Consider the following 69,454-nt stretch of genomic DNA (forward strand, 5'->3'; position numbering starts at 1 on the left):
TACTAATACTTTTCAATGGAGACAATGTATTTATAATTAATCTCGAGATTCATCGTGGCCACAGTGACATAGTACAAAGTTGGGCGTTTAAATGACTGGACGCCATACGTACCTACAAGTACCCAAGGCGAGGCCGCACGGCGTACCACTAACAAGCGTTACCGATATCAAATTAGCAGTAACATGGTCACTTTTTCTATTGTCCCATATGTTTGTTTAATTATTTTTATTTTATAAATAAAAATCTTTTTGTTCAGTTACTGCTGTTAAAATGGAACGTTGATTTATTTGAGTGTGGAGTGGATATTTCTTATAAAACAAATGAATAAATAAATAATCAATTCGAGTGAGTTCGTAGCGAGAGCATGCTGAGTGCTCGCGACTAACATATGACTTTAACCGATGTTCGGTGGACCTTCTTTCCTTTGCTGTTGTGTTGTCAGTGTTTTTTGTTTGTTTTTGATTTGTTTTTGTTTTGTTGTGAATGTTGTCCTTTAGAGAGGTTGTCCGGGTGTGTTGTCAGGTGGGCCAAAGCGTCAAACTGGAGTTTCCATCCCTAGTTGCGTTTGCTATGTGGTTATTTTGCGTTTTTAGGTATATTAGGCTTGATGTAGTGTCCATATTATGTAATGTATATAGTGGTTAAATAACATAGAAGACAGCTAAACCGGTGAGTATAGTATGTAGAAACAATAACATTATTATGATAACGAAATTTATATAATTAATATTGTAATCGGTAACTCAAGTGATTCTGTATTGCTTATTAACAGTGAAAATACGATTGTGAAAATATTTCATTTTATTTTTTTAATTCTTATTATTTGGTGACAAGTATAATTTTCATTTTGTTTCGTTTCTTTTTTCAATTATGTATCTATTTTATTATTTATTTGAATCTACATATATTTCAATTAAAGTATTATTATTTTTTACCTTGTCAGGTTGCTATTTATACAGGGTGTAACAAAAGAAAGGAAAACAAAAAAGTCCGAATGTTTATCAGCACGGATCGTACTTATTAGAAAAAAAATTACCATAAAAATAAAATATTTTTTGCTAAAGTATTTTTTGGCACAGGTACGATCACCCGCTGAAATTTTGCGTTACATCCTGTATGACATCCATACATTTACAAAGATATTTACACAATTGTAAAAATCAGAAAAAACTAAATTCTATATTGTTGTACTTCCTTGGCTCCCGTAGTAATAACACATATAACTTGGCATGGTAGATGTTTAGTATAAGTATCCCTTAATGTCACATGTGTATAAATGTACCGCGAGCCACCACCATAGAGGCATATGGAATTTGAACTTTAAAAAACATCGATAAATAATTATAAAAACATCTCGCTCGTATTAAAAAAAACAATCATAAAACTTTGAAAGCCGCATACGAAGCTGTGGCATTTAAACTAGGTTCCGGTGTCGTTAGTTCCCTCGACCTTTCACGCATTGTCTTCCCTTCGTTGTTTAGGTGTAGTGTAGCCAGTCTTCAGGGTAGCGGCCTCGAGTTTCCCCATACCTGTGTCTCCATTTTTTTTAAGTTCGTTTTTTTCAGTTGGCACTTCAAATTCATATTCGTATCACGTGACACTGGCCGTGTGGCCAACATAACACGCATCAAAGTACACGATAAACACAAGAATTCCGTTCCTTTTTTCTTACTTTTTTCTACACAGAGGATCTTTTTCCGTGTTGGCCTGCTTGTTGAGCTCAGTTGAGACAGATATGGGATATGCTTACCGTTTTTATTCGTTTTTTCTTACCTTTTAACGCCATGTCCCATATTGACGTCATCAATTTTGTTGCGAAATTTGAAATTTAAAGTTCTTGTTGTTTATATAATTCCAATGTTGTTTTAAACTAAAAAAAATATAGTTTTCTTTTAAAAAGAAACTGCTTGGTGTGTGTAGAGTGAATTTTACACTATAAAGCCAGAAAGTAGTATTTACAATGTAATTACATTTGAATATTTTTTCAAAAATCAATATTTTCGTAGTTCGTCGAGTATTTAATATTATGTATTTTCAGCTTCGTATCCATTTTGTTTATTATATTCAGGTTCACGCTTTGTATGTTATTGGTGTAGAAACAATATATGCTTCTGACTAGAGTTTTTATTAAACCTGTCCTCTAGTTAATGATGACGTCAATCGATTAAATTACTCGCTGTCCTATAGTTCGAATCCAGGACTGTTTCCTATCAGCTTCTATTTGTTTTTCGATCTCCTAAGAACCCGTAGTCGTCCCCAATCGTCCTAGCGAGTGTATACAGATACGAATCCTTTCACAGTAGCATGGTCCTCAGTATCTTCCTCCTTGACTGACCGATGAACGTAGGAATGCATCTTGAACAGCATACCCTTTGACGATCGGATTTGTAGGCCGTCGTCCTATTCCTTTCCAACCACCTTATCTCTTTCTCTGGTGCATTGTACTAGAAGAATACCTAGATAGAATCAAACTTGCATTTTATTACCTGACTTTTGTATACCCCGAAGACGCCTCATTCGAAACCGAAAATCGCCTTTCTGTCTTCCGAGAACTTCCTCTTCGAGTCCACAGTCGTCCTTTGGAGTCCGACCGCCCTCGTCGAACCCTCCGGTGAGGCCCCTCGTGTCCCATATCTGTCGAGAGTCTAAGCTAGGCGTTAACGTAGGACGGTGTCGAATGGGGCGTGGAGCTGGGCGGCGCAGCTTGCGCGGGCGCGGGCGCCGCGGGCGTAGAGCGGTGTTGTTGGCAGCGGCCCGTGCTGGAGACCGAGGTGTAGTGGCGGCCCAGGCGGCTGGCGGCGCGCTGCCTGCATCGGACGCTCACGGTACACCACACTAGCCACCTAGCCTAGCCTTAGATAGCCGACCTCACTCATCGCTGCCGGCCGGCTCACCGACACTCCGACTCTCGGCTCACGTGTGTGCTGCGAACGCGCCGGAGCCACCATCCTCGTCGCGTCATCATTCGGACGACACGAAGTCAGGAATGACGACGTTACGCAATAGGCGACTAGACGTATCGTAGTTTTCATACATAGCTCGTTGGAGTGAGAGTTGAGTGCGTAGCATCATGATCACTTCTCCTTCCTAGAAAGAGTGTCTGCGAGTTACCGATAGCGCCTGATTAGTTCTGTTCTGTTTTCTGGTCTGTTTGCATCCACGTGTCGGCTGTAGCCCCGCTCTGTCCCTGGCACCGTCTCGACTGTCGCACCCTGTCTCCACTCGTCGACTTCTCCTCGACATTCGATGTTTCGTCACGCTCATCGTCAACCCTACTCTATCATCGTCCCGCTTTGTGATGTCATCTAGAGGACCCCACATCGAGGCCCCGTTTTTTACCGTTTTCGCTGGCACCTTTTTAGATACTTATTTTTGTTATGCCGCGCGAGCATGGCTCCCACCCGCAGCACCGGTCTCTTGGCGGCGTAGCCACCTCGCACGGGTCTCTCGACTAGCTGCATGTTAGACACGCATAGTCCTAAGTCCCACAACGTAGCGAAACTCTGAATACAGCCATAGTCGTGGCGAGCTAACAAGAACATCCACACCACACTCTTTTGTATATCGGTGGCGATAGTGCGTGCGAGTGCGGCCGGCGGGCGCGGGAGGGTCGGGAGGGCGGCGGTGCAGCTTGGTTTGGTTGCAGCTGCGCGTGGTGCGCGCCTTCAAGTCGACGCTGGAGGACCTGGAGGAGCGGCTGTCGGCGCACTCGGCGGCGGGCCTTCGCTCGCGCCTGCGCGCGCCGCCGCCCGACATCGCCTACATTGACGCCGATGACGTGCCCGCCGCGTCGCGCACCGAGACCACCATATTCTGACCCCGCGGCCCGGTCCGGCCGCCCCACGACCGCGCACCCTGACCGCCCGACGCCTTCTCTTTTGTTCAGTTTGTTTCCGCGGACCCGACGAACCGTTCGTACTTAACCGCGTCGCCGCGACGACTCTCGATTTTCCGCTTCGATTCACACTTATGCTTTAACGACGATTTGTCGCGTTTCGAGTCTTAAACTAGTACGTTAAGGTTTTTTATTAATTGTTGAATTTTTAGAACTAGGTAGTCGATAGCAATAAAGCAGTAGAAAGTTAGCGATCCGATAGGCTCTTATACCGAATTGTGCCTGTTACGCGCCTCGGCGCCACTGTACGTTTCGATTTATATTGTACGATAATGTTCAGATAGAGGTGTTTTGAGTATTTAACTAGTTGACGATTGCGCATATCTTAGTGCCGGGACCCCTTTCATACGTAGGTTATATTTATTACGACCGACTTTGTCTGCCAGTCATTAAAAATGAACACTGCTATTTTAGAGACGGTATTTGTACATAAGTTAAATTTCTTTGACGTCTATATGTATATCGGAGCAGTGATATTTTGTATAGCTATTATAATAAAAGAAATATTAAAATTCTCCTTTAAAAATTATAACTTTTTAATCGTTAGACTTAAAGTTTTACTGAAGAGATACTTTTTGAATTTTCATCTCTCACTAGCTTCTATTAGTAGGTAGTTGTTATCGAAATTGGCAACAATTATATTGAGATCTAAGAACTGCGCTCGGCAGCTTGTGTGTTTTGTTTCATAGTAAATTTTGGGACCACTTGTACCCTGATTCTAACTTTGGACTGGGAAGCATTTAGATCTACGCATATATCGAATATTTATAATTTTTCTATTCAGATCTGCCTCTAAGAATCTACATAATATTATAGAAAAATATTATTATTCTAAATACTTATATGATTATTTTAATTAACTTATATGATAATTATAAATGTATACGGCTACCTAAAGTTTAATATGAATGAGACAGCTGACGGCAACAATCGGCAGATGAGAGCTCTAACATATATTGTATATCCTTTAAACTTGGTTTTGCGAATGTTACGAGATCTATTTACAATAAATTTTCAAGCAAATTCCAATAGCATTTTCTTTCGCCACTCGAATAGTTATGGTGGGGGCCGCCCAGTTTTAGAAAAATCGCTCTTTTCAGATGTTGACGGTAAGTGTAGGTCTGACTCGCGTAGGGAGTGTTTGTAATGTAAGTATAAGGTCGTCGAGCTCACGTCAATGTAGGTACACAAACGAGTAAATACAGTGTTATTATTAGAGCATGGGTTACGTGTACTGCACGTTGGCTGCCCGTCGTCGTCACGCCACTTGACTTATTGAACCTACGAATTATTCCATCTTACAAATATATTTTAACATCAAAAATTATTTACTTATCTGGTTCAATAAGTCAACGTAGATTTCACGACCACCTAGTAAGGTGAGAACATTGGCGGCCATTTTGTGAAGCAACGCGTTACAAAATGACGGCTTCAACGTTTAGATTGTAAGTACTGTGTAGATGAGAGAAAACTGTATATTTTTTGGTACAAATGTTGTCCTTATTTTTGTTTTTTATTTTTTTTGCTTCGCATTTAAGTGTGTGATCATGCTTATGTTACAGTGTATGCATGTATACGATGTCTGTGAGTATGCACAATTTGTATTTTCTTTTTTTTAATAGATGTTTGGTGCAGAGCTTCTGATAATATTTCTTTAATGTAATGACTAAACTTAGTTTTGTCTCGGTATTATCAGATTCTCGTTGAAGGGTTGATTATCCGAATTTTGAAATGTTAATATGTCTAATATGTTATATGCCTTCACTAAAATTATTACTTTATATTACAACTCACCAAACTTCTAATTCAGTAATTTAAGCAGAGATTTTTAAAAATAAATAAAATATATAAACTCCACTATACACCAAAACTAGAAAATTAGGTATCGTTAAATCATCTCAACAAAATAATTAATTAAAACAAAAGGTTCACTTATTTTTTATTACCATCGGTTGTGTATGTACTTATTTTAAGTTGGTTTCGTAAACTTTTAGTTTATTTTGAGTTGTAACGATTACCATTTGTTTATTGTCTAACATACATACTTAACCGGCGTTATTATAAACAACCAGTTTAATATTAAAAACTCATTTTAATAAAAGTATTTATTAGATTTGCGGATATTTTATTTACCCGAAAATAATCTCACAGCAATCTCGAATCACGTTGAAAATTGCAATGTAAAAGCGCATCATCGTCCGCGAAGTAGCTCACATACCGGATTTTTGACATCTTTCTGCGTAGTAGTAGCTTCCGACACGGTAATTGATTCCTATTTTATTTCTTTTCTTTATATATTTAGTACTTGCTATTGGATGCCCTCGATTGCCCCGCCCCAGCTAGTGTGAATGCCCCCTACTCCTAGAAGTTAGGCACAACTGACGGAATCTGCTTACTAACAATTTTAACATTTTCTACTAGCTATTTCTTCACTTCTAGTAGTGGTGTTCTAAATCCAAAAGTTCATTTTTTTTTAATTTATCGAATTAAATTACAAACGTTTTGGTTTTGGAATGCCAACGCCCCTGTCCCACTTTTTTTGATTGGCCGTTGAATCTGGCCAGTGTTAACTGGTCGGTAGTAGCACGTGATCGCGTGACGCAGGTACACAGTTCCCGTGCATTAGTCACTACAGTTGAGACTGATGCGTCACGTCGTGTTGTTTGCAGCAAAAGGCGGACATTTTGGCCGGCCGCAGGATATTTGTCAATAATTATTTGGCGGAGCACCGGAGGATCAGCGTGCAATCCGGCGGCAGCTCCATTCCCGCGCTCAGCCCCGTATCGCATCAAAGCGATGATTAAAATCCCCAACTAACCATTAACAACTACTAATACAATAAAATCATCTACTTTCACTAAAATATTCAAAATTTAACCCTAAAATCGACAACTTATTAGTGACATTTCAAAATTCTAAAAACATAATTTTAAAACTGATGGAAACAAAATACTACTGCCATTTAAAACCATATATTAAGTATAAAAAAAATATATAAAAAATAATATTCGTTAAATATATTCGCCCTGGATTTTTGCTAAAATTTTCAAAATATAATAAATAATAAAACATTTCTAAAAATCTCTTTAAAATGTAAATGCAGTAGATAGTTTAAGATTGATTTAATGTTTACTAAAAGTTCTAGATTAAGAAAAAAGTTTAGTGAACGCGCAAAATATATTTAATAGTTATAACTATGGTGCACCATTATTTAGATTGGATATATAGGTAACTTAAAAAGATCTGTTTATATACCGAATACAAAAAAGTTTTCTGATTTATTTATTTTTTTACCAAAGATATATTTGAAGTTTGATTTTTTTTGTAAATAGGAAATTCATGAATTCATCTTTTTGTAATAAATATACTAATGTTATGTGTTGTATTAAATTTTAAAATTATATAATACGGTAAAATTCATGTGCCATTTTTTATAATAAATAAATAAAAAAAAAACAAATTCACATTGTGCTATTCAAAGTGCTTTTATATAAACGTTTGAAATGGTATGATTATTAAATTTGCTTGTTATTGTTTTTTTTAGGAATGCGTATTAGATGTGTCAACATGGTGACATGAGTTTTTCAATGTTTATTGATTTATATTAACTAGATATTATTTTTAACTCTGAATGTTTAGCTCGTGATGTTACCCCGTAGTTTGTGGAGTTTCCCCTTGAATGTGAACCACAACTACTCACAATTTGATTTTTATTTTGTACCAACTTTACGGACACTTACCATAGATAACATAAACCTAGTTTCTGTAGCATGGGTTGACCGTAACCTCATGGAGAGCTTTAAAGCTTTCTTTTACCGACAACAGAGAGATACTACGCTAGTCAAAACCAAAAACTATTTTTAATTTTATCGACAAATTGGTAATAAAAGGCATGAAGATATTTTGCACATACAAGGTGCTACAATCGGGTCCAATAATAGTTTAGGACATAATAGTGTTTGTAGATGATACTTAACGTCCATAGCCAAACAAAAATATTATTCCAAAATTCGAATTTTCATACTGAATTGAAATATTATTTTTGGGATAAATTGTTAAGTTACATTGACATTTAATATGCCATAGTATTCTTTGACCCTTTTGTATCATCGTAAAGAACTTATTGAATATTCTAGAATTTGATGAGTTGTAACAAATGGTACCCATTCTTAATCATTAGACTAAATTTAGACAATGGAACCCCATTTTGTTTTTAGTAGTATACATAAGCTATTCCATGATATTATGGTTAACCTATATTTCTGAGAACGTTTTTGACAATTCAAAATAGACAAACACTGGATGCATGGATTTAAATAAGGCGACTGAATGAACATATAATTTAGAGTCTATTATTATATACCTACTTAATATCTTTGTCTTACAGAACTTCGGTGATATATAAAGCCTACCAATTCTATGTTTAATTTGGGGGATTTTATATATTGCTACTTGTATACTAATCTTTACACACTTACACACCTATCTTGTACTCTGTCTTCCAATATTTATTTTCTTTATCTCTTTTAGTTCAAAATTTAAAACTTTTAGGTAATTTCAAGCAAATTTAATTATCTTTCAAATATGTTTTATGGAATAGTGATCATATTTCCTTTATAAGTTAAGTAATAGCATCTATTATTGAATATATACTAATAATATGTACTGATTCCTAAATTTCATCGTTAAATGCACTTCGTGTAGTTTTAAAAAGTTGCCTGCTACTTAAATGTTAAGGTTTAGATTAATATACATAAAATATGATTACTAAACACTTTGAAGGTTAAAGTCGTGTCTTGGTGTACACCAAAAAAAATTAGTTATTAATATTAAAAAAAGTAATTTTTTTAAATTACGCTTATAGTGGTTTCGGACACGCCGAATAATAGTGGAACTTAAAAGTAATTAAAACCATAATGAAGCATGATTTTCTTGCTCCGGTCCTAAAATAGTACTCTGTTGGTTACTTGCTTGTCTCTTATTAAAGTTTAGTAATAAAGTATCTACTCCAAAGTAACTTTTATTTCACCTGACTGGCACGGCGCGGAGTCTGGACTTGTTAAGGTAACTCGGCCCTCGTGGGGAGTGTTGTACCCAGGCCATCATTGTCGTTCGTATGTCGTGTCGTGCGGCCCTCGATGTTAGAACGCTTGCTTCGCTCGCCGCCAGCCGCTTAGGTCCATTCTCTACCGAAGCGTAATGGAGATGGGTAATTCTCAGGTTAGTTTCACTCTACGCAATTTCAGTGGCAAATTTTTATTATTTAAGTATTCCAGTATATTATCGAGGTTACTACATTTGGAATATTTAAATTTTAAAATTAATTGCCACCGAAATTAGGTAGAGAAAACTGACGTGAAAATTATACAGATGGGCTGTGTTTCGTCGGCCAATAGTGTTTTGTAGACACCTCTATGCCACATTGTCAAACGAAAAACTATTGGTTGCTGAAACACAGCTGTCGGCTCTGATTGGGTAGATAATAGGCCTTACACTAGCCTTAGCCAGTAGAGACGTACTAGAAATCACAGCATGTATATAATACAACTGCCTCTGCATATATGTATATATACATGTATGCACTGACTTGTAAAATTGTATATAGATGTATAGATTGAATTTGTATAAAGCTTCTAAACCCCCACGCTCTGATAAAAGTGTATATAATAGGTACGGGGTATAAATAAATGACAAATAAAATAAAAAAATAAAATAAATCATATTTATTTGCTCTCACGATGTTTCATAGCGCTTATGTATATAGTTATTAGATGTAGCTTAGATTGAATATAGGAGGTTGACGTTTAGAGTTTATTATCTGGTATGTGAGCGACTCGACGGTATAATAACGTTTTATGTGTGCTTCAATAGATTCGCTCGCATGGAATACACACACGGGGGACACCTCGTAGACACACACACGAACACAGGCACAAAAACAAAATTATAAAAAAAACTATGTCACGTACTTCACTGGATTCTAAATGTTTGATGTCATGTTTTTATTGTGTATTTTAAGTTAAGTTTAGTTGTTTATCATGTACGTTTGATTTGGAAGATTTATTTCCTGAAACGAATGTAACGGAGCCCTGGATGGAAATTTGTAAATGTTTTTTTTTTAATATGAACCTAGAATTAAGTGCACACCCCATGAATGTGCTTCTTAAGGTACTAGGACGAACCCTGCGTTATATATTTTGTTTGGACCTGTATTTATTTGGTATCTTCTTCCTACAATCTGTTCATCGCTTCGCGAGTCACTGCTTCGGACGGTTCCTGATATATTTCTGTACTTTCTGATATACACTCTTGTTTGTGAAAATATTCACTGGCTAATGGTATCGAATGCTATTCTCGTAATAAGACTTCCTTGATTTCGGTGTATAACGCAATTCTATAGAATATGAGTAATAAATTATTCACAGTATAAACACTTTTTGAGTTTGAATGAAATGAATTTGACTTATGTAGAGTAGCATTCGATCCAGAGCACCGCCGTACTATATGTATAGCTCCTGTTTCCGCGGAGCGCGCCCCCGGCGTCGCCCTGCCTCTTCGTGTTGTGACTCTTTACTTCATATCCTCGTTTTTATTTTTTTTTCCATGAATACCCCATTGCACACGGAAGGTCATAGGTGGCGAGTTACAAGAACGCTTGATACCGGTGCCGTACAGCAAGACATCTACCGATCAAGCTGTAAGATAACGAACAAGCCTGTATCATTCCACGTCTTGTTTGTTTAACTAATTTTTTGTTTAATTTGTTTTTATACGTTTCACCAACTGTACTCTATCTATACCTACAACTGTGTATTAACTGTTCCCACTTGCTCTCGTCTTTGTTAACGCTGACCATTTAGTTTCACTACCTCTTATATGTACATGCACTGTGTTGTAAATATTGTAATTGTTTTAGATGTACATATGTATATACCTATGTTTTTAGAAGTAAGATTTGACCCTGTACAGGTGGTGTGGAATTGATGGGTCAGTGTTACCTGCATGCTTATTTGATCATTCGCATGGATCCTGACGCATGCGCTGTTTTCATACATTTCTTTGACGTATTTTTAAATGTACATGGAAGATTGTTGTCCAGTTTTCACTGTTTTGATGGCATAGTTTTCCCTTTTGCTGGCGAAAACTATACATCCGTTTTTGGATGTTCAAAATTCTGCAATAATAGTAGGGAGTATTCATGACGCAAGCTTAGCATGAATATGAAAAAAAAATCCAAAATTTACAGAAAGTTCCAGAATTTTCTGCGGCTTGAGTTGTCATTGACACTTGTGTACCCCAATATTATTGCACAATTTTGTTATTGATTGTAGAATTACTAAATATGGAGTCTTAGGAGAATTATATTGAATATACATATACAAAAATATTAAAGAGTATCCTAAGTTAATATTTTTGTATATATTGTATTTTTTGAAGTATGTTTCAACTCTAAAGTAAAGATAATGTAACAGTGTTCTGAATGCATTGGGGCTAGTTCTGGGGAATGTAGGAATATTGGACAACAAGGAATCTGAAACAAGTGAGATCGCAAGACAGGCAGGAACTGAGTAGTGGTATAGAGCTTTTTAGTTAATGAAAATAGTGACTTGTTTTCAAAGTTATGAAATGTTCTTAGCGGATTTGATAATTGGATCATGGATTCAATGTATTTATTATAAAAGTAACAATACGTGGATGTTTAAAAACGTTTTATTGTTCTACGCTTCTGCTAAACATGGTCCCAAATTATAGACGAATTGACTCTTATCTATTAATGTTCAAAAACGTGCTTGAACCTTAAAAAGTAACTTTGAACATAACCACTAGTTTCGAGCAGACTGCTGCAAACTTAAAGTTAGTCTTGTTTAAACAGTTAATTCGTTCAAGGCAAAGTAGTTATAGTTGATGAGCGCGTAATTTATTAGAGAATACCTCCTTAGAAAGGCTTTAATATTTCCGTTTGCATCATACCATAAGCATTGTAGTACTTATTTGTTGCCACACATATGCACTTTGATTCGTGGGGGTCAAAATACATCAACGCCAGGGATTCGTCATAGCTTTTAAAGAGAATTATCATATTTTCGATAATATATCGTTATCCTTTTGAAATTTGGCTTTTAGACAAATTTTTCTATGAAATTGTATTCGTCGGTTAGCGCTGCAATGTCTAATAGGTTAAAGGAACCAAATCGATTTTAACTTTGGTAGATTCTCAAATTGTTTTAAGCCGGAATTAATTAAGCTTTTCTTATGAAGTACACACATATTATTATTATTTATTAGATTATTTTCATTTAATAGAATTCAAAGTTTTATATAATTTCGGTTTAAAATTTAATATGAAAGGGCAAATGTAACTGAGAGTGGGTAATAGAGCTTTCTGTACTCTGGCTTCAACATCGGGTAGGAAAATCAATGTTGCTTCCCGCATAGACCGTTAGTGTCGTAGGCTTCGCGTAGACAGGGTAAATACAGCCACAGAGATGCATGTTAAACCTAGGTGCGTCACCGCAGGTGGCCCTTGTAAAAAGATGTAAGAGATATTTAGTATACTTTCTGCGAATTTTTTAAAATATACATTATAAATGTGATTTCAATTCAATAAATAGAATAGGTAGATGTAAATTATCTGCCATTTAAAGTGAATAAATTGTGTTGGACCGTTTAAAAATGGTATATTAGTGCAGAATGTATATTTATCTCTGCGTCATTCGATATGCCTGTTGTCGGGGCGCAAAAGGTCCGATTCGTAGCACGACCTAAGTAAGTCACGTTTTCACCTGTCTAGTTCCGTTTTTACCAGAAAACGACTTAACAGTATCAGAAGAACGTACACACAAAGGTCTTTATAAAAAACGTTTTGTTACGGAGATGCATGCTGTTAAAAAGTCGTTTCCTCAAAAAACGTAAGTATGTACAGTCCCGTGACCACCAAGGACCCCACACAAACACGAATTGGCACAAACTCGAACATGTCTGTATTCAGAGAAACAAATTGTGTGATTCCTAACTCGACTATTACACGACTATTCTACATTAGCTTGCCATACACTTCACTTGCATCCAAGAGTGCTAAATGTATGGAGAAACTGGGTGGTGCAGTCGTGCATTAGTGCGTCACCACGGTCAACACTGCATGGCATGCCTCGCGTTTGCGGGCTCACGTCGACCGTCTTCAACAGGAAATAACACGTCAAAGAAATTGCTTTCAAGTACGCCAATCAACTTTGTACACAGTTACGTATGTTGAACTTGAGATGTTAATTCTTATGATTATAGAGGGACAAGTTGGTTTGTGTATTTGGTACTTCTTTGGTTTTCGATGTGGACATGCTAAGTCTGCGTCACAGTACTCGCGTGCTTTTGACGTGCACTCGGCACATGCCGGAGGCTGTATTGTACCCGAGGACCTTCTGTGACTGGAATTTTAAATTTACCTACCGCTTTCTCGCCTCTTTTTTATGGCTCGGTGTGCTTCTATTTATGTTCATACATGTTCAATAATTCAATTCACATCGAAATTCACCATCGATTTCTAGAGTATTTGTGGCGCTCTGACTTCTTTCAAATTAAATGTTTTCTCTGTAGTTCAAAACAAAAAATATTCATTCCAATAATGTCATAATTCTATTCTGAAGTTACGCTAAGCGTAGTTATTTGAACCCCCGACCTTACTGCACCGTAACGTTGCTCTTACCAACTGAGCTACGGGTCGAAATCCTCCTACATCTGGCATATTAATGGCAACAAGTTAACAGTCAGAGTGTCACGAATTCTCCCACGATGACGTGGTGCGTGCGGATGTCTAACGTGTGCGCTGGTGTGTGGCAGATCCGCGTGGTGAACGCGTTCCGGCAGGGCCTGGACTCGCGCGGGTCGCTGGCGGACGCGGCTCTGGCCGAGGCGCTGCGCAAGCAGACGGCGCTGTCGAAGCGGTTCTCGCACTCGTCGAGCATCGACTACGCCGACGCGGGCCGCGACGCGCTGGCGCCGCACGACATCGACGTGGAGCGCCTGTCCAGCCACAGCCACACCGAGACGGCGGTGTAACGGCCGCCGCCGCCCGCGCCGCCGCCGCCCGCTCACAATGCAATAATTTAGCGTAATGTCAGTATTACCTTAGCGGCCGCGCCGCCGCCGCGCCGCGGTCGTACCGCGACCTCGGACGCTCTCCAACCGTTTCGCTGCCATCGCTCTAATTATATTATAATCTAGCTAAAACGATTGTGTATAAAATCATATTTTTAAACGAGTAACGAGGATGATCAAGTTTCGTATTTGATTTCGAGTATGGTCGAGGAGAGACTAACCTGTTGTATAGAGACGCATCGGTGCTAGCGCACTAGTCTACTCACATCCACCAGTGTATTTGAGCATAAGTTATATTGTTAACTAGTGTGTTTAATTATTCGATTGTTTTGAAAATATTTTATTATTATACGCGCGTGCCGTGACGCGCGCGTCTGTTGAACAAATAAAAAAAATATTGTCTAATTATTAATTTTAGATTTAAGCGGAAGGACGAGCGAATGGACGTGTGTTTTTGAAAGTAAAACAAATAAATTTTCGCATACCATCGTGTCATCTCTTACACGGAATGAAATGTTTTATATTGCTTTCGTCAAAGACATGGCTTGGCGTCCGGGCGAGCGCGCGCCGCGCACTCATCCTTTTGTATAAAGTTGTTTCATTTGTAGCGCCCGGCGGCGAGTGGTGACGTCACCACTGCCCCTGCGGCGGTGGTGACGTCACGCCCGCCGCGCCCGACATGACCCGACGCGCGCGCGCCCGCGCCCACTCTACTTGGACTAAATTATTGAACTATTAGTTAAGATGTTTGTTATAAATTTCAATAACTTTTCTTTTTGTTTTTACGACCTCTTTCCCCTAAATCTAAGTATACATTTAAGTCATATCTCGAAGCGTAGACGCATCAACTGAAAAGTTTCTACACAAGAACCGTTTACTGCATTCTTGTGTAAAAACCGACGTAGTCCACTTTAAACATCTTCGAAATGTTTAAAATAGAAAATAAACATTAAAATTGTATAGCTGAAGGTATTTATTTGTAATGCTAGTCTCTTATGAAAACAAATACTAATTATTCAATTATTATAATGTACTTATTGATTATTGATAAATACTTCAAGTTTATTAAACAAAATATAGTCTACGGTGTAACGAATTGATTTTGGAATTTTTTCTCTATGAGCAATAGGCGCGGCGCGCGCGATTCGGGGCCCGTGCTCGGCAGCGTCACTCTTGGCAGTGCACGGCCGCCGCTTTGCGCGCGCCCCACAGACATAGGCGACGTAGGATCGCAGCAGTGGCATTTTCAACTTATAACGTAAGACATGTACTTAATCGAGTTAGTGACGAGTTGTTCATCGCGAGTCGCACTGGAGCGGCCGCCGCTCGCCGCCCACTTGTTTTAGTAATAATAATAAATAAATGAGATCAAAACGACTTAGTGAATCGGCAATGTTCAATTTTGTATAGAACGTTTCATAGTAGCGGTATTTGAGAGTTGTTATTTATTTGTGAGATTCGTTCGTAGCGCGTTCCGTTCCACGCAGAGCCGCCTCCGGCCGACCGCGCGCGACTCACGCCCTCGCCCGTCGCGCGACGGCGGACGGACCGCGCCGTCAACTATTAACTATTAAACAATCTTGTAAGTAATTAAGTATTAGCTTCGAATCAATAAAGCCTTTTTAAAAACTTAGTTAAAAATGAAACTATTGAAACTTCACATGTTTAAATAAAATTAGTTATGATTTCAGTAAATAGAGAGATCATGATATCGTTTTGTGTATTATATTGCTATTTTCGTTGATATTCGTTATACCACGAGTTTCCCAATGAAAGACATAAATTAGGAGTGTTGGTGCGGGCGGGGGCCGCGGGTCGAACGGAGGCCACAAGCCGAAGAGGCCTCGCGGCCTCGCCCCGCCCCGACAACATTGTTTTGACACGACAGTCTGCCACTAACCGTTTTAGGTGATAAGTCCCATTGTTGTATTTTTCGTCTCACAATAAATGAAAATCTATTTTATTGTTTTTAACACTGTAGTTTTATTTACCACACCTTTTTTACAGTGCTTCCCAAAGTTCAAAGCGGAATTTAGTCACGTCATATTTATTACTACTGTGGAGCTTTGGGCAACATTGTCTTGAAACTGAGCAACGGGAAAAATTGAGTAATTATTAAAATATTTTTTTATTAAAATGAAAAAGCGCCTTGCTTCGATCCTTTAATCTGGGCACAAAATAATTGGAAATCCCTAAATTCCCTGCATGAATATTAGAATAAAATTACAAAAATTTCCTATTCTTAAAAGAATCCACAGCACAACCCGGTATGTCCTTATCTAGCGAAATGCTAACTGCTAGGTCAATGAGATCGTCCAGTGAGTTATTAGAATGAGTTAAGCGCCTAAAAAGTGATATTAGCAATTACACGGCGAAGATAAACTGTCTTTTTAGAAGACAACTTTTGCAAAGGGGTTTTATATATTTATTTTTTTAAATAACTTTATAGAAGCTTCCTAAAACAGTGAAAAAAAAGTATATTTAGGTTAGGTTAGGTTTTAAATAGATAACTTTTTTTTATATAAATAAAAAAAGTAAATTTTATACTGCTAGAACCATGAAAAACGTAAAGTGGTCCGCGCCAACCTGACGTCAGAATGGCTGGCCACTTTATTTCTTTAATATTTCCGTTAGCGCTAATGTAGAAAATATGCCAATAAGCAATAAAGGTACCAAATAGTACAAAATAGGTAGTAAATAATGAGCCCGGTTTGATTTGTATATCTCGTTTGATCCAGTCATCCTGCCGGATACGAAAATTCATGTAAGTGAACTAAGGTAGGAAGATACTTTGGACGCCCTAAAAGTTGCCTCTGTACCATCAATGGAAATGTCTGATGGTACTACGGTAAAGAAAGGGTCCTTTCTGCGTCCCTCATCCCAGCGTGGCCGTGGTCGGAATTTTTGAATATTCGACTTAGGCAAAAAGTGATCATTTAACCTAGATATAGTCAGTTCGCCGCTTCAAACGCGTGCCTTATTATTGCGTGACGCTGGCAGTATTTAGAATTAAACTAGCCAGAAATAGTCGCTATTTAGTTGGTTCTAGTCGTAAAAACTACATTTAGTCGGTCCGCCGTTCAATACTGTCCACGCTGGACTAAGCTTATTCCAGCGGCACCATGTCTCAGTTTCGAGAACCACATCACCTAGGTTAGATCTGATTACATTAAAAAGTCGTGATTTAATCGGTTCTAGTTGCGAAATTTTAGAATTAGTCGACCATGGTCACGCTGAAATAAGGCATGCGACGCCACCGTTCGCTCACTGGGCTACAGTGGCTATTAATAATAATAATAACAATCTACTAACATCCATCCTTCTCATGTGACCAGAAAAACAATAAAACACTCAAATTGAAATAATCTAATATTTATTTACAAAGTTTAACATATAAAAATATGTCAAGTCACACTTAACAACATGCGATATCACTTCAAAAACTTTCAATGTCATTTGAATTACATACATTATTAAAATATTCTTATTTATAATAGAATTAAATGTCCATTTCCTGAACGATTTCACTTGAGACTCGATCACAGGTAGGGACCATACATATAATACGTCTCGCATAGTTCTTTGGCCTCCAGTGGTTTCATTTGCAATAATAAATATTGCTTTATTATATAACGTAGTGATGAATGGTGACGATTAGGCCCAGTATAGAGATACACGATTTTTTGCTTTGAATCGTAATGAATTATGTGCCTCTGAATCGATCCACAGATCGGAGCGTATCCTCTTAAATATTTCTCATAAAAATCGTTTCAAAATTCATTTCGATGAAAAAAATATTTTTTACAGCCTTTTTGACTTCAGTCCGTTTTAAAGTGATACTAGCCAGTGAAAAAAGGCTTTCAGATGGCACAGAAGTAGCGAAATTAGCCAAATATTGTATACGTATTGTACTTAGACGTTGCCAAACGGCTTTTCTTGCAGGCTTATATAAAATAGGGGTTCGGAAAGAGACTGTTTTATTTCAATTATGAATACGATCTGCAGGATTTTCCCCTTCATACTGAATCGATTTCTTTACTTTAAATGAATCGGCAAAAAAAATCGCTAGATCGTATACACTTGAATAGATGTTCATAAAAATCTAATCGTAATGTCTCAGGGTGACGGGCGCAGTGGTAGTGCCCCTCAGATCTTTTTAATTTAAGCTCTGAGTGGCACTACAACTGTTATGGTCAGGCGTGTAGCTCACCATCAAGCGCCCGACTTGTTCGTCCCGTCACTTGATAATATAAAGCAATGTGCATCCCTAGCCCGGTATCCACCGAAGCGTAACAAATTCCGTTTGACGTATTTAGTGAATATAACAAAATCATATTAATTATTTAAACACATATCACCACTAACCGTTTTACCGCATTTACACATTGAAAATTCAAAAATATCTTTTAATGTGACAATTTCAAGTTTAAATTGCTTTTCTATGCAATAAAGTTATTTTGATTTACTTTACGAATCAGCTGGACACAGGTCCCCTCACTGGCGAGGGTTTAGGCCATAGACCCTTATTTTATATACAGGTTTCATTATGTTTTCCTTCATCTAAAAGCTCATGATAAATTTCTAATTAAATTTCGTATATAAATTCCAATGAGGAAGTATTGAGAATGATAAACGAGAAAAAAACGATCCCAAAGACTATCGAGAATAGACGCGGGAAAATGATTAGACATTTGATACGACAACTTCTTGAAGACCATTTTAAAGGGAAAAATTGAAGGGAAGAGGGGAAGAGGTCGACCTAGGCGCAGCCACATAGACCAAATAAAGGAAAAGACCGGTGTCGTGTCATTATAAGGAGGTCAAGGAGCTGGCGTATAAGAGAGATGACTGGAAGATCCTCCATCGACAAGAGTATAACTCTTAAGTTTGATGATGATATAAATTCCGAGAAACTCAGAGGTGCGAGGCCGGATTCAAACACATGGCCTCTGCTTGACAGGCGGTAGATCAAACCATTAGGCTACCACGGCTTATAAATAATAATTACATACTTTACGAATACTTACAATTTTTTTTTATAATACCATGTGACGGGTCGAACTAGTCGTGGACCTGGTGCTTACCACCTGTCCATAACAGTTGCAGTGTTACTTAAGAGCTTTTTTTAATTGCAAAGATCTTACGGGCCCTGCCACTGCGCCAGTCGGGTGACTGAGACATGAGTTGGCAAGTTCCATGTGCCTGTAATTTCACTAACCGTAATACTCCAGCAGTGGAAAGGATTGGATCGCTATCTTTTGTTTTGTTCAGAGTACGAGACTAGGTAGTCGCCGTGTAAAATTTGACACAAAAAGCATGCAGTTACTGCATCCGATTCGTATTGTTCCGAATCCGAGACCTACAAATTTAGAAAACTCTGACCCACTTCGGATATCGCTTGTGCACTAAGTCCGAAATGAATATATCGCTTGTACACCTAGAGATAGAATGCTCCCCGTCACATTTCGGACCGTTATTTCTCGGATTCGGAACTGGAGGTGTACTCCTTTTCTCCGTCTGACATCCGTCCGAAACCATTACTGTCAAATAAGTAATCCACAATCAAATGAAAAGAAGTGTGATGCGAATGACGCTTCACACTTGACATTCTGTATTGATTTGGTCGTGTTTAAGACGGAGTACGGGGGTTATTTCTTCTTTACCTTTCTTTATTACCCCTGATACGAAGCCGACGTAATGCGCAAACCGCTCTAATGGTTACGCTATTGGTAATCGAACAAAAACATATCATAATAACTGAATGTATTTTGTGAACAATTTTTTAAATTAATACAATGATCGAACACTCAGAAAAAATCCTTCGATCCGGGCGGAACCGAACCGACGTCTTCTAGCATACCGTGCCAGTAGCTATACCAACTAAGCGTTAGTTATAACATACATATATGTATAATAGGTCAACCGTGACCATGGGACCTGTAAAGGGCCCGAAACGTCGGTTTGTTTGAAAAAACAAATATACGCGATTTAAATCCGGAAAAATAGTTTCATTTCCTATGTGTAACAATCGCAAAAACCTAAGAACTCGATATATAATAGTTACTAATTATATACATGTAATAGTTACTAATTATATACAAATAATAAAATAATAGTTAATAATTATAACAAACTAGTGGAGTAATTTCACATAAAAAGAATTGAATATCAATTCAATAAAAATTTTAATATTAATCGTGCTGAAACTCTTCTTTCTGGTTTCATCAATTAATCCGTGAAAATTCGGTTTACGGCTTAACTTTTATTTATACAACTACCGTTATTCTACCATTGTTAGTGAAACTAAAAATTGAATTGAACGCCATCACACTGTAAAATACTTTACGCATCTCACCCCATCTATTCGACGTAGTATATGAATGGTCCCATATCCTAAGTTTCGCACTAACACTTTTAATTGTCGTCGTCATCTTTCGGTGGCGAAGGCGGAGGCTTGATGGGGGCCTTCTGCTAGGGAAACGTAATGAGACCTGGCGGCGGTTCCGGCGGCATAAATCCCGGCAGTGGCACGTTCGGATCTAGAGACAAGATCATACATTGTAACAACTAGTGGAGTAATTTCACTAAAATAATTAAATATCATATAATAACATTCAATAAAAACTTTTAAAGAACAGAGCATCAGGCTTAGTTTTCTCGACGTAATTTCAGTGACAATTTTTATTATTCAAGTATTCGAGTATACTTCCTGAAATTTCAAATAATATTTCAGAATACTACACTCGAATATTAAGTAATACTTCATGATAATATTCTAGAATATTTAAATGCTTAGAGTTGTCACCGAAATTAGGTAGAGAAAACCGACTTGAAAATTACCCATCAGATACATTTCATTGGAAATCAAACAATTTTTTTTTCTGCTCTAAATCGCGTATATTTATTTTTTTTTATTTTTCAAATAAATCTGTTGATTTATTTCGTTATGTTCTTTGGCAAATTAAAAATATTAACCATTTTCATTAAAATAAGATATACTATAACTGATTGATGACTTTACAATCTCAATCAGCCGTGACTGTGGGATCTGTAAATGCCCCGAACCGTTGGTTTGTTTAAAAAAAAACAAATATACGCTATTTACCCGAAAAATATAGATATACATTACATATTAAGAAATACATGTCCAGCAGTAGATGTACACGAATTCATTTGGTACTTTTAGCATATATTTCACATAATACATAACTTTCCATATGAGCAGCAGCGGACTGTAAAATGATAGTGATAAATGGCTGATAATACATACGTTATTGAGTAAACATTTTTAATTCAAAATAAAAACTAAACCTAAGCGAGAGGTCGTTTTTCTATAGAAATATGTATCACATTTCTCAAGCAATGAACAGAATACTCGTAGCCTTGTGAATTTCACCTGCGAAGGGATTATTATAATGTTATTATTATATATGTTATTGTATCTTTTCCGAAATGCAGTTTTATTATTTAGGACACTACACACTTACAAATTTTTTTAGGATTTCTTCCTAATGAAAAGAAAATAGAAAAAACTCATTTTTTGAGCAAAATGGGACCTAGTGACCTTTTAACATACGACAAGTTAATCTAAGCCATAGGTTGGAGGTAAGTAAAACGCCCTTTCCACTAAAACTTCAACTAAAATTGCAACGCCCAAAACCACAATAATTGAAAAAAAAATGTATTTTTTATATTAACTTAACACAAAAATAATCGCAAGGGAAAAAAAAAATATTTATGTTAGTGTAGTGGTTTTTCAAATGACACCGGCACCCCCTGGACAGCGTCAACACCCTCCAATTGCTTCCGAGGCCCCTACCGCCATAGGATTCTTCAGCGCCCCCTGAGGGAAACTATAGTCTAAACTTACCGAATTTTTGCGGCATATGGTGCGGCGGCGGCAACAATTGCTGCGGCGGGAAGTGGTGCCGCAGCAGGTGCAGCGGCGGCGCAGCGCGGGCCGGGGGCGGCGGGGAGCCGGGCGGGGGCGGGGGCGGGGGCAGCGCGTCCCACAGCGGCACGTGGTCGGGGTGCGACGCGGCGCACGGCCACGCGCAGCCCAGGCGCCGGACCTTCTTGCGCTGCGCAGGCGTCGCGTACGTGTCAATGCCGAGGACGTACACTCGCAGTGTGTATTTCAACTCACAACTTCATTAATAATTAACCAATTCTGATAAACAATTGGACTTCCACTGGGTGTTAACAATTATAGTATACAAACACACCAATCAACAAATCTCAAAATAGGAAATTCCCTATACTATTAGTACCAGAACAACACCAATCACTTTGGGGCATTACCTACAATACCCAGATCAAAACAAAATTAAGAAAAAATACAAAAATTGAACACGAAGAAAAAATTCTTCGACCTGACAAGACAAAATATATAATAGTAGTAGCAAAAGCATGATATTCAATAAAATTAATATTACAATTTAGAAAAGTTTGTTTCTCAAATTAGTCCTACCGGGAATCGAACCCGGCACACACCAGAGTAATCAAAACAAAAGTTGAATCGAATACCACAGTTTCTGTAAGACGTACCTTTTTCAGCGGCGGTTCTTCAGTGTCGGAGTCTTGCCCGGGCTTGTACCCGTCGGCGAAGCTCACGCGCTTCACACCGCGTCCCGACTCACCCACTGACAACGCCTTTCTGTATTGTACAAGACCATTTTATGTTAATTAACACTTGCTTCAACCGTGAAAGGAATAGAGTTGTATTCACTATACGACTTTACCTATACACAAATGACTTTTTAGTCACCATCCAAATTTTAATAATAATAGTAGTTATTTATTCAAGACACTTGTTAGTTTTACAGAACTTTAGCTACTATGTTAGTTTACAGTTTAATATTTATAAATGTAATAAAATAAAATATAATAAAAAATTATAATGGAAATTGAAATATTACAAGGAAATCAAATTAAAATTTTTAAATTGCAATAAAATTAACTAAAATAAACATTAAAATTGAAATAAAATAAAAAGAAAAAAGAAAATAAAAATTATATAATTATAACTATAAAGCACCCCTTACGACATTTCAATTTAATCTATCTTGAAATATTCATAGTTATTGATCGAAAATTCGTTCATGACAATGCAGATTTCATGAAATACATTGAACATTGGACAGTGGAAAATGTAAAGAAATAGGTTCTCTATAATTTATCATTTACTTATTTAGTAGCAGTAGACCTCATTGTGAAAGAGTTCATCCAGGATAGTACTGCCACCTTGCCTATTTCTGCCACCTTGCCTATTTCTGCCGCCAAGCAGTATTGTCAGCATTACTGTGTTCCGATTTTGAAGGGTAAGGGTGCTGGTGAAATTACAGGCGCATGGGACTTGTCAACTTATGTCTCAGGGAGACGACCCAGTGGATGTGCCCCTCAGGTCTTCGCGATTTAAAGCTCTGAGTGGCACTGCAACTTGTTATGGATAGGCGTGCAGCTTACCATCAGGCGCATGACTTGTTCGTCCCGTCATTTAATATTATAAAATCAAAAAATTACTTACGTGACTAGAATCCCTTTTTCAGGGACATCTTTGTCTCCTTCGGCTTCTTTCGCAACTTCACCGAGCACTGTCAAAGAAACAACCAAATTTAAAAGCAATTACGTCAATACTTTGGTCAGTCAGCTCACTTGACTCGACACTTAATTGATTGTACCCTTGAATCAGTCTTGCTCGCGCAGTACAATAACGACAAACTCGCTAGTCTTTCTCAGGGTCGCATTCCAGAACTCTACTCAATGCTCAAGTCAGGATTTGAGCAGACTTGAGTATGATTTCAAGCACTGGAAATACGACCCTAATGGCAAGGACTTGAGTATGATTTCTAGTGCTTTGAATCATACTCAAGTCCTGACTCGAGCATTGAGTAGAGTTCTAGAATACGACCCTAAAAGTATTATTAATTCAAGCTAGCTGGAACATCGTTTCTGCTGACGTCGCGCAGTTAGCTCGCTCGGCTCAGTCATGATTAACTCACTTGTCCTTTCAAAGCGTGACCGATTATATCATCAAGCGAGCTAAAACGTCATTCATAGTGTGTTAGCTCAGCTTGCACGCGCGACTCGATTGTGATAACTCACCAGTCTCTCTCAAAGCGCGGTTAATCCTATCATCGAGGGAGCTGGAACGCGGTTCATGATGACTTTGCTCGGGCTGCTCGATCGGTTCCGCGAAGCAGTCGCCGTATTGGAGTCTGTCTGATGCCCCGTACATATCCATGTAGGCTTCATCGTAACTGCAGAATAATATTGCTAGTTATTTTTTTTAACGTCAGAATGTTTAACCACCATGATATTAAATTATTTTTCGTGAAATTACTCCACTACAATACCAGGACGCTATGATGGCCGTTTTGACGTTTGTCCGGTCATCAAGTTTCGTATTAATTCATAACTACGTTGAAGGAGCTAATTGCTGTACTTTGTCATGATTGACTGCCTCCGTGGCTAATTGCTGTACTTTGTTATGATTAACTGCCTCCGTGGCCGAACGGTTACCATGCCGGACTGCCACGCAGAGGTCCCAGGTTCGATTCCCGGCCGGTAGAAATATTTGTATGGCCTACATTTATTTCTCTCGTGAGTTTGGGTGTAATTTGTGGTTGTCTATGTGTGTGTCCATGGCACCCGCGACACAGGGTTTCCCTAGTGCGGGGCTATGTTGATTGTGAGCGTTGTTATTATTATTATTATTGAAATTTGAAATTTTTAAAAATGAAATCTAATATGATCGTCACTCATAGGATCGCTGGCCAGCACAACTTCTACCTCCGGCAAATTCGTGTCAAAGCTCAATGCAAAACAAAGCAGTTTCGAATTGACGTTACTTCGAAAAGAATAAACTGTGAGTGTGATAATATATAGTTTTCAGCTGACTTTGGATTTTGGATATTGATACTGCATTACTATTTTTAAAACTTATACATTATATTTTTCGATAACAAATTGAACCTAACTATTGTAATCTGTTAAAACGGCCATCATAGCGTGCCGGTACTTTACTTACTTATACATACAACAATCGAACACTTAGAAAAAATTCCTTCGATCCGGTAGTAATCGGACCGACGTGCCTAGCAAACCTAACTATGTAGATGACGAAACACTTTCATACATTTCTCATACATGGCGCTACGGCTAAAAAGTCGTTGCAAAATCAAATGCGAAGGACAACAAGGACATAGAAAAATTCGTGAGGTCCGCTGGTTCGTTCGTGGCTTAGTTGGCATAGCGTTTGGCACGGTTTGCTAGGAGAAGCCGGTTCGAATCCGGCCGGATCGAAGGAATTTTTTCTAAGTGTTCGATCTTTTATACGAGACTTTGGTCCAAGTACTTCAGTGAGCTAGATACTTTGGCCCAAGTACTTCAGTGAACTACTGGACATGGGCTTTGCAATAGTACATTGTGTATTAAAGGCGGTAAATAAGGTATTACGAACGAAACTCCCTATTAGAAGCCCGAAATCGAAGACCGAGGGCTTTCGGAGTCGATGTTCGTAATTCCCGTACCACAATTGCGAGGAAATAAATACAAAGATAAATAAATATCGCATAATTAAATTACGCAGGAAAAATAAGTATCGTTTCACAACCAACGATATTTATGTACAACAATTAGGATTTTGCAAATAGTGGGATTTGTTTTTTTTTCTTATAAACAACTGGCCAACTATTCTTCCATAGATAATAGTTTAGGTTCCAACTCGAACTAAAATGTTGTAAAAGGCAAAACCGCATGCAGCCATGATATATATAAACTAACATAGTAAAATATGGTTAAATTGCAAAAGTTTAGTATATTTTGATATATATTATACTTCATGCAGCTTATGCGAAATAGATTTTTCGAGCATCAAAACTACTTAATCTTGACGTTGAGAAGTACAATGCATATCGAGTTCTTAGGTTTTCGCGATTGTTACACATAGGAAATGAAACTATTTTCCCGGATTCGATACGCGATTTAAATCCGGAAAAATAGTTTCATTTTCTAAGTACAATGCAATTAAAAAATAAATCATTTCTGCCATAAGGCGGTAATGCAATGAAAATACCCGTGGGCGTATTTCAGAACATTACGGTCGACTTTGCCTGCATGTTACGACATTATTTACGAACAAGTGTGATGAAAAATATAGTTAAATGCCCTGTCTCATCCACCAGTAACAGTAAGAGCATATTAATTAACTACTCACCCAATGGAGTTGTCGGTGCGGTTGGCGATGGTCTGTATCTGGTAGACGCGCTCGACGGGTGGCTCAGGCGCGGGGAGGGGAGGTAGCGGTGCGGGGGGAGCGCTCTCACCGCCCGTTAAGACTATGTTCACCTCGCCAGGCTTCAAACCTGTCAACAACATTTGTTTATTTACATTACAACATTAAAAATGATAAAATATAGGAAGTGGATCAACGGGGGATTGTGTGTTGTTAATTGTAATCCAATTTCTCTGCATATAGAACAAAGAATTTATCAGCAGACACATTCTGCAAATACACATACACTATTTATAGTATTTACGTATTGCGATTTTTATACAGCATCGCGGAATTGTTCCTCGATTATGGGAGTACAGTACATTATGGGAGTGACAATATTTCAATTCTCTCCTAGTTCATCTTCGAACTAAATGGTCTGGATTGACGTGGATTGTAGAGGCGAAAATTGAAATATTTGTTGATGTAATTTTGAACCGTATTCCTGTCTCCGTAGAGTATTATACTCTGCAACGGAAACACGATTTCCCGCGAGCGCTTGCATAATCTCGCGCGATCAAGCGCGAGCTCGCAATGGTTATTAATATCAATCACGAGATTGTGTTGTACATACGATTTCAGACAAAAAAAAGACGGTTTTCCTTTTATTCTTCTTCCGTTAACATATTAAATACTAACAATTTACGGGACATGTTTTCTCACAACCATAGCGCGAGCTCACATGAGATCGCGATCGCTGTTAGCGGCAATTTTTGGTGGAAATAGGTCGGCAAGATTTCAATTCTCGTCTCGTCACATCTCGTTTCGCCGGTGGAAACCCACCTTAACTCAAAATTGTGGATTTGAGAAGACACTGAATAAAACTAATGTATATTTTCTCGTTTATAAATGGATAACTAAATACAATTTTCAGTTATAACAGTATATGGTTTCATATGCGAAATCTGAATTTGAGGCACACCTGTGGAAATAGCCATAAACACATTATTACGTCATTTTTTAAGGGCGACTATGCGAATGTTTGCGTCCGTACGCGGCGCGCGCACATATACAAGCCGCGCTGCTACGTTTGTATGGAGTTACACTACTTGTCTCATACTATGCTAGAACTGACGAGGTATCTCACCCCATCTGGATGGCCGCTGCAGCGTGTGGTGCTGCCCCTGGCCAGCGTCTAGCGACTGCGAGGCGCGCCAGTCGCACTTGATCTCACCGCGGCTGCGCGCGCGCACCACCGTCTCGATGCGCCGCGACCCGCCCGCACTCGAGCCCTCCGCCGCGCAGATCTGTCGGCGTACGATAGAATACAAATTCATTCAACACTAGTTAAAGCCATAGCGTGGTTCGTGAGCATCATCACCTAACTTTAATAGCGTAAAAGAGTTCTAAAGTACTGAAAGCATATGCTAAAAATATATATAAGATAAAAATCCTTCCTTAACGTCACCGCATGTCAACAACTTTTTTATGTTTTCAAATGTGGATTGTATATGGAATGTCCTAGGGACTTTACTTCCATTATACCGCTAGATGGCATTGCACATATTTCAATACTTTCCGGAGTCGCGATGTTTGACCTACTTGTTATAAAGGAAACGGAAATTTTACACGAAAACAGCTGTATTCAATAAAATACTTTACACATTGATTTCATTTGAAACAAATTAATTCTGAAATAAGTGTCCCTGCCGCTCATATTACTTCAGGAAAAATGTGAATTCGAGCTCAGGTAATATAGACTCTTAAACTAGTCCTTGTTATTGAAACAACCTGTCTAATACGAGCGTGCGGGTTAACGCGAGTTCTGCTTCACACAGCGAACTGTCTGTCCATACTGTGCAGAAGAAAACAACTATTTTTTTACTAGTTATGGGACATATTTAACAGTAACTGACCTGACTGGCAACATCGCTCTGATACTCCATAGCCATCTGTTCGTACATTTCATAGTTTTCATAGCCCTCAAATTTATTTTCCTCTTGACTGGCCATGACGTCACGGAAGCTGTAGTTACTGTTCTGCGATGAGGGCCGGAGGTGGCTCTCGTCTTTTTCGTAGGCCTCCTTGCTGCAGATCGACTCTTGGGATGAACATTGGGAGTCGTCTTGACGTTGTGGTTCGGGTTCCTAAAAAAAACTTGGAAACTAACCCAAAGCTAATAATCAAGTGACACAAGATGGTCAGTCCGTTAGTCGGTCAAGCACACATAGCAAGCCGGAGTAGAACAAGGGCACACCAATATGAAAACAAAATAACTTTCATTTATTAATCTTGTGAATGAAATATTATTATAAAAAGAGCATGTTTTGTCTTATACTGACAAAATCAACTAAGACAAAACTCTTAGTTGATTTTATTTCAATTCAATTGTATTGTTTTTGTGTTATATTACGTGGTTACTCCGACATTTGTGGACCGAACTGCTTGGGGTACACCGAGTACACCGAAAAACAAAAGACTATAAATAAGGCACAGATTTTGACTTTTGTTCGATTATGTACTTTATTCTTATGCGGTTGATGGAGAACTTGAATTGCATCGTCTTGAAAAAAATCCCTTTGCAGTTGTTGTAATACAAATAACACTTACCTTCAAAGGGGCTGAATGGACTTTCTCAATTTCCTGGTACGTCGAATCCTGGCTGTCGTTCAAATCGAATCTGTTCATCAAATCTACCTCAGTATTAGCTACCTCTACACTCTCTACCTTGTCCTCAGTCTCTTCGCTCTCCATCGGTTCAATCCTTTTCTGTTCAGTTTCAACTGGTTTAGTACTAGATGCATCTGATTGATTACTGCTCTGGCTTTCAGAAATCTCCGGTTTTTTCAGTTCATCTTCTTTTTCTTTTTTGATTTGGATGTTTGTACTAAAGTCTTGTTGTAGTTCCTGAAATTATTGCATAATACTTAGAGATGGGTCATGGATAAATATCATTGGAATAAATACTCATGATAAATATATCCATTTTTACTCGATATCTATCCAAAAATGTGGATAAATATTTTTATATTATAGATATATTTAGTAAAACAAAGTATATTTTTAAAATACTTTGTGTACCTACACAATTACAAACATTAACTTTTTGTATCATGTGTTTTAATTAATAGATTTTGTGTGTAAATGTGAAAGAGAATCCTTAAGCTATTTCAAGTCCAAACATGACGTTATTTAGTACGCAGTAGACCCCAAGACCATAAAGTTGGGTCGCACTTTATTAACGCAGGATAGGTCAGCTCAAGGGCAACAGTTAATTTGATAACTTTCTGTCAATAGAATTTTTTGTACCACTCGACTCGAAAAACGTTAGTAGAACTGTACTGTTACATAAAAGAATGGCAAAAACGTAATTATTTAATAAAATATTAATTCTAATTAATTTTATTATAAAAAACGCAAAAAAATAATTATCCGTTTTAGGATAAATACTCAGTAAAAACGGATATTAATCCTGCCTTTCAAGCAGAGGGTCGTGGGTTTGAATCCGCGCTTGTACCTCTGAGTTTCTCTGAATTTATGTGCGAAATTTAATTTGAAATTTACGGTAACCTATCACAACCTATCAAAACCGAATTATAACGAAACAGTTGTTCTTTCAGCATATGTTGAATGTTTATCGCAAAGACACGATTAGGTTCGGTTACGTTAGGTTAAGTTAGGTTGAAAAGAAAAAACATTTTCCTCTTAAAATTACTTTCCAGATTATGAAATTTCGACCAAACGTTATTTCTGGCAAATGTCATTTCGGACTACAGATAGGTAACCGAAATTTACCACGAACTTTTCGATAGAGGAAAACATCGTGACCATTGACTTACAATTATATGAACGTCGGGTCCGCGCTAAAAAGTGTCCGAACTTATCGTTAAAATCGTATACAGAGCGTCATTCACGCTTTAGTCTTCGTTTGTTCGACTGACAGCGAAGCAAGCAAAATTAGACAGTACTGCGATGACATTACAATTTAAATTCAACGTTTTAGCTCTTTCATACTCCTTTACATGTCACTACGTTTAAATAGGTTGACTTGGGACATTTTTTTCGTGGTTTTTGTATTAGACCCGTCGTCCATTCTTTTGTAAGTCAATGATCGTGACGAAACCTACACGTGAAAGACTGTTCATAATCATTGGAAAACGTGTAAAGTCCCCAAACAGCTACTTGGTGAACTATGTAGTCCATAGTCCACCAGTTATTTACCTCGCACCTACAGATCTTTAACATTATGAAAATTTAGAGATTAGATTGTTTAATAATTTTAATGAATATGAAAAACAACTGTTAGCTTTTTTTAACAAATAGTACTTTTTTACGTTTGATTTTGACGGATTGTTAGTAATTATAGTAAAAAGTAAAATAACATATAAATTTAGGAAATTAAACTATTTTTCCGGATTTAAATCGCGTATATTATTTGTTTTTTCAAGCATTGTATAATTTTTACCAATTCATTGTTATTTTTAATTAATAATGACATAACTACTTCCGTGGCTGAAAGGTTACCATGCTGGACTACCACGCAGAGGTTTCGGGTTCGATTCCCGGGCCGGAAAAAATATTTCTATGGCCTACATTTATTTATTTCGTGAATTTAAGTGTAATTTATGGTTTTCTACCTGTCTGTGTCCATGACACCCGCGATACAGTGTTTCCCAAGTGCGAGGCTATGAGTGTGTGCATTATAATGTACCTTAGTCTAAGAAATAAATAAATAAAAAGAAAAAGTTACCTTAACATTAATAATCTCGCGATGCTTGACGTGAGGGGAGAACTGTTCTCCCCTGTGTTTCTCATCGTCGGTAAGTCGCTCCGTTTTTATGTTGTTCAGAATATTGACGTCGAACAGTTCGTCGCTTTGGGCCGATTCTGAAGTTGACTGTTTGCGCTTTTTCTTCTTGTCCTGAAAAAGAAAGTGATATATTTTATTATAATACCAAGTGACGGGACGAACAAGTATTGTTGTATTGGTGATGAGCGACACGCCTGTCTGTAACATTTGCGTGACACTCATAGCGCTACATTATAAAGATCTGAGGGGCACTGCCACCGCTCCCGTTACCTTGAGACATAAAATGACAAAATCCAAGTGCCTGTATTTTCCTGCCTGCCTGTAATTTCACAAGCACCCTTACCCTTCAAATCCGCAGTAATGCTCACATTACTTGCGTGGACGAACACTCGCTGGGAGCGCTACTGCTACTAAATAAAATTGTAGCAGTGATATGTTTTACCTTTTTCTTCTTCATTATTTCTTTCTTCTTCTTAACTTTTTCATCTTCCGATTCAGAGTCAGAACTGCTGCTGCTGCTAGATGTAGAAGAGCTGCTAGAAGATCTCGCTCTCTTCTTTTTCTTGCCAGCTTTCTTTTTTAATTTCAGCTGTTTCTTCTTTTTCACTTTTTTATCTTTCTTCTTTGCATCTGTGAGATAAATGACAGAAATATAGGAAATAAAAACAAAGAATGTAGCAACGTTTGAATAATGCTTAACACACACACACACACACGCACACACACACAGTACACAGTTTAGTATGTCTATATAGGTTTAAACATATATAGACGTGACCTGTTTTATTATCTAGAGTTGTGTTTAATATAATTCATCATATCAGCTGGAAGACGTCCACTGCTGAACGTAGGCCTCCCTTTAAGATTTCCAGACCAGCCGGTCCTGTTAAATTATATAGTTAAAAGACTACACGTGCTCAAAACTTTTGAAAAGCATACAAGAAGGTAAAATATTTTCTACAGTTTCCAAAAACAATGTTAAAATATTAAATTCTTTATAATAATTTTATCTTCAATATTATTTGAATGAGTGCTATCTCGCGCACACACGGCATATAATAGATAGCAACAATATTAACAAAACTGGTAAAATACTGCTCTATAATTACTGGTCAAATTAGAGCCCACCTCGGTCAGAATGTTTTGGTAAACCTAGGAAGCAAATAAACGAGAGGGAAAAGCGACCGATTTTGTCTTTATACGAACAACTGTTCTCTGATAATGTTCATTCGTCGTTTGGCGCAATGTACAACTTAAACAAATAAGAGCCTCCTGTCTATAAAATATTACACTGGTCCCCTGCCCAGAGTCGTAGATGCCATTTCCATAGCTAGCTTTTATATTTTAAAATAAATAATAAATATAAAAATAAATATTAGACAAAATGACATACGTAGCTCCGATTCCAAAGTAAGTAACTAAAACACTTGTATTATGGAAATCGGAAACAACAACGGTAACACAAACACCCAGACCCGAGACTATATAGAAAAGTTAGTAATTTTACATTGACCCGGACCGAGAGAATTATAAAAAACTAATGGAGTAATTTCACAAAAAAAAATTATTGAATATTCATTCAACACAAATTTAATTAGCTAACCGATTACTTAAAAAAAAAAAGGTGGTAAACACGTTTATTTTAAAGGCCGTTTCCTGACTCGGTATACGCAGTACCGAAAGCTGACCGAGGGCTTATATTTCAATGTGCGCTTCCTGATTGTCGCATACAATAAACCGAAACGATCTCTTCCCACTCCTGTCCAGACCGCGCCAAAACAGGAAATGCACATTGGTATATAGGCGCTCGATAAGCTTTCGGTACTGCGTATACCGAGCATACCGATGGCGCCGCACCGCTACCGACAAATCAGGAAATGGCCTAAGAGTTAAAATGTACTTAAAAGAAAAGCATACATCTATGTCACTACGCCAGCGCTGATGGCTGCTTGAGCAGACTATGGTGGTCACCAATAGTGGCAAGAACTCTCTCTACCAGTCGTAAAATATTCTCCTGTTTTAAGTCACAAGTCAATATAGCGAAAGAATCGTAAATGGGCCAATACCTGCTTCTTCGGTCAAGCAATCCTCATCTGTTGGTAAGCGTGCTAATACAAAAAATTTACAATAAATACATAACAATCAGTTAAAAGCAGGGTTCGAAATTATAAAGAAATTATAACATTCATTAATAATTACCATGATAATTATCTGATAATATATAATATATCCGATAATTATCCATTTTGATTCATAGTTTTGTCTCTTTAACTTTTAACTAAAAATGACAAACAGTGAGAAAACTAAATTAACATGAAGAAAAATCTTAGGGTAAAACGATTTGGTTTGGAACCTTTTGAGATTGACATTTCCACACATTTGGATACGTCTCTGATATAAACAGATGGCACGACTGTAGCATTTTGTTGTTCCGATTAATTTTATAAATATCAAGATAATTATCAGGGTACATTTATCATGATAATTTATGATTGATAATTATGAACGATAATTATACCTTCGAACCCTGGTTAACAGCAGAAACATTACCATAATTCGACTAATTCAGGCTTAAGGCGCAATTTATACAGAAGAAAAATGGTGTGAACGTGCTTCATGAAAATAGGAAATTTTGTCAAAACATGCCAGCCAATGTTTCAAAACGCGGAAATGACCAAATCAGAAGTTTGATACGCCCACACGATAGTCGGGACGCTGTTTAAGTTGCGCGATTATAATGACGTCGTCATCTCTTTCATACAAAAAACGCCAAAGCAGTAATTGATACCTTCTCCTTTCCCTTCATTGGATTCGAGAGGAACTATATCGAAAATTTCGTGAGTGAAGCAAATACCTGCTTCTTCGATTGAGCTATCCTCATCTATTGGCAAGCATGGAAGTAATAAGAAAAATGCATAAGAATTGTGGCCGCTTTGTGTGAGGGGTGAATTATTATTATATGACAACCTTGGTGAAGCTCTGTACAAGATTAAAAACCTTATTACAATCATCAGGTTCTCACCCTATTCAATTTATGACCTACGATGTTAGTATGTAATTACCAAATGTATATGACAAACAGAAAGCCAGATCAAAATATAAGGAATATAACACAGAAAAACTTAAGACTCGTATTTATAAATTTATCTGTAACGCTACATCGATTTGAAGTTCTAAAATCAGTCGGCTTATTAAGAGATATCACTTAAGGCGCTGAATACCGTCAATTACGCTTCACTTTAAAGCGTTATTAGCAATATAATAATGAAAACAGTCGTTGGTTCATTTTTTCCATTTTGAACCTAATTTTGGTTAAAATCCTTTTTTGAGACGCGCGCAAACTGTTGGTAGTTTCTTCTCTTTTCGACGACGAAGGTCGGCACTGATAGTCAGCTATCACGCGTTGCTGGATGGGCCTATGTCGCCCGCACGGCACCTAACTAGGTAATTCATTTCATAATAATTGTAATATAGTAGGCGTGGCTAAAACATCGATAGTTTAAGGTCATCGACGCTTTTCAGCGTCTTAAGTACATGAATGATTAAAGATTACACACAATTTGAGAATTATCAAAATTTCCGCTTATTAGTGTTCACACTAAGCACTCAAACTTTGGTTCAAGGTCATTAGTACATCCCATAGTACATCCTAAGAAATTTAATGCAACGTCTTGGTCACTTGTGACGGTATCTTACACACTTAATACCGGAATTTGGAACTGTTTATTAACACGGACCATTTGTTTATATTTTTTGAAGGACATTGTGCAGTTGGCCGCTGATGGCTTTGACCACCCGACCGGTCAAAAGGGCGAGCTGAAGGCTCTTAGCCCGTATAAAAAATTATTTAAGAAGCGGGTTTAAGGGCACCCAGGTGCACGGACCTCGGCTCAGGACGCTACTGAATACTTCCGCCATAAGGGCGTGTTGTAGGAGTGAATGAATAATAATACGGGCCATAGTGTAGGTGCTATTTATAAATACGGACCATAGTGTTGTCTCAATATATGTGCGACTACGTGGTTGTGTATGTGTAAGTGCTATTGAACACAGCTCCAATTAAACACTACTACACACGGTCCTAGAATGTCTGCATTAAAGGGGTACAATAGCCTTTAATCACAAAAGCGTATATTCGTGCGTCATATAGCATCTAAATTTGCTCGCAATGAAGCTGGAATGAGAAGCAGGACAATGAACAACACTTACGTTATGCATATTGTCATACGCTGTATGCCCTTTTTAAATAAATAATGGAGTCTAATTTTACTCGTAACTACAATGTAATTGAATATAAATCGAATATCAGATTCGATCAGTATCAATGCTCTTTGAGTAACGAATGTATTTCTGTGAAATCGCCCCCAAATATGACACCTAAAAATCTGCTTTTTTTTTTAAATTTGGAAATTTGAACGCTGTGTAAAAGACGTTACTTACAATTGTTAACCTCCGATACAAAAATAGGGAAGTAATAAGTTTGAAGCATTTGTGCGTGTATGTATTAATTTTTTATAAAATACTATTAACAAATGGTTTGGTTATATTGTATGTCTTTAAATATGGTCCGTATTAAGTAGTCGTAGGGTCGTATTCCAGAACTCTACTCAATGCTCAAGTCAAGATTTGAACAGACTTGAGTATGATTTCAAGCACTGGAAATACTACCCTAATGGCAAGGACCTGAGTATGACTTCTAGTGCTTTGAATCATACTCAAGTTTTGACTTGAGTATTGAGTAGAGTTCTGGTATACGACCCTAAGGGTCGTATTATAGACCTCTACTTAATGCTCAAGTCACGATTTGAGCAGACTTGAGTATGACTTCAAGTACTGGAAATACGACCCTAATGGCAAGGACTTGAGTATGATTTCTAGTGCTTTGAATCATACTCAAGTTTTGACTTGAGCATTGAGTAGAGTTCTAGAATACGACCCTTAATGTTAATTTTAAAAAGACAATTATGATAAAGAAATAGGTTTCGCAATAATCGTCTTGTCTGGTATAAGTACCATGAGCAATTCAAAAGTAAAAGTAAATTAAATGCAGGTCGTTTAATGAATTGTAATAAATAATCAAATTTAACAATGTGATAACCGATCATTGACTTACAATTATATGGACGTCGGGTCCGCGCTAAAAAGTGTCCGCACTTGTAAGGCGCTAAAATCGTATACAGAGCGCGACACTCCGCTTTAGTCTTCATTTGTTCTACGGACAGCGCGATACTGCGATGACATAACAATTTAAATTTCGAATAGGTTGACTTGGGACATTTTTTTCGTGGTTTTTGTATTAGACCCGTCGTCCATTTATTTGTAAGTCAATGTAACCGATACTCAAAAATAACAAAAAAAAAAACAAACCTGACTTGAGCATTGAGTAGAGTTCTAGAATACGACCCTAAAAGTACTATTTTTCAGGCTAATTACGTGTGCCATTATGAACATCAGTTCAGCGTGCATTTTAGGCATCAGCGAGCAATATATCATTTATTTAGGCATGTCGAATGTACATATTAAAAAGGCGCTAGTATTGGCTCATTATTGATGAAATAGATAAGAAATTAATACGCTAACTTCCGATTTGTTACATCACGAATTTAAAAGTTTTTCAAAATAATGATATTCATATATTTTTTAATTACCTTTATCTATATCATCGTCGAGTGGTGAATCTTCTTCAATTTTTGAATTCTTCCTCTTCTTATTCTTGAGTTTCTTTAGCATTTTCTTCTCCATTCGTCTCCGTTTAGCTGCTTTTAGTTTGGCTAGTTTGTTGGCCTATCAAAAACAAATATTTTATATTAGTAGACCGCACTGCAATGGTATATAATAAGAAAAAGGGATGTTTTAATATGATGGTATAACTGCCGCCCTGACCGAAAGGTTACCATGCTGGTCTGCCACGGAAAGGTCCCGGGTTCGATTTCCATGCCGGGAGAAATATTTGTATGGTCTACATTTATTTCTCTCGTTAGCTTGGATGTAATTTGTGGTATTCTAAGTGTGTCCATGGCACTCGCGATGCAGGGATATGTAGGTGTACGTAAAAAATTACAAAAATGTTATTGAAGATGTCATGTCGATGAAAAGTATTTAAAAAAAAATTTATTTCAATCAAAATTTAGATCAATAATATATTTTTCGTGAATATACTCCACTAGTTTATTGTTATTGACACAAATACCGACAAATTCTTTCAATCCGGCTGTAATTGAACCAAAGACCTCGCCATACCGGCGCTATCGCTCTCCTAACTGTGCTACGAAACGACTAAGCAAACCTTTAATTTCAATGTGTTTATTGCAGATCAAAACGCCTACAAACATAATTTGAGCAATCCACAAACCGAGACATTGCGCTTTAAAAGTGGTAGGCACTTATTATGATTTCTTTTTATAATTCATAGTTGCTATATTTCGACTTTTAACTTATTTTTTAGAAACATTCAAAAGTATTTAAGTCATTTACAAGTTTTGTCCAGGGTTTAAAAATGATTCTAAATTAATAATAATAATAATAATAACGCACACACTCAACATAGCCCCGCACTAGGGAAACCCTGTGTCGCGGGTGCCGTGGACACACACATAAACAACCACAAATTGCACCCAAACTCTCGAGAGAAATAAATGTAGGCCATATAAATAATTCTCCCGGCCCGGGAATCGAACCTGGGACCTCTGCGTGGCAGTCCGGCATGGTAACCGCTCGGCCACGGAGACAGTCAATTATCAATAAGTATTTGTTGTAATTTTATTTTATTTCTATACATGCTATATAGTGAGATCTCGGTCAGTCTACATGCTATGACGTATGTAAATAATAAAGTAATGGCTAGCAAACATCATATTAAATGTGTGAGAAAAATGTAAACCGTATCGCACCTTTTTCTTAGACGACTTGCTCTTTTTCTTGACTTCTTCAACGCTGTCGGACTCGGTGGAAGTGGAAGAAGATGACTGTTTGCGCTTTCTCTTTTCTACTGGCTTTTCTTTGTCTACTTTCTTCTTGCTGAAAACAATATACACCAGGCCATCGGTTTACTAATAATGTATAAGGCATATTGCGCATTAAAACGTATAACAGAGATATATTTAAATAAAGGTTTTTCTTATTTTGACACACACACACACACCGATACAGGGCGTCTCACGACTAAACACTGCTGGCATGGCTCTTCTCAGGCGCGGGTTAAATTTAGGCTCTAGTTCGCCACGCTCTGGTCCAATGCGGGTTGGGGACTTCACACGTTTTCACGAGGGTTGTGAACCTTCTTCGACATGCAAGTTTCATCACGATGTTTTCCTTCAACATGGGAGCCATGTGACTGGAGTGAAAAACACATGGTAAATTTCAAATTAAATTTCGAACATAAATTCCGAAAACTCAGTGGTACGATCCCGGTTTCGAGGCCACTGCCTCTGCTTGAGAGGCGGTAGGTCAATCGCTACCACGACTATTTTTATAATTCAGAGTCAGAAAAAATAAATGTCAACTTTTGACAAATTAATCATCATCAGTCATAGACCTTGTCCTGCTTGAGCTACAACTACAACGTTAGACCCTGTAATTTCCAGCCACTCCCTGTCGTCATTTTGAGTCGTTGTTACTCGACCTGGCTAAACAGCTGATACCTTTTTTCCACCTCCTCCTCAACTTCCGACTCCTGGCTCCAACAGCCGCTGCTAATCTTCATCTTCTTCGCCTTACGTTCATCATCGTCTTCTTTCTTCTTTTTCCTGCTTTGCTGCTTCACAGGTGTTGTACTGCCAGGTGTACCAGTATCTTCCGCGTCTACTGCTTCGGGCCATACTGCTTCCATGAACCTGACAAAGTGATGATTTTTTTAATTTCACCAATATATTGACGTTTATTTTCTTTGTTGTGAACTGAAATTACAAAAAAGGACTATCGAAAGTAGTTTCTTTATTATATATTCTTCAAATTTAGAACTTTAGTGTTACAACTATACAATTTATCTATAGGTTTAAATTAAGATAGCTGTTAAGTTTGAGAACTAAACCAAACAAACTAAAATTTCTAAACAAATAATTTTTTTTTCATCATTTAAGTTAAAAATTGAATTTGTACCGTTTTACGTACATTTATATTCATCAATTACGTTATGCATAAATAATAATGATGAAAAGAGTACAAAAGTTTCACATCTTCATTTTACCTACGATAACAGAGCTACGACAGTAAATAATCCCACTGTATATAGATCTGTCATAAATCTATTGACTAGTATTACAATATAAAAAATGTGGTGACTGTAGCCTAAATCAGATTATGATATGCACACAGGTTTCCAGAAGAGAGTAAAGATTATGGCGAAAATGTATGTGAGATTGTAAAAAAATGTGAGCTTACAAATCATCTAAAATATATCCAAAAGTAATTTATAAATTATAGGTACTTATTTGATGTTTACCATTCAAATTGCGTGAGATAAATCAATGATTTTATAACCTCTCTCGACATTTTTCAATTTTGCAAAAAACAAAAGACCATCAACAAAATTAGACGTAAGAATTTAATTTTGGAATTAATTATTGTCAAAAATAGAAACAACGAAAAATTATGTAAAAATTCAAGTGTCGAATTAGAACTGTTTTTTTAAACACGAAAGAGATCCATATATATACTGTTGAAATAAGTGTAAAAGAACAATGGCAATACCATAGTGAAATTAATTCGTTAACGTCTTCAAATATCTTAATTACAAGTTTGAATAAAATAAATTCATTAGGTTTTTCAAATTATAATAGCGGCGTAAATCTGAAAATAAAATCATATGTAAAAGAAACTAATAACTAAGTAGTACGTAAACGTACTGATATCTACAACTGTCAGTTCTTTAGTTTCTTAACGTTCAGCGACAGTCGCCAAAAAAAGAACTTCAGTATCTATGTACGTATGGATTTATGGTCCACATTAAGTGAGCTCACGTAATATCAAATTTTAATTTACTGATTCGACCTATTTGTAATAAGAGATTTAAGTACATAATTCATTACGAAAAATAAAGTAGATAATTCCTTCTCCAAAATGCCACACGAGAAAATGGTAAAACCGACAAAAAAGTTCCCGAAATCAGGGATAGATGGCACGTTTCACAAAAAAATAATTTATGTCCGAGTTGCCAGCTTAAACTATATTTTTTCCATCCTCTATCTGTGGTATGTATTAATTCACTCAGTTTTATTTTGTTATGGCTTAACTTCACGCCTTTTGACCATACCACTATAAAAAATAATTTCCTCTGAAGTTTCGTCACGTCACAAGCCAACGGCACCATTCAGGTTCTATTAACTCTGTTTAAGACTTCTGTGACTATTTTATTCAACTACGTGACACATAACCTTCAAAGCCTCAAACTAGAATATCTTTAATTCCAGTCTTCTCAGAATAGTAAACCCAAAACAAAATTTGTTCAGGAACTTTAACTCTATATTTTGACATATGTCTCATAAACAGACGCATACCAATTATGTCAACAAAAAATTATATGGGAGTTTGCTATTGTTCTTTATGAGAATGATTTGTAAACGAACCAAATTTTCTGAAATAGCTGATGCCTGCGTCTTCGTCTCGTAGAATAAGTACTTTGAGTAGCCTGCTATACTAATTTTCATAGTTTTATTGATTCTCCACACAAACTTTCATCACCAATTTCACCGTCTTTCAAATTGATTTTTGTGACCAAAAAGTAGCCTATGTCCTTCTTCTAGGTCCTATCTATCTCTGTACCAAAATTCATCAAAATTGGTTCAGCGGTTTAGGCGTGAAAACGTAACAAAGTAACTTTCGTGTTATAATACTAGTTTGAATTTGTAAACCAAACATTCTAAATTTGTCTCAAGTAATGATAAAGATAGTGTAATGAATGCTTATTTTTCTTATTTATATTTATATTTGTCGTCTAAAAAAAACTCATCGTTTTATCCAAAAACTAGATCGTAATTAGTTTTTTTTAATAAATTTGAACCGATATAGTCACCCGTCACCACATTCGATACACAAAATACAGTACTCACTTCTGATATTCCAGGTCCAACAAAACTTCCTCACTTTTGTCTGGCGTGTTGGATGTCCTTGGCTCAGGCTTGGAATGGCTGTCCTCGATTTCCCAATCGCTCGAATGAGGCAAGGTCACGCTTTCCGAGAGACACACGTTGACACGGGGGTACCAGCCCCGTGCGGGAGGGTACGGCACTTCGGGGGACCTAGGACGGAGAGCCTGATAAATCTACTTAGTTTTTGAAACATATTACAAAGACAAACGAAAACAACGAAATAAAGGGAACGATGACCCCTTTTTTAATTAAAAAAAAATGCACTACAATTCACACAGCTTTTAATTCTAACTTTCAATCATGTTATTAGTTCTTTGTGAGTTGCAGGGAGATTTTTGAGGGATTCCGTTCCAACTGAGGCGAATCAAGCGTGTAATTTTCTTCTATTTTTTTTTTTTAGTTTATTGGTTCACTTACAGTTCTTACAATGTAACATACTATAAATTAAATTTGGTGAGGATCTTATCTACCTTGCACAACTGCTCATGAGTGAACACTAAATTAAGTTGAATTTAAAAAAGGCAACTTATTTTTTTTAAGTTATACAAACAGAAACAATAAATAAAAGTGAACAAGGCTCTCGGACAGTACCAAAGTAGACGGGGAAAAAAATTAAATAACGTTTAATATATTGAGTAGTAGTATTATAATACTATTACGAAATTTGTGCAGTAACTGCCAAAATATATCGCTAATGTGATTTTCCTACCGTGGTTTTTAGTTTAACTACAATGTTTTTTCGTTTATATTTCTGTTTCTATTCGAATGATTATTAAAATATTATATTATATATTTATTTACATTTAGTATATTAAGATTGTAAAATATATCGCTCCGTCTACGTGTACGTTTATTTATATACTTGTATAAACAAAATTTTGTCTGTATGTATAGGATTACGTATGTATAAATGTTACGAATAGAGCAACACTCAAACAAACTCTTTTGGGTTTAAGAGTGCCAAGTATCTAGATAATAAATTATTGTAATATGAGTAAGTAAATAAATAAAATTAAAAAATAAATAAAATGTAATTGGCGAAGCGATATAATAACAAATTATAACGCACACTCATAGCTCCACACTAGGGAAACCCTGCATCGCGAGTGCCACGGACACACACATAGACAACCACAAATTACACCCTAACTCACGAGAGAAATAAATGTAAGCCATACAAATACTTTTCCCGGCCCGGGAATCGAACCCGAGACTTCTGCGTGCCACAGTCCAGGATGGTAACCGTTCGGACACGGAAGCAGTTATTGTGCGCAAAAGAACGAGAAGCCTTAGTAAGTGTCAGATTGAACAGTATTTTACAATGCTTACATTTCACTCCCATAGATGTTATTGACAAGTCCCATCTTGCACATCTCTAACTCCTCATATACCACCAAACGATCTTTCACACATGAACACAACTTTGGGTTCTCCGTGTACCATATATTAGGTTTTGTGCGAGTTTCTCTGAAAATACACGGATGCATAATTTAGTACAGCGTAATTGGGGTAAGCAGTGTAAAATTTCAAAAGGAAAATTTTGGTTACTTAAAAGAATTGAAGAAGATATAGATATTTTAAAAGGCAATTTTACCTATAGCATTTGTTTTTATCATGCCTAAACAACAAAGGTTGACAGATTTTCATTACGAAACTCCAAGTTTCCAAAGAATCGACTGTCGACTCCGTCATTTTATTCTGAAGATCTCGGTCTATTTCTTTCTCGATCGATGATCGTAAACTACTGGATCTGTTTCGAGATTTATCAGATTTATATGAATTATCTGATTTATACCCACTTTCCATAGATTTCCTACTATCTATTGATTTATAATCACTCGAGGCATCACTGCGATCTTTATTTTTATTATCTATCTCTGGAGTAACAGAGTCTACACTAGCTTCTTTATGAGGCGAATCATATTCAACTAAACCATGGCTTTCCTCATCTGAAACATGTTCCTGCTTAATTTCATTAATAACAGACTCTAAAAACGTATCATCATTCATTTCGTCTTTGTCCCGATAGTCGAATTTCATAGGTGATTCATACATGTTATTTTTTTTATTGGGTTTCTTTTTGGCGAATCTCTGTATGTCTAAGCCTTCGTCAAATATGTCTAATACTTCTTCCTCGTCTTCGTTAGGATCAATTTCGAATTTGAAGGAATCGATTACTGGTTTTAATTTCTCAATTTTCACTTCTCTTGGACTATCAACTGCTTTTTCCTTTTGTTTTAGACTTTGCCTTAATTGGTCCATTGGATCTATATTCTTAACTTCTTTAACTAGATCTGCTGTTGCTACTTTTCTATTCTTCTCTTTATCTTCGACTTGTGGGCTGCAGGTCTTATCATCATTATCTAAAGACCAACTATCACAAACAACGAAATCATTCAAATTGACATCAGTTTCTTTAACATTTACAGCGTCCGAAACTCTCTCTACAATTTTGTCTTTTTTCGATTCTTCTTTTTTCTTACTCTTGTCATCTTTGGATTTTATTCTTTCACTATCTTTGCTCTTATCTCTGTCTTTATGTTTGTCATCCCTATCTTTAGGTTTCTCATCTTTATCTCTATTAATCTTCTCCCGATTATCTTTTTCCTTGTCACGCTCTCTAAATCGCTTATCATCTTTATACTTATCTCTGTCGTCTCTTCCAATATTTGTCCGCTTGTCACTTCTATCTTTGTAAGTTCTGTCCCTGTCACTCTTTCTCCTATCCTTATCACTCTTCTTTGCATCGTCTTCTTTCTTCTCTGGAAATTGGTGTTGCGCAGGATCTTCTTTCTTTCTTTGAAATGGATTATCATAATCTGGTACAAACTTTTGATAGTCAAATTTAAATTCCCGACCTTCAGCTTTGGCTTTTTTCGCTTCTCGAATGATTTCATCCAGTTTTGCTGAATCTGAAAATGTATCACATTATCATAAATATATAGCGGTCATTATTACGTAAGATTTAAAGCTATTTACTTAGTACTAATGAATGTATAAGATAAATTACATTTAAACTATAATCTAAATTAATATTAGACATGCATAATCAAAGTCGATCCAATAACAGGCTCGAAATTGTTTTACTAAACGTACACATAGTGAGTGACTGAATTGTCAGAATTTAATAATAAAAGCCAGTACACAGCAACAGATAAAAGGGTTCTCTAATTTTGTGAATGTTACAATAGTGAAAACGGAAAAATTACAAAAGATAGGTTTATCCGAATCTCATGACATATCGTGAAAACTAATATTAGCAACAATGTTATTGGAATAAAGCGTTCTTGATAATTGTGAGTTCTTATCAACGAAAGCAATTATGGTAAAGTGATTGCGCTATTTTCACTTCGACTTGGCCATTTTTTTTAAATTATGTTTATTTACTTCATAATCTTGGATTACAGTCCATGATCTTGGATTCCAGTCCTTCGCTCAAAATATTAAAAATAATAAACATAGATAGTAATACAAAGAAGCAATATGATCTGACGTTGGAAGGTTTTTCTTTATTATTTTACTTTTCTACCATCCTGTAATTTTGAGTTGCATATTCAATACAAAATGTTGTGTAAGTGAACAATAAATTCCAAAAATTCAGTTAACTCAAAAGTTACTAACAACTAATTCTCATTTATAATGTAACTTACTACTTTTTAACTACATATACAACAGGTAACTACACTACAAAATATAAACAAAAAGCATTGAACCAATTGTTTATCCTTTTTGACTTACTATTGGAACTCCTGCGTTTGCGTTTAGAACGACATTGGGATACATGGGTTCGAAGGCGAGGGACACTGATCTTGCGCCAGTTGCGCGAGCGCCGAGGGTCTAGAATAGGTAATAAGCATTCCACATGCCTCTAAGAGGAATGTCTAGGAGGGCAGCAGGGTTATATTAGATTGTGACTTAATGAAATCACTATGTGGCGATCATAACGCTTAATTTTGTTTAAAGTCATTTTAATAAACATTGAAAAATTGCAAAATATAATAAATATCTACAAAAGCAAATATTCACTTCAAAGTGTCACACACTGTTCATTTCTTATAGTAAAGCATAAGAAAAGAACATCAACCTTGAATCGAATTAAAATAAAGACGTAAAGTGATATTATACTGCCGTCCTTACCATAAACAACGTAATAGACATTTTTAGCGAATTTGAGTTATTATCTCGAATCAGCGAAACAAGATCTACTGCCCCTGTAAACGGTTTTTTAACTTATTTAGTTTCAGTTTTATTGATGAAAAAAAAAGTAAGTGCCAATAACTGTAAAGTTACAAAAATGCAAATGCGTTGTTCATGACAAGGAGGGTAATATAGGTAACACGTATTAAGCTGCGGCTTTGATGTCATCAACATTTTACTGAGAGATAAAAATTTGTATTTAATTTCAAATGCTAAATATGCCATAGATTAATACACAAACATGTAGCAAACAAAATAATGGGAGGCACCAAGAATAGACCAGTTTCCGCAAAGTCATAAGAAGTCAATGTGTAAGTCTTACGAACATCGGCATGTATATATGAAAGAGATAGGTAGGACTCGAGGCGCAGCTGTGGTGTAGGTGTCTTTGTTACATATTTAGCCAATCGAAATCTATAAGTAAAGAATTTTCAATAATTTGAAAGAACTTCTAATTAAGGGTCACACAGATCCCGAAAAGTTAGCACAAATCAGCATCCAACTTAGAATTTATATGAGAAGTCATCAGCACCGCAGCCGAGTGTCGCGGCTAGTATGGTCACGAATTACTTTCCGTATAAGGACTAATATTGATGTATGGGATTGACCCGATACTAAGCACCTCGAGTCAAATGAACGTTGAATCAGCACAAACTACTGTCTGAACAAACATTTCAACATTGATCAACATCAGGTTTGTTTTACTATTTCCAAAATGATATTGACATTCAAATAACATTTAAATTAGCTGTCCCACCCACCAGATTGGTCAATTTGTTCGCCAAAACTAACGTCCATAGATGGTGCAGCATTTATGCCTGTGTGTTATCAAATGAAATGGTTAAAGTGATGATTAATCTTGAGGTCCTTCGGAACTTGTGATTCTTGCCGCTATACTCTGAAGACTTCTTCAAGAGCACGATACAGGCATTGAGTATACAAACCAGAAATAGAACGAAATGTCATTTAATTTGTTTGTAAATTATTCTGCCAAATAATTACGGTGATAACTGCGCTCCGATTGGCTAGCTCGAATTCGAAACAAGTGATTGATGTCGTCAATTCTTTCACTTCAAATCGACCAGTTTAACTTGAGTTTTGGTATATTGGACGAAAATTGAAAAATAACATATTTAATTACCGATGAAATGTGATTCCGTTTGTTATGTAATTAGATGTATTGCAGTTTTTCCCACACCACCGAATGGAACAGCCCCCCATTGTCAGTGATATCTTTATTACAATAAATGTAGACTATTTTTGGAATGTAAGGAGACGTACACGCAGATCAGTTGTTGGTGCTGTACTATTTCAGCTTTCTAATTTGTGATTTTAGTGCAAACGAGAATTGATATTTAAAAATGATATAAGGCCTATTTGCCTGATGAGTTGCTAGGGACGGATAGACATTATTTCGTCTCTATTTCTGGTTACATAGTCGATGGATGCAGATAATACGCCAAAATCCATTAAGAAAACACATCGCAATTTTAGAAACTAGGACCGAAAGAATAAACCGTAATGCGTGTTGAGTACTAGCAAATTTATATTGATGAACATACCACATGTTTTTTGGTTACCGATGTCAGCACCTTTTATCAATACAGACGCCTATAACGGTTAACTCTTTCGATCTCTGCTTAGAAGTATCACACAAGTAAAGGATAGCTAAAAATCACTCTCTTAAGGACACACAAGGTTTGTGTGATAAAATGCGGTCGGTACTACCAAGTACCACATCCATAGTACAACACTATACGGAGGACAATCCACATGGCGAAAACTGTTGTTATATCGTCAGGAACACGGTGTAAAACACACAACGTGCCATCGTGTCAATCATTTTACCACCATATTCTAATAACATACCCTAGTCTATTATTGGCGCATCGGAATGTACAAACTTCTGCTGTTTGTAGTTCAACTAAGTTAGAAATACACATTTTACATAATTAAGTGGCGTAGTATTAGATGCAGCAAATGATAAATATGTATATTAAAATCATCTAAGTTAAAACAGGTCAATAAACATTGGCACAAGAGGCTTATCTCAAATCACACACAATACGAATAAGCACAGCGTGCTTATGCGTGCTTCTAAGTGGGTTTTGATCCTTAGACGCAAGCTACACTACGCCACATGTGTATTCACATGTGGCAAACGATAATTCTTATGTCAGTAATTTTATATAGTTGTGACTAAAAATGATTATAAGAAGAACTGCTGGAGTAATAAATTTAAAAAATGAGCAACATACCTAAAAAAGTCTTAATAGGAGGCATTGCCTTAGTAGGCATTGCTTTTTCAGTGGCCTGAGGAGAAATTAGGCCGAGCGGAATACCCAATTCCACCAACTCCATTTTGCGCTTCATATTTTCGATTTCGGAAAGTGTCTTCTTTTGAATATCTGTATATTCTGTAAGTTAATAGCATAATATTACATTCACATTTACGTCAACAAAATACAAATTGCTTATGAGCTGACAGAAACGTAATGACAAAATGGCGTATGGTATTTTATTCTTGAATAATACATAATATGTCTAATTTGATAAAATAAACATTTAATTACAGCAGAGAAGTGATGAATGAGAAAATTATATCACATAATAATAGTTTCGTTAAAATGAAATGGAACAACATCGGTAGGGCTAGCACGATAAGGCGCGACTTGTGCGAGACCGACATAAAGCGCGAGATCTCGATGCGACAACAGCAGTATCTCGCGCTTTATGTTGCTCACGCGCTAAGTAGAGCCCTATCGTGCTAACCCTACTGCAAATCTCTATTCCGTAATCCATTCAGCTTCGAAGCTCTTACGTTTCTAAATAATACAATACAAAAATTATGCAGTTCCATGAGCCTGAATACCTATTAACAGTTAATAACATGTTAGTTTGTAAACAAATATTAATGACATTTTTACTACAAGTTAGCAAAGATTATAAAATACAGAGTGGAACAGAACGACCGACAAATCCGAAAACTGTGAAGAGTCTTTAATATGTGCTTAATTGTACTAAAAGTCTTTTTGCTCTAAGTGTAATAGTTTCTGAGTTATTCAATGATAAAGATTTGCTTGTAAAGTCTGTTTTGTCAACCATACACACAGTTGTTGGAGGCAACTACCGGGAGGTACTCAGGGACAAAATATTTGTAATTTAATAGGTCGTTGACCTCCATTGTTGGTCAGCACCCCGTCAGTCGCTTTCTTTGATCAATCATCATGTAAATGATGATTAATTATGCGTGGGTATTTTATTGTATTACCTACTTTGAGAGTAACCCCTAAATTCCGTGTTTGACGACCCAACATTTACATTTACCGAAAAAATGCACCTGTCATATTATAATCTTCGGGAGACATGTTGTTTCTAAACTATGCGTTGTCATAAACTACCTACAACAACTTAAGAAAAGTAAAGTTTTCTAAATGACCCTGTCAGGAGTTCAACTCGTGTTGTCTGCGTCATAAGATAAGAATAACTTAAATAAACTCAACTAAATTAAGTAAACACGTTCTACAACATGCGTCAAGTACTCAAATTACAAAAGTATCGTAACCCTTAATCCGGCCCTAACGTAAAATAGTAAATTAAGGCAGCAAATCACGTCACTTTTCACCGCTTAGAGATGCACACTTGGTACCTGTTATCTGTTTTTGGTAGCATAATCGGGAGATCGTTTTTTTGTCGTACTAGTCTATTTTTCAATGTATTTGGAAATACTTTTATTCAACGAAGAGTTCATTTTAATGAGATCAACATTTAAAACTAAATTTTTTGTTAACTTGAACTGAGTAGTTGAAATTTAAAAAAATGTAATGTAAAAATAAATAAATCGGTTCTTGGAGGTCTGCAGACCACCTCCTCGGTTCGTTTTCTTATTTTTGAGTAACGATTATCACATTGCTAAATTTGATTATTTATTACAATTCATTAAACGACCTGCATTTAACTTACTTTTACTTTTGAATTGCTCATGGTACTTACACTAGACAAGACGATTATTGCGAAACCTATTTCTTTATCATAATTGTCTTTTTAAAATTAACATTTAGATATTTAATAATCACCGATATCCGACGCGTACGCCGCCGCCGCGCGCATCTCTGTGCAGAGTTGTGACTTTGTTCGTTTATATGAGATCAAAAGTGTCTTTTATTTCTAGCGACAAAAAATTTGCTCTTTTTTAATTAGGTGTAATAGTTTAAAATTTAATATTATTTTATGTTAGTATTCAAGAGTTTTTTGCCTGCGTTTGCGTTATTAAATAGTGTTTGTGTTAAGCAAGTAAAGTGTATTAGTGTGTTTGTGTGGAAAACCACATCGGCGTGTGACCGTCACACCCAGAAATGTATCTGGAATATCTGCAAGAGTAAAGGGGACGCGGACAAATCCAACATCTGTTTAATTTATAGTAAGTTCAATGTTTTTTAATTACCTATTAAAGTGAAAACACTTATTTCTTCTGCGAGTGCCAATGACACGAACGCGGCCTGTGGGGCAGTAGATGTACTAACACGATTGATTCGCTTAGGGTTGTTGCACCGCGAAAAGCTTAAATCTGGATGAACATTTTTCAACTGGTTTGGTTTTACATTTAAAGTAAATAAAACTCATGTATGTAAGGTTCTTAACGTGATACTTTTGACTTTGTCGGTCGTTCCGTTCCACCCTGTATATGATTAATTTATTACTTTTTGTATTATTTTCTAATTTTGAATTTAATTTAAATCAACTGAATAATTTGCCATTAAAGACATAAAATTGACAAAATTCGAGTTAGCGTAGTATTAATTGCAGTAGGACTAGCACGACAAGGTGCGACTAACGCGAGAGCGACATTAAGCGCGAGATACTGCTATTCTCGCATAAAGATCTCGCGGTTTATGTCGCTCTGCCAGCCCTACTGGTATCGATATTAGTATAATCAGTTGTCTGCTTTACCTTGCATATTCTTTTTACTTGTGCCAGGTTTGGGCGGCTTGGGAGGCTTCATTTCGTCCTCAGGAGGGGGAAGCCTGGGTGTCACCTTCACATTGCTCAACTTGCCAATGAGAACTGTAGCATCTGCAATAAGGACAATGCAATTAAAAATTAAAAGAAATTTAGATGGGCTACAATAAATAGGGTTCGCAGATTTTGTGCTTAAAATCAATGCAAGAGAAATTCACTGCCAATGTGAAACCTCACTATATTTAACTTTATTTTTATGATACGAGGATGGATTGAAAAGTTCGCGCCCTCACATGGAAGTAGTTTTTTTTTTCATATTATTCTCTTTAATTCGTATATTCATTGATTGTCACTGTGCAAAATTTTATTGGAGTTTAGTGAAACCAAGTATAGCGATTTTCAAAAATAAAGAAAATTGAACAATGTACGGTCATCAAATACTTGTTTAAAAAGATATTAACATTGGTAGAGATCCACAGTAACATGGAAACAACATTATGGGAATCTGCTGGAGCAGACATACATACGCATACAACTATTTAAAAAATGAGTTGCATAATTGAAACGTGTAGGAAAGAGCATTGAAGAAGACCATACTAGCCGGCCCACGGCGTCTACGACTGAGGAAAACATTCGAAAAATGTGTGATCTCGTTATTGAAGTCCAAAAACTGATCAATAAGGAGATCACAGACACTATGGGCATCTCGTATGAACGCACATAAAGTTGAATAAAAATAATAATAATTATGTTTTATGTCCATTGTCATCGATCGAACTTTAATTTTACGAGGTTTCTGCTATGTGGCTCCATTGGATGCTTTCAGTGGACCAAACACACAATTCGGCTCACCATTTCTCGTGACTCTTTCGAACTGTTTGAGGCTGACATGCAAGATTTTTTGAACCAATTTGAGGCTATGAATGAAACCTGGGTTCACCACTACAGACCACAGCCCAAACAATAGTCGAAGTGTTGATTAATCGACCCCAAATAAAGCGAAAAGTTTCGTAGGCTGGCTAGGTGATGGCGTCTGTTTTATTGGGATATTCAGGGTGTCCACATAGTAGACTACACAGTGAAAGGCGAAATCATTAACTCAGCATACTATTGCATCCTTTTGCGTCATTTACGCAAAGAAATTAAAGAGAAACGTGCAGGATTACTCAGGACAAAAGTTTCATCAGGATAATACTCGCGGTCACACTTTTGAATTCATGGTTAAAATTCCTTATTCTGGTTTCGGCCCCCACATGCTTATTCTTCTGGTTTAGCAACTAGGGACTTTCATCTGTTCCCAAACTTAAAAAATACTTCATTCGCCAGAAATTTCCTTGCTATTTAATGCTGCTTTGCATTCTTCAGTCCATAAGGAAGATGGCAAAACTGCATTAAATAGTTATTTTGAAAACCTTGAAGAATCTTTTTTTTATACTGGTGTAGAAGCTTTGGAAAGCTGGCGGAAGAAATGCATTGAGCTAGATGGAGATCACGTCAAAAAATAAAAATATTTTTGCAAGTATTTAATTTTGTTTTCTTGGTTAGGCCGCGAACTTTTCAATGCACTCTCGTACCAAGTAACGGGACGAACAAGTCGTGCGCCTGGTGGTAAACGACACGCCTAAACTTTAAAACACAATTTTTTTTAATAATATCAAGTAATGGAACAAACATGTTGTGCTTCTGATGGTAATCTACACACGCTACAGCTACTATCTGAAGGGCACTGCCACTGCAATCGTCACCCTAAGAGATAAGCTGATAAGTACCATGTGCCTGTAATTCCACCAGCACCCTTACCCTTCAAAACTGGAGCGCAGTAATGTGAGCATTACAGCTTGAGGTCAAAAATAGGTATTACATGCCTATACTATGTTCCACTGTAGGTACCACTCTGAGGCACAAGTCTCATCTTACAGATTGGTTTCAATCAGGTGTCAAGTAACCTGTCTCAGAATCACCAATATATGACACCCTTCAGCCAAAGCTCCTCCTTCATGAAGTTAGATATTCAGTCGGCATCCACCACAAATTGCTCTTATAACTTAATTCACATTTCGAATTAAATTATAAGTAGATTGCTTAACTATGATGAAATCATAGTTAAGCAAAGTCATAGAAAAGCAGAGATTGACCAATCTAATTAAAATCTAATGATTGAGAATTAAGCTTAAATACTAACTTCCTGTGCTAACCGGTTTAGCCAATTGAACTGGAACCAAAGGAGCTTTCTTCTGTATTGAGAATGCTCGGAGCCTTTTCTTTGCATTCTCCACACCCTTAGCCGAAACCTTAGTCTGAACTGGGGAGTAGCTCGCCATTTTGGGGATCTGGAAACGTGAACCATGTTTATGTTATGTTAAGTTTATTAAATATCACAATGTTTTACCCATATCAATTCAATTATTTTATGTGAAATTGGTCCACTAGCTTGTTATAATTATTAATATAATAGTAAGATCAACACTAAGAAAAATTCATTTGATCTGGCTGAACTCGAACCAGCGTGTTCAACATGCCGTGGCAGACACTGTGCTAACTGAGCTACGGAATGAACCAGCAAACCTTAAAAATGGTTGGTACTTGGTGTGGGTGCGTAATGGAAGATATAACAAGAAATATAATCTATTTTTACTTGGTATAATAACATTTGATATAATTTGTGAAGATATAATCACCCACTGTATATAATCAACAAAAGGTATAACAACGAAAGGCATAATTTCAATGTGTATAACAAACCTTCAGTAAAACAAACGTTAGATATAATGATTAAGTGACATAATAAACAAATGGTATAAGTACTACCAGTATAATGTATTAAATAATATAACACAATATTTCAATTCATTTTACGAATAGTTGAAGCGCCCTACAGTATGTTGATAAGATTTTTTTTTTATTCCATTAAATGTACAATCGCAAAATATAATTGTTTTTGTATAGCTTTAAGTACTATTTGTGTTATAAAATATATTTATTAAAATTTTAAGCAGAATATTTAATTACATATACTAACCTAACCTAAACCCACAGGAGGAGGTGGAACCAACTAGCAAATGCAAACAAATTCGATTCCGGCAGCTTTGTGATATACTAACCTAACCTAAGCCCACAGGAGGAGGTGGAACCAACTAGCAAATGCAAACAAATTAGATTCTGGCAGCTTTGTCATATACTGACCTAACCTAAACCCACAGGAGGAGGTTGAACCAACTAGCAAATGCAAACAAATTCAATTCTGGCAGCTTTGTCATATACTAACCTAACCTAAACCAACAGAAGGATGTCGAACCAACTAACAACTAACAAATGTAAACTAATTTGATTCTGGCAGCTATGTCATATACTACCCTAACCTAAACCTAAAGGAGGAGGTCGAACAAACTAGCAAATGCAAACAAATTCAATTCTGGGAGCTTTGTCATATACTAACCTAACCTAAACCCAGAGGAGGATGTCGAACCAACTAGCAAATGTAAACAAATTAGGTTTATTCACCATTGCACCTAAACACCACTTTTTCACACATACACAATCAACATTATACTCAGTGAATGTTATATCTGAAGTGTTTATATAAAATGAACATGTGCCATCAGTATATTAGATTGAAAGTAGTTATATCAATCATCTATTATACCCAGTGACCTCTATACCATGCAAGAATATGTCAAATGTCTGTATACCACAAATTAATTATATCTGTTGAGCATTATATTGACTAAAAATATGTCATTTGTTGTTATATATTACGAATCGCACCCACTTGGTGTACTATTTCGCATCACATGACAGCACGGAAATAAATCTGCCTAACGCAACAATTACCCAATTCTTATAAATTTTTCTTATCATTAATTTGCATTTCTTTTGTGTGTATTCTATTTCATGTGAAATAACGTCATTTTAATTTATAACATACTTTTAAAACTAATTCAAGGTAATCTGTCAAACAGCCTAATCTCATTATTAGAAGTTTGTGCAGTATTTTTCATGTTGCATTCATATCTATCACCTCTCATTTTGGTGTTAACTCCCTACATACATATAACATCCTTCAGACAATCCAGCTATAATGTAAGCTTAGACAATAATTCAATATAATATAATAGCCTATGATGCATTGTCATTGTGCATCATTAATAGGACATGCAACGAATATCGTAATTCACAGGAACACATAACCTAACATATAATTCTTTAAATTATTCTCAAAGTAAACTAATAATAACCAAATTAAACTCACCTGTAATAATTCGGATGAAGAAGTCCCCGGTGGTACAGGTTCGTCTGAGTCTCGGGACTCTGAACCTTGTCTAGGAAAATTTGTATCCATTGTGAATCGGTGCACACCGGACTAGACCATAATTAATATTTTCAACTGCCAAAATCAGTGGAAAAAGTATTTAATTTTTCCTGAAAATACTATTTTCAGAAACAAACAAAAAATTATTAGACTGCCATGGCGATGGCGTTTTGATTTGATGGATTTTTTTGTATCTGTCAAATCAAAAGAGAAAGTTACTGAACGAAAACGACGGAGCCAATAAAAATTTTTTTTCGCTGTTGTCCAACACAGACTTATAAATATAAGTCTGTGTTGTCCAATCATTTTAAATCGCTTTTAAATCTTGTTTTTCTGCAAGACGGTCCATTCACTACCTGCATGGCAGTACACCGCGCAGGCAGAAGACTATTCACCATCGAGTATATAACCAGAAATAGAGACGAAATGTGACTTAATTTGTTTAAAAACTATACTGCCATTGTAAGTCAATGACTGCCATATCATTACTGTGATAACTGCGCTCCCATTGGCTAGCCCGAGTTCGAAACATTGACGGGTGTCGTCAACTGTTTCACTTCAAATCGACCAGTTAACTTGAGCTTTGCTATTATGGACGAAAACTGCAAAATTACATATTTAATATTTAATTACCGATGAAATGTGATTCCGTTTGTTTTGTAATGTTTTGCTGTTTTTCCCATACCACCGAATAGAACAGCACGGCATTGTTAGAGATATTATCTTTATTACAATAAATACAGAATATTTTTTGGAGTATACGGAGACATACACACAGGTCAGTAGTTGGTCTGTCTATATTTCAGTGCAAACGAGAGTATATACCGAGAGTAGTACCAGGAATATATGGCCCTTATTTTGTCTCTATTTCTGGTTATATTCTCGATGCTGCTCACACACTATTCTGTACATACCCCACGTATGGAGTCTCACAGGAAGCATTGCAGGATTGCTGGATGGCTTGCAGCTGCGACTACATTTATAATCCTGCATGACGCGGCGGATAGCAAAGCGGACTGCAATGCAGGATAATGAATGCCCCCTTTGAAACTTGATTTTACACGGGCAAACATTTTAGTCTGATTTTATATGTAACTTAAAGTCATTGATTAATAAGTAAACAATCACATACATAACATATCGTTGTAAAAAATCGTTAATTTTTCTCATTTGATACAATATCAGCTATTTTCCGACATGGTGGCTAAAAATTTTTGTTTTGCTTCTTTACGTAAAATTATAGTAGCACCGTTCGAGTGTTTGACAGTGACGTTTAATTACGCGCCTTTTTGCAGCAGGTTCGAGACTTTGAAACGTACTTCACAACGAAATTAAAAATTATCACCCTGATTTCCCAGTTATCGAACCTTTTTTTCAGAAATTTAAGTAAAATGCCGTCTGAAATTCGTCCTACGTTGAAATTCACGCGTCTGAGCGAGCATGCTTTTCCACCTGTTAAGGGTTCCGAGAAGGCAGCCGGTTTCGACCTAAAAAGGTAATTTTTACTTTATATCGCAGCTATTTACTATATATATAATTAATTATAATATATATGAAGCCTAATTTGTGTAAAATTATATATAAATTGTAAATCCACTTTCTTGTTCTAGCGCCTACGACTACGTAGTGCCTGCTCGCGGCAAGGAACTGGTAAAGACAGACCTTCAGATTGAGCTACCATCAGGGTGCTATGGTCGCGTGGCGCCGCGGTCGGGTTTGGCTGTAAAAAACTTCATTGATGTTGGAGGTGGGTATACATCGTTTCTAACCTCTAAAACAGAAAATTTTCCCGTCTGTCAGAATTGTTTGTCAGTATGAATAATCACTTTGCAACTTTTGTACACTATGAAGAATTTATTGTCCTGTTCTTTTCGTCACCTGAATCTCGTCATAAATGTAGAAAATATTATGAATGCTAAACAGTAAATTCTGCAATTTTCTGTCCTCAGCTGGAGTAATAGATGAAGACTACCGTGGCAATGTTGGAGTAGTGCTATTTAACCACTCTAATCAGGAGTTCACAGTAAAAAAAGGTGATCGAATTGCCCAACTCATTTGTGAAAAGATCTACTACCCTGACCTTTTAGAGGTGGCTGATTTGTCTGAGACTAAAAGGGCTGAAGGAGGATTCGGTTCTACTGGGACAAATTAGATTTTTATTTGTCTATTAGAAGGAAGGATACATTTTCATTAGTGTTAAGTTAGACTTATTAAGGTAAATGAGGAAGCTTGTTTCTAGTAATTATGTGTATGTTTGCCTATTTGCTTTTACAGTTTGTGTTGTCAATGGGATCTGAAGTTTATACCAAAACCATAAGTTAAAAAAAATTTAAAACCTAACAAAATGTTTTTAATAAATAGGCACCTAAGTGTGTAATTTGAAGTTATTTGTTTTGCTATACTTTCTTGTATTGTTACTATCTTAAAATTGTGATTGTGATAAACTTAGTATGATATATTATAGATTCTAAGCTACTGGTTTCTAAAATAAAGAAGTACAATTTGAAATAATCACTTTTAATAATGAGAAATAAGATTTTTTGACATGAGTAATTATGCTTTCGCTTATAGGTCCACCTGCAGGGCAAGCAGTATCTTACACAAGTCCCTGTCGTACTAGCCCTACTACTCGGGCAAAATACTGAGAAATAGAGTCAATATCATTAACACTTCAAATCTAGTTAATTGTTAGATAATATACTAATATACCATTTTATATTGGTAATTGAAGGCTTATAAAAGCGAAAATTAAACAAAATGGAAAGACACTACATGGTTCTTGTAGTTTGGTCAGTGTGTTTTGGGTAATGCCCCAGAGTGGATTCCATTGCTCTGGTACTTAAAGCACTGGGGTATTATATGGTTTGAGACCAGGTAATGGTGTGCTTGTCTGGCACATTATTGACACTTATAAACCCTTGCAGTATTAGCTAGCAACCAAAAAGTCATCTTTTAAATCACATCCCTCAGCGTTGAGGTGAACCGATTGACATTGTGCACTTCAACAAGTGAGACACAAGACATTAATGACGACACTGGCATTTGATGAAGTCTACCCAATGATTCGCTAGAATAAGGGGTGTAGTGAATACTAGCATAGGCGGCATGTTAATGTTACCTAATAAGTTATACCTCTAAACACCGAGCCTGTTGCATTTTCTATACGGCTCTATGCAATATCATTTACTTCCCATAGAATAGTATAGAAAACACAAGGTGCCCCAAGTATAGAACTGTCAGTCTACTATCAGTCTTTAAGAGATAAATATTTCTGCACATAATAGAAAATGTATTATCATTTATACCAGACAATTCATTCTTTGTTACTATCTCTACAATACTAGTGTGAGGTACACACAAGAATGCTTAAAAATAGGAGCTTCTGCTTTAAGTATTCATAAATAACTTATATACAAATGCTAAGCTTTGCATCTAGCATCTATAACAGATCTTTATAAAACAAAAATGCATGACTAAATATAAAAAATGGTATAAAAACATTTCGTCATAATTTTTTAGATTAGACATGCAGTGACATAACAAAAACTTACTTCTATGGTAGATACTAAACTCCTCTACATTTAAGTTATTAGAACATAAATCTGTCGCCACGGTCTCTACCCCCTCCTCTCCCGCCCCTGCCACCCCTCCCTCTATTGCCTCCACCTTCCTTATCTCGCCTCAACTTCATAGCTTCAAACCGTTCAGCCATTTGTTGCAACTCATCTGGCACTTCCTGATTTGCCTCTTCCAAAATTTTTATTAATTCTCGAGCATGCCCCCAATCCTTTCTGGAAATAAATGACAGTGATACGCCTGTCCTCCCAGCACGTCCAGTTCGTCCAACCCTATGTACATACTCTTCAATGTGCCGTGGGAAATCCAAATTCACCACATGTGTCAAATCCTTAATATCAATACCACGCGATGCAACGTCAGTTGCAACCAGAATATTAACAGTACCTTCAACCATCTCTGACAAAGCGGCTTCCCGGTCACTCTGGTCTCTATCACCGTGTAAGGATTGGGCCTCAATCCCCCTCATTGCCAGTTCTGTTGTAATGTGAGTAGCAGTAGCCTTTTTGCCACAGAAAATGATAACTTTGTCAGATGATTCCATGTTGCGTATAAATTCATACAGAGCTTCCTCTTTGTCATCCTCATCAACAAAAGAAATCTGCTGAGTAACAGTGTGTACTGCAGCCAAGTCTAATGAGCCAACATTAACTTGAATTGGATCTTTCATGTAAGACTCAGCAAGGCGGCGCACACCGTTTGGCCATGTTGCAGACGTCATAACAACTTGTTTGTCAGGTCTTACATCGAAAAGAGACTTCCTTATCTGAGGTTCGAATCCCATGTCTAACATTCTATCTGCTTCGTCAAGAACAATATACGAAAAGTTGATAATATTCAAATGACCAGTCACTATCAAATCATTCAACCTTCCAGGCGTAGCAATCACAATGTCAACTCCCTTTGCTACGACTTTTATCTGTTCTTTACGGTCACCACCTCCATACAGACAAACTGATTTGATGTTTTTATATTTATACTTAGAGACTTCCTTCTCAATCTGCAGAGCAAGTTCTCTAGTTGGAGCTAAAATGAGTACAGTTGGACCATCTCTCTGGTCTCTGGGTACGGTCTGACCATCAATATGAATTAATGCTGGTAGCAGGAAAGCCAAAGTTTTACCTGTACCAGTTTGAGCAATACCAATCATATCTTCACCTCTCAAAAGGATAGGCCAAGCCTGACTCTGAATTGGTGAAGGTCTTTCAAAGCCTTGCTTACGAATTTCCTCAAGAATTTCCGGAAAATGTTGGAATGCTTGATCAAAAGTAACCACAGGATTAGGGATGGGTTTCAGACCAGGTTTGTCATCAAAAGTCCGTTTCACTTGAATATCATTGTTGGTAAGGCGCCAGTGTTTTACCTCTTTTGGACTCATTGCAGCAACTTGAGGGTCTTCTTTATAGAAATCCTTGATGATAGGAGGTAATTGTTCATACCTAATCTTCTGCTGTTCTTCATAATGAGCATTGAGTTTGTCCCAATCAATTACTTCGACACCAGCTTCATTACTTTTAAAAAAATCATCAGATGTGTTGTTGTCTGCAGTGCAAGAGTTTACCTTGGGTACAGCTGGTTTATAATCCTCAAGAAGACTATTTATCATGTCCTCAACCTTAGCAATAGAAGCATCTTCACCAAGCAAAGTGATATTGGTTAAAGCTCCATTAGAATCGCCAATTTGTATTTTAGCCTCAGACTCGTACTCAAGGTCGCGTATCTTTGAACCTCCTTTACCGATAATACGGCCGACTTTATGGGAAGGTACGGTAATAGTTTTTTTGTTACCTTCTGGAATGTTGCGCCGGTTTCTGAAGCCTTGGTCTCTGAAACCTTGGTCTCTGGAACCCTGGTCTCTAAACCCTTGGTCTCTGAAGCCTTGATCTCTTGAACCTTGGTTCCTGAATCCTGGATTGTTCCTGTCGCTTTGATCTCGCCAGTTAGTAGAGCGATTATCATTGCCTCGAGTCTCGCGCCAGTTAGAGCGATCACTGTAGCCACGATTATCACGGGATCCTCCGGGATTCGGCCGGTACACCCGCGTGTTTTGCGGAGGCCGCGGTGCCGGTGTCACCACCACCTGATCTTCTTGCCACTCATCATCCCAATCTGCCATTTTAGAAATTGTCCAAAATACGGTTGTTTAATACGGCAGATTTAGTGCTTAATTATCAAGCGACTCAATTTAAACTTTAAATGTTTTATGAAAAAGAGCAGCTTAACAAAGCAAAACACGATGAAAAAGATTTTTTTGTAACATTGTTTGTTTTTAAATTTTTGTCCGCGTTTAGGGTTGCCAATATTTTTTTACTTTCTATTTTCATAAACTATTAGACTTTTGACTACCAACCTTAGACTATGGAAACTTTTTTCCATCCTCAAAGCTACCAACAAACCTTTACGGAAGCATTAAAACTTTCTAAGCCTATAATAAGGTTTTTATTTTAACTGAATCTACATGCATTTGATTTCGTACATATTTACAAATATGTGCGAAATGAAATGTAAAAGGTAATAAGTTAGGTTTGCTTTGGCTGGCGGCGATATAGTAAATTAAGCAATTTAATGGGTCAAAGTACACAGTACCCAGAGCCAGAAAAAAAAAATCATTAAAAAAAATTTTATTCGCGAACATTGGCGAACATCAAGCACCATACAGGTGGACAAAATATAAAGGAATGAAGTCTTAGAGAATGGAAAAAAAGGAAATTGTCTAAGAATGAAGTACAGGGTCAAGAGCACGTCAAGCTTGACACTTAAGATTTAAATCCAACTCTATGCCGCCCTGATAAGAATGGTCCAAACAATAAAAAAAGTTGAGAATGGTTACGAAAAGTGTCAAGCTTGATGTGCTCTTGACACGTTTGTACGTACTTTGGACCGTTCTTAACGTAAGGCGCATACAGTTGCATTTAAGTCTTAAGTTGACGCTTGACGTGTTCTTGACCCTGTGTGAACGCAAGAAAATAATTTAGACAAATTTTAACCGACTTAAAAAAAATTAGAAAGGTTATGCGTATATGTTACGCGATTGCTCCGACATTTGTTAACCGATTTCGATTCTTTTTGTTGTTTTTATAATATAGCAAACAAAAAAGGGGTTCCTCAGTAATGATCCCATTAAAATTTAAAATTATATATATTAGATTATACTCCACCACTAAGGGTGGCAAATCAGGGAATGAATTCGATTTATTCGGTTTCAAGGAAAAGATATAATATTTCCGCAATCGAACTCGCAATGCGATTGTCATATTATTCGTAAAGGCCAACAGATGGCACCAATTATTACATTTTTTGTCAATTATTTGCTCTTATTCAGGCGTTGATTATATCTGAGAGAGGGGGTCACCTTTGAACATTTTAGCATCTTGTTTAGTTGCGTTAACTTTTGTTACGAATTGCCATGTAGTTCAGATTAGTATTTTTTTTATAGTATGACTAGGCGTCAGAGTTAACTTAAAATAATTTCTGTTAACAATTTCATGAAAGAATTCAACCATTTACTTTTTATTGAGTTCTTAGGTTTTCGCGATTGTTACACATAGGAAATGAAACTATTTTTCAAAATAGTTTCATTTACTTTTTGTTCTGTTTGTTTAACGATTTCGACATTCTTTGGCATTGTGTTAATTTTTCTTTTTTTTTAAGGTACCAACAGACGGGACGAACAAGTCGTGCACTTGGTGCCAAGCGACACGCCTGACCAGTTGCAGTGCCACTCAGAGCTTTAAATCGCAAAGATCTGAGGGGCACTGCCACTGCGCCCGTCACCCTGAGACATAAATTGACAAGTCATGTGTGCCTGTAATTTTACCAGCACCCTTACCCTTCAAAACCGGAACGCAGTAATGCTGAGATTACTGCTTGGCGGCAGAAATAGGTAAGGTAGCAGTACTTACCTGGACGAACACTTTCACAAGGAGCTCTACTGCTACTAAAGCATGTTTGTGGGAATAAATAATTACAAAAGTAACAACCTTGTAAATTCCTGCACTGTCGTACCTATATAAAAAAATCTAAATTACTATATGTCATGCTTAGAAGTAAATGAAAAAATTGTATACAAAATTTTATGCGCACTTGATAAGAGTAAGGGTGCAGGTGTTGATGGGGTTCCGCCCTTTTTCTTATCTTCATGTGCTGAAAGTCTTGCCTTGCCTATTTCTCTTTTATTTCGCCATTCCCTTAAGGATTGCGTTTTTCCTAGTACCTATATGGAAAAAAGCACAAATCATCCCCATTCATAAAAAGGTTCACGCTCACGAATTGATAATTATCGTCCAATCTCTATACTAAATTGTATTAGTAAAGTTTTTGAAAAATTAATTTACACTCAGATTTATCCATTGATTTCCCGTGTCATTCCGCATACTCAGCATGGGTTTATTAAGGGGCGCTCAACAGTATCTAATTTGGCGCTTTTTTCAAACTATGTGTTAACTGAAATGGAGGGTGGTGGACAAGTCGATGTTATTTATACTGATTTTGAGAAAGCGTTCGATCGCGTTGATCATTCTACTTTGTAAGCTGCAAGCTCTAGGGATATATGGCGATTTACTTCGTTGGATCCGCTCATACTTGTCAAATCGCTCTCAGTTAGTTGTGATTGGTGGATAGTCAGACTACATCATGGTACCTTCTGGGATTCCTCAGGGATCTCATCTTGCAACTTTATTTTATAATGCGTACATTTTTGATATTACTGACTATATTAAAGTTCTAAACATATTATGTATGCTGATGATAAAAAAGTTTACATGAACATTCGCAGTAGGGCTGACTGTATATCGTTACAACAAGATTTAGATTCGCTTCAACAATATTATTTACTAAACAAAATTACAGTTAGTGTAGCCAAATGTCAAGCTTTTAGCTTCACTCGTAAGAGGAATCCTATTATATTTTGTTATAACTTAAATGGGGTTACAATCAAGAGGGTAGGCTTGGTGCGTGATCTGGGTGTATTCTTTGATGCAAAAATGCTTTTATCTGTTCATGTAGATTGTATCGTACAGAAATCTTACCGTAAGTTAGGTTCTGTAATTAGAACTTGTATTCCATTTAAATGACCCTTAACTTTTAAGGTGGTCTATTTCGCGTACGTACGTTTTTTTTTTTTTTTTTTTTTTTTCAAAAGTTCGTGGAATTACTATTTTATTTATTTATTAACTTATATACATTTTTATATTCGTTTATACGACACTGAAACCCTTGAGGGGTTTAAAGGTGTGTCACGTCTGACAAATTTGACGTTGGATAACAAATCTAATACTAAACTAAACACTAAACACTTACATTTACATTTAATACAAAAACATGAAATGACTCTAAAAATAGATAAGAAATATTAAACAATATTAATAATAATACACAATTTATACCTAAAAGTAGTTGAAGGTAGATACAAATAACCACCAGCATAAATAAAAGAGACCGAATTCAGAAAAGCGAGAGCGAGCGAGATGGATGTTATTTCACAGTACCATCTTCGATTCTCGCAATCGCCTGCCCCTCACAACACGTTTGATCGTATACAGGTTGATTTTTTTTCTTTCTATAAAAGATCTTTAACCTATTATTAAACTTTGTAGTTTGGAATTGCAGTCTTAAATCTGTAGGTAATTCGTTAAGTAATTTTGGTATGAGTAGCATCCTTGAGTATGCAAGCCCCATATGGTCTCCATGTTATATGGAATACATAAACCGAGTAGAAGGTATTCAGCGTAAGTTTGATAAACATTAAAACTTTAAACCTAACCTAAGTAATCTTTCCTACTCGGAGAGCTGTTGCTGTCTACACGTTTATGTAAAGTACCGTTTCCATGCCTAAACCACTGAACCAATTTTGATGAATTTTGGTATAGGATAGATGGGAGATAGGAAAAGAAATAAATCTACAAATTTTACCACAGAAATAAATCTTAAAGGGGGTGGAATAGGGGATGAGAGTTTGTATGGAGAACCAATACTATGAAACTTAAAATAAATAAAATAGAAATAACTATGAACATTAGTACTCATTCTACGCAGTTGTAGTTTGTGGGTAGGTGCTAGTAGAATCCGGACAAAATTCAAAATCATCTTTATTTCATACCATAGGCATGGGTCAGCAAAATACACTTGAAATCATCATATTGATTAAGCTTTACGGCTAACTCGTAAGGCAGATACCCCTGAGAAGAATGAGCAAGAAACTCTAGGAGTTGCTCTTTGTAAATATACAATTGAAAAATACATTTGTCATTTTCAATATTTATTTCGAACATCATTTTAGATTAAGATTACCTGCAGAGCTAAACGAAGAATTGTATTTAGTCTTAGTCTTATAACGTTTTTGTTTTACTATTGTTTAAACCTCCTAAATATGGCAAACTTTGAATGTCAAGCGGAGTCTTATTAAAGAAGCGTTATACATCACATACATATACGACTATGGAATGGAATTCCCTGCCTGCAGACTTGTTCCCCGAACGTTATAACTTGGACCTTTTCAAGACGAGAGTGAATAGGCATTATTTAGGTTGCATGCTCCATCGTCGACCTCATCGTCACTTTCCATCAGGTGAATTGGAGTTCAAACGTGCACTTACATTTTGTGCAAAAAAAAATTGCCCTGTCACTTTATAAAAACTAAAAAAAGCCTGTCCAAGAATACCTAGTTAGTTTATGTTATTCCTTGCATAATATAGCCATTTTTTTCTGAAAAACAGTGGTAGACCTTAACATAAATTACATTTTCATAAATGTACTGTCGACCTATTATTACCCCCGGATTTCTTGGGGCGGGCAACAAAATTTAGAAAAGTTTCAAATAGTGGACATTTTTCAAGAAAATTATTTGAAAAATTAGAAAAATATGATTCGAAGACTGATATTATATTCTTTTAATGTTTTATTTAGCACGAATTATAAAATAATATTGTTTTGCATTACTAATTGTAATTTTTTAAATCCTGCTCGCTATTTTCACAAATTCTCTTAATAGAGTTTAGTATCTTCAAATTTCAACAGGTGCCACTGCCAAATGTGGAAAAGTATAGGAAAATATTTATTATTTTCTGAAAAATATCACTTTTTCAAAATGGACATTTTTCCATGACTCAACACTAACCCGTACATCGCTCATCCAAATTTAGATACGCATAAACTAATATATCGTATTATATATTATATAACATAAATAAAATTAAAATAAGCCGTTACTACACGATTACCCGTAGCACTGGCTTTGGAAACCTATCACGGACACCAGTCACTTATGTAGTCGGTATTAACCTGCTTTTGTGAGTTAAAGATAAATTAAAAAAAATATCTTCTAAATGTTCTGACGGGCTGACCATTTTTATGCCTTTTATCGTTTTTATGGTTAAAACAAGGTTAAAACTACCTACAGTGTAAGTACGGTACAATTTTTTTTAAATGACTACAGTGTCATCACAATTGCGTCGATTATGTTTATTATATTATCCATATCAGACAAGATTATACAGAAGAAAACAAATTATGAGAACGTGTTGGTTTATAACTTTTACATGCATAAAAAAAGTACATTTGTTTGTACTATGTGTAAAACTAAAAGATGTATGTGTGTAATGAAGTGCAGTGAATAGATAATGTCAAAATATTTTTTTCAATTTATTTAACACTAAATATCCAAAATGTGAGAAAAAAAACACTAAATAATGTATTAAATTCAATACCGTCAATATGAACTTTCGTTCTCGATCACTTACAGCACGGTCTTCTTTTTTTTATACATGACAGGCAGAGGACTCCTGCCTACAAGACTCTGGAGTTATGACCATTGGTGAAATTACAGGCACACGCGACTTGTCAACTTATGCCGCAGGGTGACGGGCGCAGTAGCAGTGACCCTCAGATCTTTGCGATTTAAAGTTCTGAAAAACCATCAACCAGACAAATCTCCAATTCTCCGCCACGCATTGACTCCCACGTGTCTAAGTTCGAGCTAGACTTAATCATCAGATGAATCTTAGTTTAACATCACTGAAGTTGAAAATTATTTAGAAGGCACGTTTAGTATATAATATACGTTTTTGATTCAATTTTGTTACTTATGATGCCGAAACAAGATTTATTTTTCATCAGACCGATGTAAAACGTAATATCATGAAAATTTAACACAGACTGGGTACATATAATTGAATAATTACTAGGAAAAGGCGGAACCATTGGAATATTTCGCACCCTTGATGTAATAAAAGTCCCATCTGAATAATGACAACTTTTCAGCACAGAGGTTTAAAGGTCTACAAAACCTTTTGTATGTTTAAAAATAGGAAAATTATAAAATTACATAGTACGTAATCTGTGGTGCTGGAGATGAATGAAGGGCATAAGTTGAATAGAAAAGAAAACCAATGGGATTAGGAAGTATTGAAAATGGTAAACGAGAAAAGAACGATTCTGAATACAATAGAGTATACGCGGAAAAATGATTAGACATTTGATACGTCAAGACAACTTCAGTAAGATCATTTTAAGGGATCGAGGGGAAGAAGGGAAGAGGTCGACCTAGGCGCAGTTGCAAAGACCAAATAAAGGAAAAGACCGGTGTCGTGTCATATAAGGCGGTCAAGGAGCTGGCTTATAAGAGAGATGACTGAAAAATGCTCCACAGACGAGAGTATAACTTAAATTTGATGATGATGATGAGTTCGTATTATTTTTATGTCTATTTCATGTGATAAAAGCGTTTTTGAAGTATGACCACATTATACCAAGATTGCAATTTTATCTTTATAAATTTTCAATCGGGTTCTATTCGGACTATTAAAGCTCGGCCCTCACATACTTAGGCAGTACAGTAAATAGACAAATAAGGCAAATATTTTGTCAAACATGCTATTTGCACATGGTGATTGTTTATCAAATATATCAAATACGCAAATACAAATACCAAAATGTACAAATAACTGTAGGTATTACTTTTGGGCTCCGTCCCAACAGATAAATATGCCGCCGTCCGTCCGTCCGTCCGTAATTCACCTGTCTGTAACGTACACGGTTTGTAGATTACAAAACAATATTGTAATCTGAGGACACGTTATATACTTTCTACGTAAGTTGTTGTAAGTCAAAACACCATTTTTTGCTTTTTAACTTGAACATATCGCACCCCTTATGGAAGAATGGCGCAAGTGGAGTTATGTCAAAAATGTTTTAAAATAGCAATAATATTGATTACTTGCAATACTATCGACAGTATCGTTCCTAACTATCGCGCAAATAATCGATACTATCGATCCCGACTACCGCATAAATAATCGATACTATCGATCTTGAATATATAGCTGATAGCTTTGCGCAATCGAGAGTCGTATATAACTCAATAGAATTGCGAGATACGTGGCGATACAGAACCTATCGACAGGGCAAATACCATCGATAGTCCATGTGATAGTCAGAATTAATACTATCGATTGTTTTTGCAATAGTCAGGGTCAATACTATCGATACTATTGTGTGTTACTCTTAATACTATTGACAATTTTATGCTATCGACACTATTGTATAAGTACCTCACTAGCGATGGTGGCCTATCATTGGCAACACTAATGTGGGTTATATTTTTCTGATTCGCTCTGGACCTTTTGGAGGGAAAAGTGTCGTTTTTATTTTGACTTTCAATTATTTTGTGAAATCTAGTTTAAAAAGGAATAGGATAGTGCTATTGTGCCTTAATCGAAGATTAAAACGCGAAATTATACGAATCTCGAACTAAAATACCCGTATCGGCCCGTTCTAAGGAATCCCGAGTCAATCCAAGCACGCCGCCTCAAATTGCCTATCCTCTTTGTGGCGGCCATATTTACAGAAAAACTTATTTTTATGTTTTCGGCTGAAGGACTTTGTTTCCATGGCCAGAAATAAATTAATAAAAAAAAATTATTATATTTTTCTGTATGTAATGAATGGAGCAATAAAGGTTTTTGACGTAACTCCACTTATTCCATTCTTCCATGAGGGGTGCGATATGTTTAAGTTAATAAGCGAAAATATGGTATTTTGATTACAACACTTCCGTAGAAGGTATATAAACGTGTCCTTTTTTATGTATATCATAGGTTCTATGCTTGAAAGTAAACACATATAACACTAAGTGATTTCCTAACTTTTTCAACATGAAACCTATAAATACGCAATTAAAAAAGGATAATACGCTGTTCGAATATCACATTCGAAGCTATGAAACAAGATTCTTCTTCAATGTGCAAGCCGGCCTAATAAGCTGCCGCAGGCAGTATCTCAACTACAGAGTGTATATGATCTATGAGCAGTATTCTGCCGTCCGCTAACTTATTAGGGTCGTATTCCAGAACTCTAATTTGAGTATGGTTTAAAGCACTCGAAATCATACTCAAGTCCCTGCCATTAGGGTCGTATTTCCAGTGCAATCCTGACTTGAGCATTGAGTAGAGTTCTAGTATACGACCCTGAGTATGGTTTAAAGCATTCGAAATCATTCTGAAGTCCTTGCCATTAGGGTCGTATTTCCAGTGCAATCCTGACTTAAGCATTGAACTCTACTCACTCAATGCTCAAGTCAGGATTGCACTGGCTAATGGCAAGGACTAGAGTATGATTTTCAGTGCTCACTGCAATACTTATGTCCTGACTTGAATATTGAGTAGAGTTCTGGAATACGACCCCCTTTAACGCGGCTAAGTGACAAAAAATATATTTTTTAAATATCTTAAAAACCATAACCCAGTTCTAGAATATTGAAATTGCTTAATGATATTTCAGTTCAGTTATGCATCGTTAGAGTATGTTAACAGTTTATGAAACGTAATCTTATATCTTTTCCTATTTACAACGGATATTTGACCATTTGCCACGTATAGCCGCGTCTTAGTGGACGGCAGTATTTATTTTCAGTTTTTCTACAGCAATGTAAATTAAATACAAATCCTACCTTTTTTTGGAGCATATTTATTTTAAATAAAACAAGGCATTTAAGATTATTAAAACGACATTTATTTTAATTATTAAAATCCAACAGATGATCACAAATTGCTAAAGGTAACTACTTATTTACTTACATACAAATCAGTCTTTTAAAATTGTACCTAACATTGAGATTCTTTTTTATATGATCGAGGTATTTTAATCCACTTCTTCAATTGTGGGGCCATCTCCGCTAGATCGCTGGTATCCTGGCATGCCCCCGGGCATTCCTCCAAATCCTCCCATTCCACCGGGCATACCACCGCCCATGCCCATTCCGCCGGGCATACCACCTCCCATGCCCATTCCGCCGGGCATACCACCGCCCATGCCCATTCCGCC

The 69,454-nt window shown here is 36.5% G+C and overlaps 5 protein-coding genes across 16 annotated transcripts in view; 2 read left to right on the forward strand and 3 right to left on the reverse strand.

Moving 5' to 3' along the window:
- The window catches only part of LOC113228109 (plasma membrane calcium-transporting ATPase 2), a 322,320-nt gene extending 306,810 nt beyond the window's left edge, over nt 1–15,510 (forward strand). For 3 of the 11 annotated variants that reach the window (XM_026461262.1, XM_026461260.1, XM_026461258.1), the window contains exons 24-25: nt 10,525–10,593; nt 13,731–13,949. In XM_026461262.1, coding sequence (XP_026317047.1) covers nt 10,525–10,593; nt 13,731–13,949 — 288 coding nt within the window. Of the gene's footprint in view, nt 1–2,667; nt 2,827–3,596; nt 6,390–6,565; nt 6,792–10,524; nt 10,594–13,730 lie in introns of those variants that run through there. The other 8 variants (XM_026461264.1, XM_026461265.1, XM_026461259.1 and 5 more) reach the window with 7 other exon arrangements.
- Nucleotides 15,511–20,109: 4,599 nt separating this feature from the next.
- On the reverse strand, nt 20,110–54,725 carry LOC113228263 (myb-like protein X). Its single transcript, XM_026461529.1, has 22 exons — nt 54,503–54,725; nt 52,436–52,583; nt 50,245–50,367; nt 47,553–47,711; nt 42,692–44,009; nt 42,427–42,564; nt 41,059–41,247; nt 38,653–38,844; nt 37,903–38,029; nt 36,661–36,796; nt 33,801–33,893; nt 31,455–31,642; nt 30,953–31,123; nt 28,813–29,109; nt 28,119–28,349; nt 27,350–27,509; nt 26,206–26,353; nt 24,093–24,247; nt 23,515–23,581; nt 22,536–22,644; nt 21,859–22,069; nt 20,110–20,527 (listed from the first exon to the last, which is right to left on the reverse strand). The coding sequence occupies exons 1-22, from the start codon at nt 54,590–54,592 to the stop codon at nt 20,460–20,462; spliced, it is 4,518 nt and encodes a 1,505-aa protein (XP_026317314.1). The 5' UTR covers nt 54,593–54,725; the 3' UTR covers nt 20,110–20,459.
- Nucleotides 54,726–55,885: 1,160 nt separating this feature from the next.
- On the forward strand, nt 55,886–56,925 carry LOC113228212 (deoxyuridine 5'-triphosphate nucleotidohydrolase). Its single transcript, XM_026461461.1, has 3 exons — nt 55,886–56,057; nt 56,173–56,309; nt 56,512–56,925. Exons 1-3 carry the CDS (start codon nt 55,954–55,956, stop codon nt 56,712–56,714), a joined length of 444 nt encoding a protein of 147 aa, XP_026317246.1. The 5' UTR covers nt 55,886–55,953; the 3' UTR covers nt 56,715–56,925.
- Nucleotides 56,926–57,107: 182 nt separating this feature from the next.
- Nucleotides 57,108–60,254, reverse strand: LOC113228138 (probable ATP-dependent RNA helicase DDX43). The gene has a single exon (XM_026461319.1). The coding sequence runs from the start codon at nt 60,252–60,254 to the stop codon at nt 58,152–58,154; it is 2,103 nt and encodes a 700-aa protein (XP_026317104.1). The 3' UTR covers nt 57,108–58,151.
- An 8,885-nt stretch (nt 60,255–69,139) lies between these two features.
- Nucleotides 69,140–69,454, reverse strand: part of LOC113228191 (heat shock protein 68-like) — a 2,351-nt gene continuing 2,036 nt past the window's right edge. Inside the window, exon 2 of one of the 2 annotated variants that reach the window (XM_026461433.1) lies at nt 69,140–69,432. In XM_026461433.1, the coding sequence (XP_026317218.1) occupies nt 69,272–69,432 (161 nt within the window). In that variant the 3' untranslated portion in view covers nt 69,140–69,271. The other variant, XM_026461434.1, reaches the window with a different exon arrangement.

The sequence above is a fragment of the Hyposmocoma kahamanoa genome, unplaced genomic scaffold (genome assembly GCF_003589595.1).
Source record: "Hyposmocoma kahamanoa isolate Upper Pololo Valley unplaced genomic scaffold, ASM358959v1 224, whole genome shotgun sequence".
Taxonomy (NCBI): Eukaryota; Metazoa; Arthropoda; class Insecta; order Lepidoptera; family Cosmopterigidae; genus Hyposmocoma; species Hyposmocoma kahamanoa.

Coding starts and splice junctions, on each gene's coding strand:
- LOC113228263 (XM_026461529.1), bottom strand. CDS start 54,592: ATGGATACAAATTTTCCTAGACAAGGTTCAGAGTCCCGAGACTCAGAC. Junction 44,010..47,552: donor TCCTATTAAGACTTTTTTAG/GTATGTTGCTCA, acceptor ATACATTTTCAG/ATTCAGCAAAACTGGATGAA. Junction 22,645..23,514: donor GAAAAAGGGATTCTAGTCAC/GTAAGTAATTTT, acceptor TGTACAATACAG/AAAGGCGTTGTCAGTGGGTG.
- LOC113228138 (XM_026461319.1), bottom strand. CDS start 60,254: ATGGCAGATTGGGATGATGAGTGGCAAGAAGATCAGGTGGTGGTGACA.
- LOC113228212 (XM_026461461.1), top strand. CDS start 55,954: ATGCCGTCTGAAATTCGTCCTACGTTGAAATTCACGCGTCTGAGCGAG. Junction 56,058..56,172: donor GCCGGTTTCGACCTAAAAAG/GTAATTTTTACT, acceptor TTCTTGTTCTAG/CGCCTACGACTACGTAGTGC. Junction 56,310..56,511: donor AAACTTCATTGATGTTGGAG/GTGGGTATACAT, acceptor TTCTGTCCTCAG/CTGGAGTAATAGATGAAGAC.